The sequence below is a fragment of the Vanessa cardui genome, chromosome 1, assembly GCF_905220365.1.
Source record: "Vanessa cardui chromosome 1, ilVanCard2.1, whole genome shotgun sequence".
Lineage (NCBI taxonomy): Eukaryota > Metazoa > Arthropoda > Insecta > Lepidoptera > Nymphalidae > Vanessa > Vanessa cardui.
The window spans coordinates 13,090,304-13,162,392 of record NC_061123.1 but is presented as its reverse complement, the minus strand read 5'-3'; the positions used below and the strand labels follow the sequence as shown (position 1 = coordinate 13,162,392).

Sequence of the window (72,089 nt, the reverse complement as noted above, 5' to 3'; positions counted from 1 at the left end):
TGATTCGAAATTGAAATTTTAAATTCGTTCAAATTTAAAAACTGAATGTGCTCATTGTAAATGTCATCGTTTATCCTACGAAATTCCAGTTTGGTCAGTAGGAACTTAATTCGTCTGAACAAAGTCGACAGCTTAATACCACGTGGGTTTCGTGGCTAAAATATCTAAAAGTATTAACTGAAAGCTGACACTCGTGGATAAGTCGCTGGTATTATTCAACTCGCATAATAAAATGGGACTGGATATGCATTAAATGTAAATTTTCGAATTTGTAACTTCCTATTAAGGGAAATAAATTGGTCTACAATTGAAATGGCCGTCGGACATTGACTGATATATAACCTCTTTGCTCAACACTGTCTCGAGACCGACCAGAGCGGAAAAAATGAGCCACCCGTCTGACGTCCTGCCACAAAATTTATTGGCCACTTTAATGGAATGTTAAAAAATTCTCGCAATTCCTTTTCAATAGAGTACACTCTAATAAATCTTAGCGAATAAAAACGGCTAGCCAGCGCTTTTTTAATTATTACGATGTAAAAAAAATAAGTATATCTTAATCGTGATCATAATAATGAATTTCAAATTTAACGGACCATGTTTTTTATGGTATTTAATTACTTTGAAGTAAGTGGATAAGTTCTTTTTAGTAAGAACAAAGTATAACATTGTTTTTCACATATCATCACGCCATCTACCGTCAGCGGTTTGTAATAAGGAAACAAGGACACTGGAAAAGTCTCATATACTCATGAAACTATATTACAGAACCATTGAATACAGGAAAAATCCAATAGATGTCGCTACAGACGGCTTGAGCTGAAAAGACACGGAGTAAGGAGAACCTTTTTTTTTGATAAGTGGAAGGTTTTATTTAACACGATATTTTAATAAAATATTTTGTATTTTTCAACATTTAAATAAGATTTTTAGATATTATTATTATTAGATATTAAGTTGTGACATATTTTTTATTTAAAGAAACTTTATTAATATTTATAGATCTTTTGTTCTTTCATTATTTAGACACAGCCATTATTGTTCTAACTTTCAGAAAATTCATAGACAGCTAAAAAAATTCAGCGGTGTAAGCTGAGGCCTAGTTTTTTTTAGAAATTTTGCAGATATCTCAGTCATCCAACAAAGTTCGAGCGACGTAGAACGAGGGAACTTTTTTGAACATTCTGCTAAGTCTACAAAAGCCCGGTTGAGGAAGTTGCCGAGTAAGAGCCTTCACTTATAAATAATCCAGGATCGTACCATGAGAGGCATTTAAATTGCCTACTTATGAAGACTTATTTATAAATGGTAATTGGGTGAAAATTCATCGAACTCTTTAAAAGCACCTGAAGATAAAATGAAGCCTTTTTTATACGACCATTATAATTTATTTAAATAAAAATATAGAACTACAGTCGGTGTTAATTTAAGAAAAGAGAAAGGAGTTGATACACCTTTTTACTTATTACATAAATATCATGATGGGGATTATTTAATATAGAGATTAAAATTAGTCGCCCTTAAATCACAGTGTGAATATTTCAAATCGATTGAATTATTATAATATATTTTCATACACTAATGCCAAGCGATCCTTCGCAATGCTTCGGGTAATACATTTTACAGTACGTCTAATGAACTTCATACATAGTTAGAGAGCTGTCGTTTCGTTATATGATTTATTCATGTTTCATGTCGATAGCAGTTAAACCGCAGATTTATAAAAAATGATTTGGTCAAACCAATGAAAACTTATACTTCAGAGTTCTATAATACAATTTTACTTATAGATACTAGCAACTCCAAAAAGTTGATTATCCAAATGTATGAAACGTGCAGTAGGTAAGTCTATACATATAGTAACATGTTTTAATGTAAGAAGTGCTACTGAATAATTTGTTCATCCTTTTAAGTCGAATTTATGAAAAAAAATATTTTGATGAATTATAATTAAAAATGTAACATCTTTAATTTCATTAATATTTGTAAAATTTCGTTACTTAATGCTCATCGCGTATTTTTTCAGTCCCAGAGGCAGACAGCTAGGCAGAAAAAATAGGCAAAGGCAAAATTTGTTTTAATCGAAGTTTTTATTACTGCTAAAATATTTTCTGCGGTCTTTCATACATCCTTAATCGAATAATCCAGGTATGATATATACATACATTATCTATTTTAAAATTAATAAATATCATTAAAACATAACAGATAATGTTGTCTTAAATTTTCGCGATTATTACACATTTAAAAAAAACTAATTATAACGGATGAATCGCGTATATTAATTATTTTTAAACATCCCGACGTTTCGAGCACTTTGCAGTGTTCGTGGTCACGGGTAGACAGTCTACCTATATATCTAGTTTTAAAAATAATTAATATACGCGATTCATCCGTTATAATTAGTTTTTTTTTTTTTAAACATAACAGATAGATAAGATCGATGATTTATTTCTTTTCGATTTTGTTTAGTTTTTTTGAATTAGTTATGCGTACGCAAGACAGTTTGTAGACTGTACCCTTTATATAGTTAGTAAAACTGTATCATGCGCTAACCTTTGCGAAGCCTGCGCACTTTAAGGGTTGTTTAAATTTTGCCTTCACAAGCTCAATCTGCTCATGCTTGTTCGGTTTATTTTTCAGCCTCCGTTTCACAAAATGATGATGACATGATTCATTAAATTTTCGCGATTATTACACATTGAAATAGAACTAGTTTTAACGGATTTAAATCGCATATATTAATTATTTTTATCATCCCTACGTTTCGAGCACTTTACAGCGTTCGTGGTCACGGGTAGAATGTCTACCAGACATAGACATTCTAGACGTTTTACATTTGTCATTAAAAGATGTAGTAGCTACTAGTGGTCTTTAAATAAAATAAATAAAAAAATAAAATAAAATAAAAAAAAGAAACAAAACAAATCCGAATTGCAAAAATATGGAGCTATGATGAAATATAATTGCGTTTTTGTCATTTTGTCATTCAAATAGGATATGTGGTAGCATTATTTACCTAGGTAATGTAAAATAAAATTAAGAAATATCTGAAGAAAGGTCATATTAGTGAAGGTCAATGACCTAACGCAAAATTCATCTCGCAGAAAAAGACGGAGGCAATATTGAGGAAAATCGTTAATTATTTTCACTTAATTAATCAAATTAATAAACAGTGTTTTCAAGCCGACGATATAAAAAAGTGGGTTCCGCATACTTTACTGGTTGGTAATGCGTGCCATCCGTGTATAGTTTTTATTACAAGTGAACCTTGCACAGGCAGTACCACAATTCTGTGGTGGCGCCTCTGGTAGGTTAACCTACCGTTTAAAGCGTTTTCATAACAAATAAATATTTTCTCACAATTTATACGAAAAAAATCATATTGTATTTTTTTTCTAATCGGCTCCTCGACCATCAACTTATGGCGCATGGCGATAACTTTTAGAATTGTCAGTATGAAACGACATATTCATAAAATAATAATAATATGAACATTGATAAGTATTGTATGAAATTTTCACCAAAATGTGACCAAATACTAAAAGATAAGATATCTCTTCTTTTTAAATATTAACCTAATATAATATCCGCGTGTAATAAACCATTTATATTATAATTTTAATAATTACGAGTGTGTAAAATTATCTATATATCCAACGAAATCAATTTCGGAAATATCACGTGAAATATTAATAAACGAATCACGGCGATACTCTTATATTGTTGCGTGTATTCTTGAAATGTCATCATTAATTATTCTTTGTCTTTTTCAAATTAGCAAAAGGACACTACAATCCGCCTATATGATATTATAAAGCATGATACATACATATGTTTTTTGGTTGTTTAACCTCAAACAATTATGGATGGATGTAAAATATTAGGCGTAAAATGGCTTTTCCTAGTTTCACTGACAAATGGACCGAAATAATTTATTAATATCTTTCTAAGTCTTGGGAAATCGATCTTGCCACAAATCAAGAAATAGAAAGAAGATGCAATCAAGATTTCGAAGGAAATAAATGTGAATGCTGTTATGATGATGATTAATAATGAACCATGGAACATGTTTTGAAAAATGGGTGAGCAAACGTAAGCATTTTGTCCGTGCCTCAAATTCGAGGCAACCAAAGCACGCAACCTTGTAACTTTAAGATGGCTGATCAGATAAAGGCTACAGTGAATTTCCATTACACAAGTATACAAGGAAAAAATCCTTGTACCACGGTTGATATGGTAAATACTTTCTACCAAGCTTCTAGTGAACTAGGAGAAAGTAAATTTGATGTTTAAGATCATATATACCATCTGATAATCGGGTTATTTTATAGTTTGAAGAAAACGCCCCGTTTAAATCAAATTTACGCTTAATTCTTCCTTTGTCTTTGTCTACATTGCAAAACTATTATGGTCTGTAAAATTATACCTACGTCTTTGTTCACAAAGTTGAATCAAAAAGTCTGCGGCCTATATTTTAAAACAACGCGAGCGTTTCAATTCACCTTCATATTATAGTTAAGGCTTCCTCACTCTCTATTTGCATTATACATGCCTTGCATTCATATATTTATGTATATTTGTTGATATTTATGGTCACTTTTTCGCTGCTTTGCCCAATCGGAATGTTGAAAAATGTTTTTTTAATAAATTGACTTTAGTAAAAATCGCATTCCATAATGCAAACTATACTTCAAACTTAATTATTTATCTTTTAAAGCTTCAAATAACATTCCTTCTTCTATCTATAATAACCACGGTAATATTCCATTCCATTTCTATTTTTACGATAATTATTGATATTGTATAGTACTTTTTGTATAACAATATAATTTAGAAAAAATAAGGTCTGCTTTACAGATTGTTAATACAAATACAGATATCAAATTAGCTTTAAAGTTTTTAAATTTAGTTACAATTGTTTGAGTTATTCTACAACTAAAAATTATGCTCGGACCCAGTATGAATCACTAGGGATAAAAGTACGTTTGAAATATAATATTTTGAAATATAAATTTTAGTAAATTCAAATTGTTTGTAAAAAATACATTGGTAGAAAAAGTATATTATTCAATACAAGATTTTATAGATGATAAAAAAGCGTGGAGCTAATATCTGTTGACTTCTACCCAGGATATATTAATTTAAATAATTGTATTAAACTAACATGACATTGTATTTTTAAATGTTAAAAAAGAGTAACTACTGAGTTTCTTGCCGGTTCTTTTCGGTAGAATCTACTTTCCGAACCGGTGATAGCTTCGCTTAATTGTAAAATGACAATTCTACTTGAATAAAGTTTATTTTGATTTGATTTTGATTTAGGCGTCAGTGACGATACCTATAATGAATTTATATTTATTTTGGAATACTAACAAAAAAACTGTAAACTAAGTTCTTATTTCAATTTTAATCCATGTGGTACGTATAAACAACTTAGTTCTCGAAAGCCTCGAAAGCCTTCACTGTGTCCAAGCTGACTGTTAATGCCTGCCTCTTGGTCTCAACTGCTTGCATGTATGAGTCAGTTAAACTAGAAGATAAGGCTGATCGATTAAGTCAGCTGGTGGTCCTCCAAGTACCGCAGGAGCAAGAAGTTTATAATGGACTCCATTATCTTAGAGAACAAGGAAGGAATGGTTATAGTTATAAATCTATAATTAAACGGGTCTCAGTGGTTGTCAATTTTTAGGGATTCAGTGTACCAATGCAGTCTTTCAGGAGTTCAGAGCGAATCGAATGCATAGGATTACCAGGAAGAGCGTGCGAACTCGGGAATACATGTTCGTAATACGATTGGAGGAATGCCACCGAGTCCACTCGACTTATGAATATTCAAGGAGAGAATGTTTTACGCACTGCACTTTGTCAGAATTTAATCTGCGGCATCGTAGTATCACACCATGGAAATATTGTTGGTTACGTTTCTCTGTCATCCAGATTTGAGTTAGATGCGAATAAAGAACAAAAACTTTCCTCGTTCTTCAAGGTATTGAAGACCACTATAAACTTTTTCCTTCTAGATATGGGCCAAAGACTCACCGTCTCTGTGCTAAGATCGAAAAGAAGGCTATTTCGTAATGATAGCGTATTGTTGTATACCCTAATTAGTCTTGACAAATGTCTATTTTCTATAAAAGTACCGGTAGTTTATAAGTAGTTATAGAGCTATCTGCTGTAAACGTACACACTTGATAATTATATTATTTTTGATACGCGATAAAATCAAATTGTGTTTCAATATTTCACAGGTAATTAATTAAACACCTACGGCTTGGTTATAAATATGCCTTAAATTTTATACGGTATAGCAATTATCTCAATGATTAAACGTCACTTCAATTACGCCATATTGAATTATACGGGTTGAAATAACTTACCGTTGCCAACCTGTATGTGACAGGATTGCCAAACACAGGTAGTGTCTCTTCGTTGCAATGAATTAACGAAAAATATTTTAACTTTTCGGTACAAAATGACATCACAATCAAACTTTATCGACGATCCGAGTCAGGATTATTATTTAAATTGAAACATTTTATGAAAAGAGGGGCAGTTTTTTGTCATATCAGGTTATTGTGATAAGACATATTTTTATGTAAGTATATGTTTTTATTTGATGGTTTAACTTTGTATGAATACAATATACATATTGAAAAACAGGAACAATCACTGCTATACAGACGACACTACCGTAGACCATACCATACCGGCCGTATTAATATTTCTCAAGAAATTGTCAACTTAAACTGGAACAAATCTTCAAGGTTTTTTTTAGCTTCATTTTTCTTAAAGGCTGGATGTGCAACTTCAATCAAGATGTTGCAGGTGTCCATGGGCGGCAGTCAATTTTCATCAGATGAGTCTCCTACTTGTTTGCCTCATATGGCACATAATCACTCCCACAAATTCCAGGAACCATGAAAGATGTTACTCATATAAAATCTATAGATTATCTTTCTGAATGCATATAATATTATTACGTTTCATTAAAACCGTAAACGATACCAATCAATGTATTAATATCAAATAGTTTTATTGATATTGAAATGTTGAAAACATGCTTACAAATGATTTATCATACTCGTATATTGAATGCACAAAGCTAGCTAATTTCAGCACTATATAACGAAATGCATGTATTATTAAATATTTTATTGAATTCATTGATATAGAATCAAACTATAATGCATTGGAGTCATTAATATTTCCATCACAATATATTCACCAGTGTTTCCCAAGCTTCAACCTTTTGACCTACATGTAAACATAAAAAAATACTGTTGAAATAATTATGTTCTAAGAAAAAAATATTATACCTTCATTATGAACAATTTCTGAGTATGATATTCTTTCGTGCTTATCACGCGAATGTAAACTGCATAAATTATAATGTACCTAAAATGTATTTCTCGAAAACATGCTTTCAACTCGAATACACAATATTATATTGCATTGACCCCGACGTTGCATGTTACAATGAGACTGTTATAATAAATACTAGTAATATTCAAATAATAAAGTTCATACGAAGAAATATTGTAATTGGCACATCAAACACTGTTTTCCTACAATGTATGCTGGGGCAACATTTAACAAAGACTCAATAGTTTAAATCAATTGAAAAACTATTGAAATTATTTTCTGTTCCTGAATGTTTAAAAAAATGCTGTATGATTAAATTAATCTTAATACTAGTTACTGTATGGGGAATAAGTAGCTGTAGGAGTTAGATTATATGGCAAGCTATTCATTTCCAAATTTAAAATCCGTCCAAGCATTTAAACTCGATTGAGTAACAAATCTATTAGTAGGATTTATACCATTAATACTGATACTATCAAGATAGTAAATTTACATGACATGACGTAAAGATTAGTATAATAAACACTGTCCCTAATTCTTTCAAGAGCCCTAAAAAACGAGTATTATCATACTCATTAGACACTTCAATTACACACCTTATTCTCACAAGTTGAATACAATTGATACATAATAAACGTGGTGACCAATATTATACATTAAGAACGAATACTCGACGCAAACATTTATAAGAATTCCGGCAATTTGAATGGAAAAGATATGCCTTAAAACACACAAATATGTTCTACTTTATATCATAAAACAATTTCAAATTAAACATACATTTATTTATAACATCGTATTAAAACCCCCAAGTTTGTTCTCTTTTGAGTCCACTGCTGTGATAAATAGAATTTTAAACAGTTCAAACTTTCGCAATGTATATCGTCTAAATAAAACTAATTATAACGGATGAATCGCGTATATTAATTATTTTTAAACATCCCGACGTTTCGAGCACTTTGCAGTGTTCGTGGTCACGGGTAGACGGGTAGACGGTAGTGGTTATTTAAATGTGTAATAATCGCGAAAATTTAAGACAACAGTATATCGTCTATTTTATAAATTACATTCCGGTTTTAACAACGCCGGTGCCTTTTGATTATTTTGCCAGAATTTTCAAAAGAGAATCGTCGTGGTTTGTAGCTGATTGCTCGGTCCGTAAATAAAATATGAAATGAATAAATAATATTCTGTAATGTATTGCTTTTTTGTTCATTTATTATTTTTTACTGTAGAATAAATTGCCTATTCAACAACTTTCTTTGAAAATGCTAACTCAGTTATTTGCCATAGAGTACTACCAGTTTCGAGTACCTCAAACTTATAGGAAGAAATTAAAAATCAAATGTAAAAAGACCTACTTAACTAGAATGCTAACCAGCCAAGGTTTTAAAGGAAATTGGTACACACACCTATTAAATAGACACGCTAACGATTTGGAAAAGATAACAACAACAATGTAACATCAGTACTGTTGTTCCGACATGATTTCTTTTGTCTATGTATATCCTCAGACCCATCCATTCAGATTTCCAAGCATGCTACTAAGGTTGCCCAGAGACCTCAACAACATCGCTATACAATTAATCAATACCGCATCCTTTTTAATTCGTAAGATATGACTTTCATTGTTGGAATATTACGTTCTAGCTGATTCATTCATGATTGAATGTGGTTATGCGGAATGACATGCTAGTGGGCTTCATTTTTGATACTCCCTAATCTTAAACAGATTGATGTCGAGGATATTTTATTTGTAGGTTAGTTTTTCTCGATTTTCATAAACACAGCAGAGGTGAATTCTGGAATAGTCGAGTATTGTTAACGTAGTCACATTTACAGGAATGAACCAAACCGTCACAAATCTTCCGGGAAAATGAGGTTTGCCTTACGGTTATACCTACTCGCATTTATATTCACAATACAATTACAATTCATTCATGTTTACGAAATAGTAAATTATAAAAAATATACATAATTTACATCAACATAAATTAAAATTATAAAAAATATAAAACCTTAATACTTGTTTTTTGTTTGTCGAAAAATCCTACTATTATCTTTTTGTTTTTAAATATTAAACACGATACACAATACGAATTTTTGAAAGCATTGCAACTCTATTTTGATTGATACACACGCGATTTGTATACCTACTCGTCTTGTATATATAGTGAATTAAATACAAACATGAACATATTGTATTCTATTTTAGCATCAGGTAGGTGGACTGACAATAGACAACTGTTAATCGTTTCTTACATTACACCAATGACCACTGAGCTAGCGATCTAACATATTATGTCCCTTGTGCCTGCAGTTATACTGGGTCACTCAACCTTCAAACTGGAACACAACAATAACTATTGCTGTTTGGTGGTAGAATATTTGACGAAATGGTGGTACCCAGACGGGCAACAAAACCTACCTACCAAGCGAATGTTCATTTCTGATGTATTACATATAAAAACGAACTATATAACTAAATTCTTATCACTACATATTATAAAACAAAGTCCTTCGACTGTGTCGATTTGTCTGTATCTTCGCAATAAACTCCAAAACTAATGAATAGATTTTCATGTGGTTTTCAATAATATACAGATAAGCATATAATTGATTAATATTTTGTGTAAATAAGTTACAATAGAACAACATTTTTTTTATTTTTATGGATGATAGATCGACGCACGAGCATATGGGCCACCTGATGGTAAGTGGTCACCATCACACATAGACAATGATGCTGTAAGAAATATTAACTATTCCTTACCTCACCTCTAGGCGGGTGCTCCCCAGTACCAGCTCCTTCCATTTGACCGCATCCAACGTAAATCGGCTCGAGTTATCGACGATCAAGCCCTTTCCGATCTCCTTGATCCTTTGGCTTTGCGTAGAGATGTCGGATCACTCTGCATCTTCTACCGAATTTTTCACGGGGAATGTTCCGAGGAATTGTTCGGATTAATCCCGGCTGCTGAATTTCACCTTCGGACATCTCGCCAAAATTCTAAGTTTCACCCGCACCACCTTGATGTCCGAAAATCCACAACAGCGCGATTTCTCAGACATTTTCTGCCTCGCACAACCACTTTGTGGAACCAGCTTTCGCCGGCGGTTTTTCCGAACCGATACGACATGGGAACCTTCAAGAAAAGAGCCTACTCCTTTCTGAAAGGCCGGCAACGCACCTGCAAGCCCCCTGGTGTTGCAGGTGTCCATGGGCGGTGGTAGTCACTTTCCATCAGGTGAGCCTCCTGCTCGTTTGCCTCCTATGCCATAAAAAAAAAAAAACATCGTCAATGCGCCACCAACCTTAGGAACTAAGATGTTATGTACCTTGTGCCTGTAGTTACACTGGCTCACTCGCCCTTCAAACCGGAACACAACAATAGTGAGTACTGTTGTTTGGCCGTAGAATATACACAAATAATAAGCAATATATATAATAATAATAAACACACAATTTCGTTATGTGTGTTTATTATGCTATTACGAAATTGTTTTAAGTCGTTCATATTTTATTAAGAAAATATACGAGCAAGTGGGTGGTACCTACCCAAACGAGCTTGCACATAGCCCTACCACCAAGTAGACAATTGCTAGACATGTAAACAAAAATTTATTTCCATCCGAGGGAAGCTGGGACGGGCAGCTAGTTCTATTCTATAATATTTATTACATTATAATATTTAAGATATTATTATAACGCAACATACATCTTCAAGCAATGTTTACCACAATCCCATTAATTATTTATTACGGTTCTAACAAATGACAGATTAATATATCAATGTGCTCCAAAGCTTTATTAACAATTTAATAGTCTAATTAATGTGCTGTCTAATAAATTATAAACAATTTACGTCTGGGCTTTATCATTCGAAGGCTGAAATTGTAAGGGACGCGAAACTGACTAGGAAAAAGTGTATTGAAAATATAATCAAATGTACATTTACGATCTATAAATGTTCAGACTTAATATGTGACAGTAAAATATAATCTGCGAAACAAAGTTGCCTATAAAAATCTGTTCAACTAAGCAAGTGATATTTTATAACCCATTAAATATACGAATAACAATAACTCTGAAAGACAAACAATAAAACAAGCGGGTTTATAAGCGTGTGCTTTGAAGTTCCTATAGCAAAAGCAATTAAAGAGTTTTCAAATTTATTCCATAAGAAGGTTATGTAATGAGGTTTCATGGAATTTCTTTATTTACGAAATGTGAAAATTGGTATTTAGATATATATAATTATAACTGTATTATATTCGCAATTGGAACGGAAGGTGTGTATTTAAAAATATGTAAGGTCAATGAACTTTTAAGTCTTTGAACCTCTTTATCAAAAAATCGCCCTATTGGTAAACACCCGGAGATGACTCGCAGGAAATATCACCGGAAACAAGGACTTAATCAAATACAAATTGAACATTTTTCGTGAACTGAGTTTGTCTTAAAATATATTTTATATATATTATTATAATACTATATTATAATTAACATTATATACCAATTCGTATTTAATTTTCGTTTGTTAAAATTACGCATATATTTCAAGATACTCAACGAACAACTAATTTCAAAGCCATACACGAATGAATTAAAAAGAGCTTCATTAACTACATTCATAGAGTAAAAAAATCTTTTTTAATTCAATGCTATACTTGACTTACAAATAAAAAGGTAAAAGAATAAATAGGTAAGGCTCTTCTTAAAGATTTAACTGTATTGCTGAGTTAATATTAGTATTCATAAAATAGTTCGATTCACCTTATAATATAAACTTAGTATATTTCAATGGCAAGAGAACCAAAGATAAACAAATCTTAGCCTTATATTTGGTTTAGAGATTTATATCCCATCAAGAACAAACTATTCACTTACACGGAGATTAAGTAAACAGTGATTATACCGTGCGGCTTACTAATAACTTAATATGAGCTGCAAATATATTTTAATCTATACATATAATAAAATTGGAGTGTCTGTTTGTAATACTGAAATAGACCTTTTTTATTCAATGCATATGTTTCTACAGACGGTATATATAACATAATATCATTTTTTGCTATTTTTGTCGGTCTATCTATCTGTTTGCTCCGGCTAATCTCTGGAACGGCTGGTTTGTATTGGACGGGACTTTCACTAGCAGATAACTGATATTAAAAAGGAGTAACTTAGACTACAATAATGTATTTTTTAATTCAAACGCGTACATATCCCCTGCATTATTAGTAACTTAACAAAGTAATATGAACTACAAACAGATTTTAATATAACCATTTCATTCAAATCTTTAAAATTAACTTGAATTTTACATGACATTAGAAAAAAAAAGTCTACGAATACAGTAGATTATTTTAAATCTCGACCAACTTTATATAATTCCAAGGTCAAAGATATCTTTTTATCTTTGCTTCTCCTGCCATTGAAAAGGCTTAATAGGAAAGTATTTTCCTGGGTAATTGCTACGGTGCTGGCTATTTTAAATTGCTATCTGCAAAATAAGGCACCAATAACTTCTTAAAATAAAAATGAGAACCCTCGTTGTCTGTAGATATTTTAATCCAATGAATAATATTTGCTCGATGTTTTTGTGCCCGATACTTATATAATATGCTTTTTTTTATTTGAGAATCGAAGATTGAGCTCAACAGAACGACCTATTTAATTACTTCACAGCATGCAATATAATAAATGCCGTAATACCTCGTACATTAATAATGTAGTTATTCTTTTGTGACTCATAAACTATAATACACTTTGACTATAGAACAACAACAAAATCAGCCCGTAAATTTCCCACTGCTGGGCTAAGGCTTCCTCGCCCTTTGAGGAGAAGGTTTGGAACCTATTCCAATACGCTGTTCCAATGCGGGTTGGTGGAATACACATGTGGCAGAATTTCGATGAAATTAGACACATTCAGGTTTCCTCACGATGTTTTCTTTCACCGCCGAGCACGAGATGAACTACAAATACAAATCAAGCACATGAATATTGTGATGTATGGTGCATGCCTGTGTTTGAATCCGCAAGCAATCATCGGTTTAGTATTACGCGTTCTAACCAGTTGGCTATCTCGTATCACTTCGACTATGCTCGAGTCAAAATAGATAAGTGGACAAACAACGCTGATTTTAACATAAGATTGCAGTTTAAAATCTGGGCAATAACTATTGATTTTACATTTTGCTTAATTTTTGTTTAAAATCATCTTGTGGATAAAAATCATTGTGAACTGCATTTTTCGAAAGATAAATGCATAAACTCAAACTTTTGGAAGAAAATTGTGGTAAATTCCAAAACTTTTTCATAAAAGGCGAGTACGTCTTAGCTCAGCAGTGGAACATTTACTTGTCTGTATGTCTGTTTGTTCATTACCGTTAAGGCTTAACGCAACTCAACGTATTAACTATATAAATCGATATTTAATTTAGACATGGTTCTTAAGGTATGAAGTTATCATTTAAATGCCATTACGCCATTTGTTAGGGGTTGCAGTAGTGTGTTTCTGGCATTGCATGAATGAAAATTTGGCAAGCTAACCGCCTGCCTCAGGCCAAACCTATATAATTTCTTACATGATGGCCGTTATGGTGTTAAAGATTGTGATCTATGTTCTAAACACAGATTCCAGCGTCGACTCCGTAACACTCTATGAAATACAATCACTCATTATGGAAAAAATTTGATTCACATGTATGGGTTGAAAGTCTGTCTTCCCTTTAGTTACTTTTAACTTCCCAAGAACATAAGACGTCTGAAATAATACCATATGTAATATCATATATCATGTGTAATAATATAACAGGCACTCCTAAGTCAGACAAGACGGTACTTCGTCTTTCGACGTACGTCGGCCATTCGCCTAAAACTCCTCACCTCACATGGAATACTGCTCTCACCTCTGGGCAAGTGCTCGTCGGTGCCAGCTTCTCCAATTGACCATATTCAAAGCAGAGCTACTCAAACTGTCGACGATCAAGCCATTTTCAATCTACTTGATCATTTGGCTTAATGAAAAGATGTTGAATCACCCTGTATCTACCACATCTTACACGAGGAATTGTTTGGATAAATCGCGACTGCTAAATTTCACCTTAGATATCCGAAAATATACGACTGCCCGATTTTTAAGGCATAATTATAAAACTACATTTCCTATTACACCGGTATTTTGTATATCCATCGATCTTTTAAGAAAATGTATACAAAAATAAAACTAACATCGACATACTGTGTAATAATGCACATTCATAGCTGATGGGCTTGGAACGACATTTACAACTAATTACTATTACCAAATAAAACCTATCAAATTAAAACAATTAGAATAAAAAAAAATCAAATACTATAACTAAGCCGCTAATGGTTCAATGACCTTTATGACAACTAACGAACATTGATGTTTCTTCGGATCAGTAGACACGGATCACAGCGGCGTCGACTCAGTGGCATGTGGCCCACGATTGGCTCGTATTGTTTGATTGAGTCGACCTGGATGTAGCACCTCGTTCCACATCGTCGCCTCTCAGCCTGTTGGACTCAATTTAAAACTGTATTACATTTTCAAATCTATATCAATATATAATCCATACATAAATATGAAATATAACTTATTATTAATTAACAGTTTATGGTTGTTGAGAGTGTTACATTTTTTTAATTAAATTGTTATTGTATTTTGTAATTGCTTGATCCTAAAAGGAAACGTACTAAAACGTAAATGTATCAAAAGCATTGTAGCAGATTCGTATGTCAACAAATCAAAGTGCAACGACGTGTTTGCACAAACAGCAAACTTCTCTATATCAGGCCTTTAAACAGTGGCCAGTTGAAACGGTCGACATTAAACTTCATTAATTTTAAGTGTACCGTGTAGTCGACGATGGCATAATGCATTTCGAATCAATTATAATCAAACGCGGAGCTATAGTAGTTCAATAACACATGCGCGATAACTGACCCCAGTTCCACAACACGACCTAGTTGTACACATAGGTATGTAAATACAGTGCGGTTCCATATTTCATGTTCCGCCTCCTAACCTTTTTATAGCAGTTTAATTCAACCACTTAGAGATTTTTATCGCATTGCCATTTTTAAGGCGCTTTATTACGATCCCTATCGATGAAATAACGCCACGATACATCAACAATGCGATTAATAATGATAAAATTTGTGAATAAAAAAATCCCCGTTGAATATTCGAAATTCAATTTAACACGTGTTAATAAATGAAGTTGACTCTGATTCTTTATTTGAAAGAATCATGCTCGATTATTTTTTAAAGTTTTTAAAGACGAGTAATGGACGAATCGATACGAAGTGGCCACCTTCGCACAACACTGGCTATGCAAATATAACAACCCTCTACGACGTCAATGTTTCGATCGAAACCTTTGGCTTTAAGATGTTTTTTTAGTGCATATTATACTGGTTTACTCTCTATTGAAACTGGTATAGGTACAGTAACACGAAAAATTTCCGAAACCGTCGTTTGTTTTTTGGGTAAGTGAGTTACAAACATACGAAATTCATATCATAAAAGTTTCTCAATCAATGACACATTTTTATAAATTATATGTTTTATGTAATCTAACAGTAGCGATGTTTTTAATGACAAAACAAAAAATAAATCACAAACAAAAATGAACACAGTTGAAAAGACACAAATTAATAAATCACAAACGCCGTATGAAACATGATGAAACGACGGTAGGCGGCAGGGCGCATATCTCATTATTTTAGCTTCAACTTGTACGAGTATATGCATGAATTTGACTCCGAGTAATTTATAGTTTGCCAACGATTTATTCTCCTCTTCGGTGTACACTGGAAGCGAATAATTAATGTATCTATGTATTGTTTCATTTTCTGCAAATAATAAAACGCAAACGATAATGTGAATGCCTATTGAGAAAGTAAGATGTTATTAATAGAAATGTGAATGTCATGGCATTTCTGTGCTCTTTACTAAATAAGGATATTATTCTAAAGAGGTTTTACAATGTAATTCATTTATTAATCTAAACGTTCATACATGTATTTGCTTTTATATACTTCAGCATTATAGTCAAACTTACAAGTGGTAAGAACAATTTAATTTTAGTTAGCACATTATTGGAGTAATGCCTGCTTGCCTGCCTCGCTTTGCATGGTAGTTTTTGAAGGAAATGAATGATACTTTATTAATTTAAATAATTGTATTAACTAACATTTGATTTCGTATTTTTAAATGTTGAAAAAGAGTAACTACTGAGTTTCTTGCCGGTTCTTCTCGTTAGAATCTACTTTCGAAACCGGTGGCAGCATCACTTAATTGGAAAATTACGTTTGAAAAGAGCTTGTAAAAGTCCAATTAAATAAAATTTATTTTGATTTTTGAATGTGATACAAATAATATTTACACCGTAATAAGGAGCAAAGTATGTTTAGTTTTAGCGTCTTCACTGTAATGATTTTTGGAATTGAATTGGATTGACCTTCAAACAAATTTAATAATAATAAAACTGTTACACCGACTGCTATAAAAGTTCACGTATAATATACGTAGATTTTTCATGGATAAGCTCTGCATGCTATCTGCTTCTGTACCACCGCTGAATGGTTTAACCGATTGACACGACTATCGGTATATACTCGTATACATAAGTCAGTGTCCGTCGGTTTTTGCAAGTTAAATATATTTTACAAAATACATCCAATTTTTTCACGTCAGTTGCAAGAATGCAATAAGCAAAATTTCTTACAAACACTTTAAATACTGTTTGCATTCTTGCTACCACTTCGTGCTGTCAGGATTTCTAAAAGTATTTTTAATGTTACATTCAAGTACCTTCTTAATCGAGCTAGTTTAAGAGATTGCAAATACTAAAAAAAAAAAAAGTAATATAACAGCCTGTAAATTTCCCACTGCTGAGATAAGGCCTCCCCTTCCATTAAGGAGATGGTTTGGAACATATTCCACCACGCTGTTCCAATGCAGGTTGGTGGAATGCACATGTGGCAGAATTTCGATGAAATCCGCCGAGCATGAGATGAATTATAAACACAATTAAGCACATATACATAGGGGTGCTTGCCTGGGTTTGAACCCGAAATTATCGGTTAAGAGGCACGCGTTCTAACCACTGGGCCATCTCAGCTTTGCAAATACTATTATACTGAAATTAAATCCCAAAAAAAAGTCCAATATAAATAATAATATGTATGTGCACTATTATATATCCTGCTCAGTTGACTTGTCATTAAAATTGGTCTTTGACCATTGCATATGTAATAAATTTAGCATTTACACAAGTTTTATCGTTTAGAGTGAGTGAGCCAGTGTAACTACAGGCACACGAGACTTAATATCATAGTTCTCAAGGCTGGTGGCGCATTGGCGATAAATGAATTGGTTGATGTTTCTTACAGGGCCATTGTCTATAGGCGGTGGTGACCATGTACCATCAGGTGGCCCATATGCTCGTCCGCCAACCAATAGAATAAAAATAAATAAATTATTCGCAATGATATTATATATTGAGCTCAGAGATTTTAAAAATAAAATTGACGATTGATTTGTGGTACTGCAACGCTAACAACTCAATTTTGTGAATAAATTGCAATATTTTGATCGAATACATTAGATTAAATGTCAGTAATTCAATTAATATTGGAACTATGGTATTCGTTCTTATAGTTTTGTATGCAATTTCTGACGAATCAAACTAGTTCATTTGAAATGCTAGTTGCTTTTAGGATTTGTTATAACATTGTAAAAAGAAAGCGTTCAATTTTACTATTTTATAATAAAGATCTTAGTAAACTTGCTTACTCTTATAATAATGATTATAAAAATCTTTATTCCAAATTATAAGTGCCCATTACGGTAGTAACAACGTTATCCTAGTGTTAGTATAATAAATACAAAAGATTAAATGAAGAACACATTGTTAATAATCACTACTGCACCTTTTCATTGAATAGAAGCGTTAAACTTGCTTATTGATCGTCAAAAATCTATCACCGGCTCGGAAATAAACACCTCAGACCAGAGAAAACTCGAAAGAGACTCAGCGTAGCTTTTTCCATCTCAAATTTAACAATTGTAAATTACAATCACACAATTATTACTTTTTTTTATTTGAAATTGCCAAGATGCGTTTGTATGAACGTTTCACCCCACAATGATTGATACACGTATGATAAAGTCTGCTGGTAATTATGCTAACGATGTTTTTGGTGCTGACACTGATTGCGTAATTGTGATTCGGATACACATCGTGACATAAAAACAAGTCATAAATTTTATGATCAGTCACTTGATCATAAAATTTAAGAAAACTCTTTTTATTGACTTTCTAAAAATTAAATATGGTATACTTTAAAATATTGTAAAACTCCTTTTTTTCAAATAGCTCGAAAAAATAGTACAACTTTAAGAACTTTCCTAACACAATTTCCAAGCCCACGTCTTTCTTAAGAAATATAAATTCCATATTTGTAAATTTAAAAGAGTCACAGAAACAGTCCACACTCGACAGATATAAAGCAAACAATTAGCAAATACGTAATCCATCCACATATGAATGTCACAATTAACAAAACATGTCATCCCTTTCTCTCGTTCGTTCGTTAATAGTCCCCAAAGACATATATGATATAATGCATGTGTATATTGTAGTAAGCTAATGTCACATCATATTAATTGCATAATGCTCAGGCTGAGACAGGCATCAAGCACTGCTCTCGCTACTATAAATGAAGTTACTAATTCTACATAATCGGTTACGTCAAGAGTTTAATTACAGCATGAATATCTTATCCTGACAGTAGTCACACTAACACGTTTAAAGTACCTTATATGCATCTGTTTGTAGAGAGCCCAGAAAATCGTCTATGCGAAATATATATTACAGGAATTAATATTTTGAAACGTTGTTTTATTTTATTATTGGAACGAAATTCTTTTACACGGCTTATAGTAAGTGTCTTACAGAAATTATCACCTTGAAAAGCGGTGTTTCCCTTTGGATAACCTTTTCCTGTTTTAAGACAATTTTTGAAGGATTTTTTAATAATTTTTATTCTTTTTTGTTAAATTATTCTTAAAAATTGTACATTTATTTTATTTTTCCCAAAATTTAATACATATACAGCGAAAGCAACTTCATTCTAAACGGTTGTCCCACAAAGCATTTCACTTTTTTAAATATTTCATTTAATATGAAAGATTCTTCATATTGATTTAAAATTTTCAGCTTTGTTCTTTATCGAAAAAGTGTAATAAGTACAAACAAATGCGAATGAGAAATTTAGATTTTTAAGTAGAACGTTGTAACACCATAATCTACTCTCAAATCAAATCAAAATAAACTTCATTCAAGTAGGCTTTTACAAGCACTTTTGAATCGTCATTTTACAATTAAGTGAAGCCACCACCGGTTCGGAAAGTAGATTCTACCGAGAAGAACCGGCAAGAAACTCAGTAGTAACTTTTTTTAACATTTGAAAATACAAAGTCATGTTAGTTAAATACAATTATTTAAATTACTTGGTGGTAGGGCTTTGTGCAAGCCCGTCTGGGTAGGTACCACCCACTCATCAGTTATTCTACCGCCAAATAACAGTACTCAGTATTGTTGTGTTCCGTTTTGAAGGGTGAGTGAGCCAGTGTAACTACAGGCACAAGGGACGTAACATCTTAGTTCCCAAGGTTGGTGGCACATTGACGATGTAAGGAATAGTTAATATTTCTTACAGCGTCATTGTCTATGGGTGATAGTGGCCACTTAGCATCAGGTGTCCCATATGCTCGTCCGCCAACCTATACCATAAAAAAAAATATATATCCTGCTTGAAAGTAACAGGTATTAACTCCACGATTTTTTATCATCTATAAAATCTTGTATCGAATAATATGCTTTTTCTACCAATGTATTTTTACAAACGATTTGAATTTACTAAACGGCAAAGTTAAAAATTTCTGCGGAATTTTATTATAGAAACGGATACCTTGCCCCAAGAAGGATTGATTGACTTTGCGGAGTCGGAAACTTGGCGTTATAAGCTTATCCTTACTCCTAGTGCACATACAATGATTATCACTGATTTTATCAAAGTGATCAATGTTACTGTGAATATACATAATATTGTTGTAAATATATTACAAATCTACCGCTCCCAATCATTACTTTTGTACTACCATTCTTTCTAAAGACCAAGACGAATAAATACTAAGAAAGAAATACATAAATATACATATAAATGTTTAGATACATAGAAGTCAAATATATTTAGATATCAGTCATACGTTCAAAACGACGAAGCATTAATTTTAACAATTGTTACGAGAGTAACCTTAGCCTTCAATACGGTGCTATGACATTTGATTCAATATCATAATTTATATCACATACATATACATACTATTGCATATTATAAATATAGCAGGGGCTATTGAATTTACCATACTTTATCGTATACGATTATTATTGTAATTAATTGATCAATAATTAGTAAAACTGTAATTAATATTATTTTATGTGGCATAACATTTAATACTGGCATGTAACACTATTTCTTATTTTAAATGATTGAGCTGTCATTAGAAAACAATTGGACGATAGCGTGGCATTATAACAAAAGATAGAGAGATTAGAGCATCATTGTAAAACGATAATATTATTTTGGCCATCCCGAACCACTGATATTACACAATATTGTTATAGAGCTTTAAGAATTTAACTCCCGTGTCTCAGCTTATCCGAATCTTTCAATGTGTAATTGATATACGTACTTTAACAAGACGACTTAAAAGAAAATTTAGGAGTAAGGGATACAAAATGACTCATTACTTGACTAGCTTAAGATTCTAAATGTAGCCCGCTTATAAATATCAGAAAATCGGGTGTTTTTCATTTTAGCGAGGTCGTTGACCGAAATGATTAATTTCGTGAACGTAGTTTAAAAAGGAGTACGCATTTAATTTCAGCAATCCTTTGAATATTTTTAATTCAACATCAATGTTGTTCCTCAATAGAACAATTAAGTTCTATAAATTTAATTTATTAAAAAACAATGTTTAAATTTTTTCTATAAATTATAGAGCAGCTAATCAGCATGCGAGTATCCTAATGCTAAGTTTAGGCGTCATCCTATTATATTCTATTATTGTAAAAAGGCTATTTTTAAGAGTCTACTTGAATAACGTATACTTAGATTCGATTACATTTGTAAAATTTATTTCAATCTATTATTATTATTTTAATACAAATAAACATCTTTGATTCCAAAATATTCCAATTATACGTTCATGTCATTTGATTATGTATTTTTTTATAGTATAGGTTGGCGGACGAGCATATGGGCCACCTGATGGTAAGTGGTCACCATCACCCATAGACAATGACGCTGTAAGAAATATTAACTATTCCTTACATCGTCAATGTGCCACCAACCTTGGGAACTAAGATGTTATGTCCCTTGTGCCTGTAGTTACTCTGGCTCACTCACCCTTCAAACCGGAACAGAACAATACTGAGTACCGTTATTTGGCGGTAGAATAACCGATAAATGAGTGGTACCTACCCGGACCGGCTAGCACAAAGCCCTACCACCAAGAAATTGATTATGTTATTACACTTTGTCTTAAATTTTAATCAATAGCAATTCGCGGCGATTCTTGAGCCTAGTCTAACACAACTAGCATTTCAATGATTTTCATCTTAAAGTTAAGCCAATCTACAATACATTCATCGTAAATTAAATCTTTTAGACGCGATGACATTCAACTTTGCTTAAAATCAATTAAAGTAACAGCTTGAATATATCTCACTGCAAAGACTGTCTGCTGTTCTTAAAGAGATTTGGTATTTGTGGAGTATTTCAACTGAAACAAGGTCTAATCGTAATCATGCAATTCAATACTAATACAATTATAGCATCATGTAATCTGAGTGTTCATTTTGAACCTGCAATGCTTGATATACAATATTACTTGATTTAACAAATGAAAAATCTCCCCTATATAAAAGAAGCTCAGTAATATGTAAATAATCAATTAAATTAATTCAAACTATTTACTTAAATGATTAGATTATATTCACGAGTTGCAGTTTTTAAAACTAATTCAAATAAACTTCATTCAATATTCACAATACGACTAGAATTAACAACTTCAATCATAATTTTAACATTTCTACTCATATTCAAACGCCAAATCAAATTATAAATTAAATTTTACGTCTAAAAGGAGCTTACGACTAATTTATTAAAATATTCAAAAGCGGGTCTCGAAAAACGGGATTAGAATTATCTTTATTTTTTTATATACGAATCAAGTACAGATAAAAATTAAACCGGCGATTCGAATGAATCCAGACAAAACATACAATGTATCTGCTATTTATGATTCTTAGTAAAAAAAACAATTAATTTCGTTTGCGTCTACGAGATTACGAGTTCTAATCTGAGGAAGCCTTTAATTGTGAATGTAAAGAAAATTATGGACACTAGCCAACTACGCAAGATATGACAGGACAGGATAGTGCATGTGGGCCTTTTTTTTGTTTCACGAGGAGAAAAGGCATTTACGCCTCCCGCCCGGCCGAGGGACCGGGACGGGCCCCGTGCCAGAGCTGAGGGCCCTGTCCTACCCACTAAAACTATCCTTGGGTTTCCACTATGCCGCCGAGTGGTGAGGCAACGGGATCGCCCAGGGCATGCAACGTCCTACCAGCGGCAGCTGCCGTAAAGCGGCTGAATGACTAACGTGGAAAGCGCGCCTAGTGCGCACCTTCCTCCTCATCCTCCACGTGCAAGTGCATGTGGGCCTGTCAAAACTTACGTACACTCTTTATTTTCTAATTTACACAATACAATGCCACAGCAAATAGTACAGGGCCGGAAAGAGTTCAAAATATAAAGGAAATCATCCATTAGCAAATATGAGGAATGTGTAAATCCGCTGCATGAGTATTGACTAATCCGCTTCGAAGCAGCGCGGTTAAATGAACTCCAATCCTTCTCATTTCAAGAAATCCAGCATTAGTTTAGCAGAGAAGTATTTACAAGCTGTTACTCTACTTTATTAAGAAAAAAGATTAGTTTGTTTCGTTTACACAATTTATTTAATCTTTAATATCTGTCTTGAAGAGGACTAAATTGAATGCAAAGCTATCAATAGTTTCCCTATTAGATTCTACTGTAAAAGCCCAGCAAAAACGTCATTAGCGACTATTATAACAAACAATTGAAAATATATACTACATAAAAATAATGTATACAAACTCTACGCTTTTCTACAACGTCTTTTATTTAGTAACATAGCTACAAATGTACATAATTTCATTACATAGTAAAAAACAAAGTCGCTTACCGCTGCCGTCTGTCCCTGTGTATGCTTAGATCTTTAAAATTACTCCACGAATTTTCATTCGGTTTTTATTAGATATTGATTCAACGAGAAGGTTTATATGTACAATACATGCACAATATAGTAGAACAAAACTGGTAATTTTACTGTTTCTAATATAATGTCGTAAATAAACGTATTTTTTTGTGCTTACATTACGAACGCTGGCTGAAAACTACAAGATAAATCAAAATAATGTACAATGTATTGTTCACCTTCAAAAAGGTCTTCAAATAAGTCTAGATCTTAAGGCTAATCCACAATAACCATTTTTTATTCTTTACTTTTTACAAGAAATAATAGGTTATTTTCTAAGAGAATTTAAGCAATACAGCATTAATCCTTATCCAATAAAGCACCCTCAATATATTGTGTGTTTCATATAAATCAATATGGCCCTTTTCAGCGTATAATTTAAACGAATATTTGTGAATATATTAAAGATTTCAATTGCAGGGCCAAATCAGTGCGAATTTTCTAAGACAGAAAGCTATTACTAATGCTACTTTGTACGTATATTCTGTATTATATTCATAGTCAGTATCGCACCCGTGCGAAGTCAGTGCGCTAGTGTACATATGTATATGCAGTACAGTAGTTTATTGAGTATAACTAAATTATATCTATGTATATAGACAGTCCTCGAACGAAGATAGAGAGTAAATCGGATCCGAGTGCTTTTGTGGCGAAACAATAACATTCGTATCCAGACCTTATAAATGGATATGAAGAGATTTTAAAAATTGAGTGCAGTTTAGTTCTCGTTCGAAAAGTACACACTCGAAAGCCATATTGGAGTTTTATTTTATTCACTTAACAAGCTATATTTTTGTCTGTGTTCTTTTTATTGAATGTACCAAAGTTTAAAGACTTACTTATTAATTTAAGACAATGATAATACGTATTCATATTTTAATTATAATATATTCATAATTACTAGCTGAGATGGTCCAGTGGTTAGAACGCTTGCATCTTAACCGATAATTGCGGGTTAAAATCCACCACAATATATATTTGCTTAATTTGTGTTTATAATTCATCTCGTGCTCGACGGTGAAGAAAAACATCGTGAGGAAACCTGCATTTGTCTAATTACATCTATATTCTGCCACATGTGCATTCCACCAACCCGCATTCGAAGAGCGTAGTGGAATATGTTCCAAACCCTCTCCTTAATGGAAGAGGATGGCTTAACCCAGCAGTGGGAAATTTACAGGCTGTAACTTTACTTTATACTTTTTTTTATAATATATTAATAATCATTTCGAAATCTTCGTGATGTCTGATTATCTAATAGCTCCTTTTAACGAAATTAAAACGTATAACAGCTGAGTGATTGTAATACTATACCGTTACACAAATTGGTGAGACGTGTTAATATGTTAAAGGATTTTATAAGGAGGGTTGGAAGAAAAATTAACCATTCCTGACATAGCCAATGCGCCACCAACCTTTGGAATCAAGATTTGTTGTTTCTCGTACTTGTAGTTACACTGGCTCAGTCACCTTTCAAACTGGACACAACAATACTACTCAGCGTTGCTACTACTGTAATTAGCCGGTAGAGTATCTGACGAATGGGTGGCACTTCCCCAGACAAGTTCGCACAAAGCTCAACCAAGTACAGATTGATTAATATTTCTTACAGCGCTAATGTTTATGGTCCAAGATCCACCTGCTAATAGATGATCGTCCGTCTATATAGATAGATAGATAGAATATACTTTATTGTACACCACAAACAATAAACTTTACATGGAAGAAAAAAAAAATTAAAATGTACAAAAAGGCGGTCTTATCGCTAAGTAGCGATTTCTGCCAGACAACCTTTGATTTGGGGAAATTGTGCAGCGAAAAGGTAGGTGGTGCCTTATATATACAATAATACATATATAAATAAACATACATACATATATACATAAATATATATACTAATAAAATAAATGAACAATTAAACATATAAATATAAATGAATATAATAATATATTATATCTAATGCATGTTATATTTATTTCTAGTGACTAACTACTGTTACGAGAGTAACCTTAGCCTTCAATACGGTGTTACGACATTTAATTCAATATCATAATTTATATCACATTATTATTGCATATTATTAATATAGCAGGAGCTATTGAATTTACTTTATATTGTACGTTTTACAAGTAATATTGTAATTAATTGATCAATAATTTGTAAAACTATAATTAATATTATTTTATATGGCATAGCATTTAATACTGGCATGTAACACTATTTCTTATTTTAAATATGATTGACCTGTCATTAGAAAACAATTGGACAATAGCGTGGGATTATAACAAAAGATAGAGAGATTAGAGCATCATTGTAAAACGATAATATTATTTTGGCCATCCCGAACTACTGAAATTACGCTACATACAATCAATTGTCCATATACTTAATACAGATCTTACTAAAGTAATATACATATACATATGTATATGTGTATAAAGGTACTCGCGTTTTATTTTGTAATTCGAGCTAGATATGCCAGGGTATTAATTATTTATTTTTCATCTCGCCTTTCCCTCGTGGGAAAAGGTCAAGTGGGATAAAACAACACGAAATTCAAACTATAAATAATTTCCACAAGCCGTTACGCGGCTTTGCTCGTATACAATATGAAATTATTTAAAAACTATTAATTTTTTTATACCAAAGTGTACAAAGAGGTTTTACCTCTTTGTTTCCTAAAAAAGTATCCTATGTCCTTTCTCGAGCTCTAGACTATTTATATAACAAATTGCATTTGAATCAGTCTAGTAGTTAGGGCGTGAAAGTGAGACAGACAGACAGACAAAGTTACTTACACATTTATAACATTAGTATGGATTAATTACGAAACGACCCAGTGGTTAATTACAAGCATTAATAAATAAATAATTAAATAAATAAATAAATGAATAAATATGAGACAACTTCATATACATTACGCTGATCCCAATGTAAGTAGCTAAAGCACTTGTGTTATGGAAAACAGAAGTAACGACGGTACCACAAACACCCAGACCCAAGACAACATAGAAAACTAATGATAATATACATCGTCTCAGCTCGGAATCGAACCCAGGACCTCGGAGTGGCGTACTCATGAAAACCGGCATAAACACCACTCGACCACGGAGGTCGTCAATAATAAGCATTTGAATCTTAACCGAATATTGCGGTTTCAAATCCGGACATGTTCTACTGATTTTTTTTAGCTAAGTAAAGACTCATACAAAGGTATATAGCCTTGTCTTAGACTGTGAAAGAAATCTCATGAGAAAACCACCTTAGCCGTGTTTATTCCATCACGTTGCTCGTTGCGGTTGCTTTGAAGGTGGTTAAACAAAACTCTCGTCAAAAAGGAGATCAAACGGACATTCAGGTGCTATTACTTTGCTTTTTATGTTTTAACATAGCTAGCAACTCTTAGCATATATTATCCTGTCTGCGAATACACACATATATGTATATTGTCATCTTTTCTATTTTTTCTGTCATCGGTTGAAAAGTATAAAAGTTAATGATGCAACCCTATCTAGGTAAGTTAGCTGTAGTAGATATTATAAAGACTTTCTCTCTGAAAAAATAACTTATATGTGCTAGTTGGTCAAACTTAGTATTGATCTCAAATAAATATACCAAATTTCGTAATATCTAAGCCTTATCCCATCTGTGCAGTGTTATCATAATAAATAAATGTTTATTTCATCAATATCCAAGGAAGTAAAATTTCAACATTAACAGTAACATTATAAAGGTTGACTTCTACTTTTGAGTGCCGTGAGCTCCCGTGTCAGAAGAAGTCGCTCTTCCTTAACACACTCATACTTTAATTCAAAGTTGTAAGATGAAACAGCACTTATCAGACTTTATCCTTTTTAGTACACTGACCTTCATTTATTCTGATAAAAGAAGTAACAATAAAGTACTATATATAGAGACCCAATTTATTTCTTGATACTTGATATAATATGTATCAATGCGTGACGAAGGTATACGAAACTATCACATCATATTTTTCAATACTTAATCCTGTTCTCTGCACGTGTTATGCATGGATATAATGTTACATTACATAAATAAAAAATATACTTAAGTAAAACTAACATCACTCTCAATAGCCCAACGCTTTATAGCCCAGCTATAGCCCAGTGATGTCACGAATTTAGTACTGATTACTTAGATTGTTATCACCATCTCTCCAAACAAAAAAAACCGTCGGCAATAATTTGCTCCGAATTTTAATACAAGTGAATAATTAATTCATTCATTTGTAATTAATGTCACTCAGAATGATGTAGGAAAAGTAAAGACCCCATCCATCCAAACCTTTTTAATTTAAAACTTATTGTAGATTATGGAAACGCACACACATAGATATATGTATGTGTGTATGAATTCTAAAAATATTACAGTACGCCTTTTTTGGGCAGTCGCGTTGAAACATTTATTAATACTATGACATTTGATCGAAGTGAAAAAATGGATCGCATTTGTCGTAGCGAGAGAAAACTGGAATTTTTATAGCAGTACGAATGTAATAAAGAGATGGAAATTTCAAGTAAATTGCTAGTTTCCTTCGTTTCGAATATTCATAGTTCTATTTACGTTTAAAATACGTTTAACCTTCGATTGCTTGATGGAAGTGTATCAATTTGAACTTTAATGCAATCTTATTGCAGCTGATGGATTCGCTGGCGGAGTCGGGGATAATCGCATTTTATACATTTACGTACGGTTACGTGTGAACGTTATAAATGCGAATTGCAATTTCCGAAAATTGAAATTAAACTTGGACGGAGATTGAAAGTAAAGTTTGCTCAGACTACTTCATATATGTCATATATGTAAATGAAATGAATTCAATTTCACTGAAGATATTATATATTTGTCTGTAAAATGTAAGTAAATTCTTGTTTCATTAAATTAAACGGCTTTACAAATATCATTGTTTATACGATTAATAAAACCTTCTTCCATAAAAAAGAAAAAAATAAACTTTAAAAATTAAAAAATGACGATGTGGAAATGACGTATCCCATCCGCATCACTTAGTGGTCGTTATATAGGATTAAATTAAATATAAAGTGATGATGATTACCGAGACCTAATCTTAAGGGTATATAACTACCCAGGTTTGGATAGACTATACAACTACCCAGGACATACAGAGTGAATAAATAGAGACGCACTCTCTATTCCCCCTCTCCCAGTTCAATGACTCAAAAATTCAACACGACCAGAGTTCTGAAGCAACAGGTATACGTGCTCTTGGAGGCACGGTATCGCACACACACTACTGACTTCCAGATTCTGGGCTATAGACAATTTTTAAAGTAAAGTCTCAATAACTTCTTATCGTCTCTACTGGGGTTTTGATTTCAGGACCTCTACGGTACTAAGTAGTACAGTTATCACAAGTTCAAAAAGAAGATCCAACCGATAAGGACCGCCAAAATGTCAGCATTAGTTCTGCAAATTTTATTACAAAGATATTCGAATTAAATACAATTCAATTTGCTAGAGTTCGCATAATGGCCGACATTCGACTAAAATCATTGTTGATAATTTTAGGAATACATATTTGATTCATATTTCGAATACATTCTCTATCCACTCTTATTTCTATTTTCTTTACTGACAATACAAAATAAAAATAAACAAAAAGAACGTAAGTGGATGCACAGAGAGAAAAAGGTACTGCACTCTTTTTATCTTTGCTTCCTCATATATAAGTAGATCCTAATTAAAAACAACAAGTAATAATTTTTTGTCATATTTATTGAGAAACATCTTGTTTTTTATAACATGAGAAAAAAAATTATTGACTTCTTAGTAGGCCTGTGTGAAAGCCTTTTTTTTCAATTATGTTCTCATGTAAGTGATGTAATTGTCTTTATGAGAATAAATAATCTTTAAACCTAAACCTATGCCTCCCTGGGTAGGTACGACCCATTCGGTGTACGTTCTAAGACCAAGCAACACTTAGTAATCTTGTGCTCTGGTTAAAAGGGTGAGTGAACCAGCGTCAACCAGGCCAAAAAATCTTAATTTCCAAGGTCGATGGCATATTGGCGATACAAGGAATACTATATAAGATCTTATATCATTAAACAAATATAATAGAAAAATATGATACGCAAAACCAAAGTTGCAAGTTTTCTTAATTTACCGATCGTTAAATTTTACGCCACGTTGTTTCAATAACACTACTACATTTAATCGTATCGCTACTTTATTAACTGAGTTTCATTAGAAGTGAAATGAAACACTTTGTTTTCTTCCACAATAAGTGGAAAGGTAAACACAGGCTAGGAAACTTTGTCCACCACGAGATTTACCACAGATTAAATGACACTCGTATAAGGATTGCAAGATGTGTATTAAATATCAACAATTTTCTAGATAGAAAGATGTATGCGTGTTGTTCTGAGGTCGTTTACTTTGAAACATACGCATAGAGCTATATTTTATAGGTCCATAGACAGGCGAAAATTATTTGCTATTATCTAATTGTCATAAACAAGTAACTTATATTGTAGATCGCATGACATAAATTCTAAATCTGTTTTACACTTAAAGCTGACATTAAAAAACTCAAAAATAGAAGAATGCGAGATACACACTCCAACATTTTATTATAAAGGCGCACTTAATTGCAGATATCTAGCCTAAATCTAAAAAAAAACATAAAACACTTTGAACAAAGCATTAATTTAACAAAAGAAAACGCGTCCCGAAATAATCTCAGAGTAAGCCCATTTCATACGACTTTTATTTGCACTCTCGTATTACTCCAATTTAACAAAAGTATTGGATACCTGATCTTTGCTATCTTCATTTGAGTATTTCCATTCTTTTTAGACACCGAACAGATTATTATTGACACTTAGAAATAAATTAAATTTTGTTTTTATTATTATTATTCTATAAAATTAGAAACAAAGGTTATCTACAAGAACATAAATAAGCTTTCAATAAAGTCCTTAAGGCGTGAGGGATTCGTGTTGGATATATATATTTATATAAATGTATTTTACGTGAACAATGACCTACTTTACCACCGGCTGTATCGTTGATATAATCCGCCTTTTGAATCGGAACGGAAAATATTGTATATGTCGGACTCAGAGGTGCGGCGCAGATACTTCGACGACGCCATTTATCTCACTTCGCACTTTCATTTCAAATGTCATTTAAAACTATTTCCTTTATTCTAACCCACACACACATTCAAATATATTGATTGTGTATGTGTTAGTAATTATGGAATCTTACGTCACGAATTTAAATGTAAGACTACTTATAATGTTTAACAAGGAAAACATTACTTCAGAAAACGCTGAAATACTTATCTCTGTAAGATGCCATCTTAGCTATCTCTACGCCCACTCGTGTGGAATGTAATCGATAATCGATATAATTAAAGACTGCAATGCCGATTACCAGTTCCAGTAATCACAATGTGTTTTCAATATTATATAATCTGTGTCTTTGCGTTCGTAAAAACCTGCACCCACTGCAATATTTTTAGAATCTATTTATATATCTATTTCAGAATAAATTAATTCAATATTTTATATTTAAATACGCTGAAAGCATTTTGTTGTCTCTCCGATTACTGTCAATAACATACAGTGTGTAAAAATGCGTGCAATTTATTACACGTCATATGTAGAAGAGAAGTTTCCGTGTTTCAGAAACGTATCATTTTGCACTTCATTCAACAGATAGGCCCCAAATATATGTAAATAGTTTACTTTACATTCAAAGAATTATTATATCAGAAATTATCAATAAAAATATTTAGCTTAAGATATATCGCTATTTCATCGTTAATGGATAGGGAATACAACGTGTACCTTTTAATATTATAAATTCTTAATGTTGTATATTATCAGGGGTATAGAATAGCAGATAGGCCCCTCCTCTGAACAATGTATAAAATGTTTCGGGCACAATTTTTTTCAAATATTAATTATATTGTAGATACTAAATACCTATATTATACATTCTGTTTGCTCAACTCAAAAATATATAGTTAGAGATTTATATCTCGTATTCATCAGAATGCAAAATATTACCATGCCCGATCTATTGCTCCAATATTACTGCCTCAGGATCAATCTGAATCGGATCAGAATCTGCGAGTACCTAATCACAGTTACTAAAATATATACATAACTAGCGACCCTGTAATGTTCTGTAAGGCTTCGCACGAGGCCTGTAAGAGCCTATATACAACTATAAGATTGGAGTTAAAAATATAAAAAGAAATAAATATCACTTTTTTTGGATAAGAAACTTGAAATTCTTGTCATTTCATTACTATAACATGCAAGTGTGATACACTTAAACCTTCCGTTTGAATCATCTTTGTTCATCAATATATTAAAAAGTTTTATACAATTATTTAGTATTCGTTTGGCACTCTAATAATATTCACAGTCTAGTCAATGTCAATCTTGCTCAAAGCCATATTATGCACGTAACATAAGAGCGCCTAATTATTAGTCTGCCAATGACGCACGGACAATTAAACAATAATTGTGGGCGATTGCTTCTCTTCCTGCTAATGATGTATCTTTCGTGGGATAATCGGAAAAGAGAAGTAATAAATGTAAGTGAGGATGTCCGGGACAGCGGTTTCGGGAATCCACATTAAAAACGAAAGAAGTAAATTTGAAAATAAAAAATTTGTGGAGCTTTTTTTTTCGAACTAATCGATACCAATGAATAACAACTAAAATTGGACTATAGAATTATTTTAGTCAGACAAATATTAAAATAAAACAATTTATTATTTAATCTAAAACGTAATTGTAGGAGAGATTGCAATTACAGTCCACTCTAAGTCGTTAATGCGCAGTGAACGTTGCAAGTTCGGATGCTCATATAAAGTGTACCTCCGAGGACCATTCAAACTGCATCAGTTTGAATGCGCTTGCCTCTTCGAAGCAACAACGAATATACATTACTACGGCTGACATAATTTATACTTAAGTAGAGGATTACTGGGGCAGGAAACGTTAACTCAAAACAACAATCTGCACCACATTTACGCTTAAAATATCTCACACGCTTATACTCATAAATAAAATATAAATTATATCAACAAAAAATTACATATAATATAGTAGACGATCAATAACTTCACCCTATGTATACACAAATATACTTTATGTGATATATATTTATCTACTTAAGATAAGGTTACACTTTCGATAACAAACAATGAAATCCAATTTTAGTTGTTAGTAATATATCTTACAGCAGTCTCTTTGGTTTAAGTTTTATTTGTTTGGATTATCAACAGGTTGCGATGGAATTTTAATCTTAAGGGGAAGAAATACATTCATGAAATATTTACTTACATTTTTTAATGTTAATACATGATTGTATAGACAACAAATTTACAAATACAAAAGACGTATGTGATATTTATGACTTAATAATAACATTTTTTACCCATAAATTAATAACCCATTTTCATGTAGTAAAGTTATAATATAAACTATTTGTAAAATTCTGATGAACTAATTCAAGAAATTTATATGAATTTAAAATTAAAGCAAACTTCTCAATTATCAAAGAATACACAAATATTGATAATCCCCGATTATTCGATAACATTATCATCGATACGTTTCCCGCCACCTGTTTACGTACTCGGCAAGAAAACACAAGTATTTTGTCAATCATTACGGCTATTGCGCGGGCGGGCTGCGGCAGTCGAGCGCTGGCAGCCGCTACGCCACCCTGTCTCGTCTACGCGCTACGAGTGCTACGCTGACACGACACGCACATGGCACTACGCGTAGTGTTAACTAGTTAACATTGGCACATTCAAGAAAATCGTAGGCGTGTCTCGATTCACTTTATATTTTTTTAATTTAACAGTTATTTATTTTATTATTTTATGTAACATTATTTTGATAAACTTTTATAATAAAAAATAAAAAAAAAGTATTTACTAAAACTTTTATCAAATCTTAAAAAAAAACTTACTTCAAGTGTAAAAACATCCTTTTTTTGTTCTTTTGTGATTAAATAATATATTTTTGTGATTAAAGAGCCTCGTGTAGACGTGGTATGGGAATAAACACCTGATTAATGATCTTATCATAATATAGCTAAATTATTAATCTTCCCTTGAGCGCTGAACTAATGAGGGATATATTTACCCATTATCCCCGCGTTGTCAGAGATAGCTTAATGATAGTTAATAACATCAATACGATATGTTAAAGGTGGAGGGCTCAGATTAAACAAAGGGTAAAGTTTGCTCAGTTTGTACTAATAGCATATCACATAATCAAATACGGGAATCCTATTTTCGATAAAATATGTATAAAAATAATTTGATTATATGTAAATTGTAACAAAAAATATTTATTTATTAATTTCTACGTTTGTACGAACATATGTTGAATTTATTCGATCCTAGAGCCCAGCACATGAACCCTTGTAATATTAACAAAGCAATACGTGGGTATGTTTTTACTCGCAGAATAATAATTTATGCATTGCATTCGCTGTACGAGGTGTCCCAGTAGAATAGAAGAACTTAAATTACGCGTTTCAATCTTGTACACACAAACTACTGACAAACGCAGTTTTTGTGCGTTTATCATTGGCTATATATCAGCCTACTTTTAGAGTTATTTTTTTAAATGGTTTTATTGTAAATTCGATTACATGTGACAGTATTATGCATTAAAAATGATAATGTGAATCATACTTAGTTATACATTATGTGAACAAATTAAAACATAATCGTATTGAAAAATAATATATGACCTAAATCGTAAAACTAAATGTACCTCACTAAATATATCTTTGAATTTATATTATAGTAGATACATAAAATATAAGTGAGATTAAATAATAACATATAAAAACTATTTGTTATAACTGCCATTCAGGATATAAAATAATTTGATGTTTTCTTATCACGCGAAAGACATTATACCGTTTTAATATCAATCGTAACGCTATAAAGATTTTATTAAGCCAAAAAGAGAGATGTCGGTATTCTGAAATTAGTTTCCTCGCATATATTACTGGCAAACTACATCTCAGCTACGTGCTTTAGATCTTGTGATATTATATTTTCTCACGAGTAAAAAAAGATCTCTCTGAATTATTTTTGTTTAAAGAAAAATAAATAATAATAAATGTATTACCGTATCGACAGTGCAAATATGCTGTGTGAATATGAAGGCATTCGGAAGTTAAACGATCACTGGTAGACAGTATAACATATAAAAATATAGTAGACTATATAGCATCTCTTGAGTAAAATAACTGAACTACTTAAGTAAATATTCGTAAGACGCTCTGTAGGGAAATATACAAACGCACACATTAATATTTATTCACAGTACACTTAAAACATTAAAGCAGCAATAAATTCTAGTCAGCAGTAAAAAATAAAAAATTACGCGGAATAAATTATTTACTTCTCTCTATTACTATTATACTCTATATTTTTATTTACGTTTAATTTATATTGCAAGTGATTTCTGCTAATGTGTGTTTTATCAAAGGAAATTTACGCGCAAAATCATTATGAAAGTGATATTAAAGATAAATTTATATGGTGATCGTGTGTAAAATGAATAAATTAAATGATAAGATAAAAGTGATGTAGACAAAGACGGTATGGCGGGCCCAATTCGACACCTATCCACGTACCACCATGACCCAGAGCCTAACGCAAATTCGGTAAGTCTATAGAATACAAATCTATACTAATCAATGTAGAGACGATTGCTTTAATGCCTAACTGAAATATTACCAGACCAATATACATAAACATAATAATAATATCTGAATATGCAGCGAGTTTCGACGAATGTTTTAATATATAATTTATACGACATTAAAAATTTTATTAACATAAGAATAAACAACATTAAACGCTTAAATATATATATACAAATATGAACTAAAACTAGTTACTGTACAAATCTTGACCGCGTGGAATGGTGGCAAGAATGCTAGCAGCATTTCCCCGTTGAATCGCAATTCCGATCCTCTGGGCAAAAAACGAACCAGCAATTTTTACGACAATATTAAAATTAAAAGTGCAAAAGTAAGGCGTGCTGTTTGTCTTTCTGTAGATCGTTTACGGCCAATATACTGAGTTGAATTTGAGGAAATTTGATATAAAGTAAGCTTAAACTCCAGGAAAGTACATAGGACATACTTTATATTGCCTAACGATCAAACCCTAAAACACGAGAGAAGCCGTGGGCAATAACTAGTACCTATATACATGTAGCTGGGTTTCGTAATCTCATCCGCTTAAAATTTAGGTTATTGATGTGACAAGCGTCAATTTCATTTTCTTGTATAACTTGGACGTAAAATAACTACAGCGCTAAATTTGATAAAATATCTTACTTATAACCAAACTTCCAATCTTATAATAAAATTGTTTATTTATAAACTTTATTGCGATACAAAATGAAGTTTGGTAAGTATTTTCGTAGCAAACTCTACACACAATTTAACGTTTTAGTATTTTATAGGAATATCGTTTTTTTTTAATATTTCGAGACAAATTGCTTGCTTTATTAAATATCTCATTAACATTGTACTACAAATATTATATGCGTATAAAATATTTAATTTTGCCCTGGATATTAGACAGAAGACCCATGTAAAATATTTATTTAGGAATCCTGAGTAAATATTGCTTGTCTATCAAAAACTTATTAATTAAATAATATAGGGATTATACGGGACGATCATCGATCTTTATGATACTGCTATACTTACAACTAAATTGAGAGTATGAGTTACAGTTTTCACTAATTTGCTGACTACTACTTATCCAGCAAATTGCAAAATTTTAAATTGTAATTCCAATCGTGAGAGATCCATTTTTATTAATTTTATATTTTTGTTTATTGTTTATTACACACATCTTAGATCTCAAAGTTAGTTAGTAATCTAACTTTGTTTTTTTTTTAATTTTTTGTTATTGTTTATTATACAAACAAGGGACTTTTCAGATCTCAAAGTTAGTATATAAAGTTGTTTATAGCTGTCACTATCCATGAACAAATATGATACTTCTGTTCTGTACAATAAAACTAGTGGGTCGCACGTAAATCTTAGCGTTTATTCAAGCGATTATTAAAAATCTATGACAAGTTTTGTTTTGATTCTATTTAATTGTAAGCTGACAACGTCTATTCGCACGTTTCACATTTGTTTTTTATATTTTATATACTGCTACGCTCTCTACCCAGCCAGCAACTTTTTCCGCTGCTAATTAATTCTTTGTTAAGTCGTAACAATTTAGTAAATTGCAATTAAGAATCCTCTTTAATTTTCTGCACATCCACATACGAACTCTTCAAAATAAGACCATGACCGATCTTCTACCTGCAGCTATTGCCCCATAATCACTGGGACAAAAGTTGGTGTACGCTATTGATATATAAAATAAGTTGCCTAATAAGTTTATTGTAATAGTACCAGTATACAATTTTGGTAGACTTAGGTACTTACAGTTTTTTGTAAAAAAGCTCCTCTTATTGTAACTTACATTTTTGTGTGACACGTTCTTTTGAATGTATATCATACAAATTAGTATTTTACCACCAATTCGAAGAACACGATTTTTTACATGTAGCGTGACTATACAAGTATAGAGAGTAATCTAGAAGTGGAATAATGTACTTGATTGCAGGGCTGTGTGCAAGCCCGTCTAGATAGGATAGAACCACCCACTCATCAGATATTCTAGGGCCGAACAGCAATTGTGACCTTTTACCATCAGGTGGCCATTTTGCCAAATACAAATAAAGTAACCAGTTATTCATTAGGAAATTTTAATTTTAACATTGTCAAAGAACTACTTTGCTTTTAATTGCATATTATCAAATACTTTTATATTTATATTTCTAGAATCATATATATTGACAAATTAATAAATAAATCGTGATTTATTATTATACATAGAATATATATCCAATTCCAAGTTGTACGGATAAACTTTTACGCTCGAGTGCTCCGAGTCGAAGCAAGAATCTCAGTAGTGCTCAGCGGAGCCAGAGTTATCGTTGATTTCAGTGGCACTCACCGGAAATGTTTACTCGACGAGCCGCGATGGCAGAATGTTACATTATTGTGTCGCGCCCAGAAACGGCTGAAATCCATTACCACTCCGCTATGCAATTCCCTTTTGGCAGTCGAGCTGCACACAACACAGAATTTTAATTAGATCGGCTCCACTCTCAATAAATCCTGCATCTATTCCGATATTTCATGGCGACTCTTAACAATGACTGCAGTCTATTCAACGGAGGAAAACAATTTTATATGGATTCTATTGTTCTTTGAATAGAATATCAAATAACACTATGTATTTTTTTAAGTATTAATCCTTTCGGTATTATTTCCAGTGAATACGTCATGATAGTAATATCAAATTACAATAAAAAAATCGTTTAAAGCATTGAACTTTAACTTGTATAAAACTTTCCGATTTAAATTGGATACTTTTTGAGTCTGCATAAAGTAGACGTTGGAAGTTTTGTACGAAAAAGTATTTAATTTTTAGAGCATAAAATTTAGGAAACGCGCTAAAATTGCTCTGAAAAATAAAGCTATACACCGAAGTAATCATTTTCTCGAAATTTAAAAAAATGTGTTTTAACACCAAACGCAAGAGATTTTTTCCGAAAGTTCATATTTTTCAAACAATCATTCGCCTTTAGAAAGATAAATATACATCTGTATTAGTTGTAACTAAAGACTTTCTCGTATATAAGTAGTTAATTGTCAGTTTTTAGGCATAAAAAGTGCCTTGGTGTTCAAATTAGCCTCATAACATATTTCATCAAATTTGTTTCGGTGGTTGTGAAAGAACAACAGACATGCAGAGCTACTTTCAACTTTTCTAATATTAGTATAGATTAGATGTCCATTACGATGGCACCGCAATTTTTGAATTTCTATTGAAAAAAAACGTGTGCTGAAATGTGCCCAGCAGGTGCTATGAAAAAAAAAATTACTCAAATAATATCATTTTTATGAGGAGGTCCTTTTTTCAAGTCCTAGATAGCACCGCTACTTCACTTTATCGAATTCATTAAAATTGTGCCTGTGTAATGTGCTCGACATGCGCTATCATGTGCGTGTCGTGACATACTGGGCACATTACAGCACACATCTTTTTAATAGAAATCAAAAATTGCGGTGTCATCGTAATGGACATATGTATAGATTAGTCAATTTAAAGAACGACACATCTGAGCCCGTCGTTTTATGTATGTCAAAAATGTATTAATTTAACTCGACGTAGTTGTCACAAATGGAAGATCCCAAAACCAGTCACTGACAGTTGGTTTCTGTTGGTAGCTAGACCGTAACATTACCTGTTTTACGAATACATATTGATTGCACTCAATAATACATATTATGTATATACCATATTCTAAAATTGGATCATATATATTTGAACATAAAAAATAATTCAATAAAAAAAGTAATAACTATTATTATAGTAATGCTTACCCATTGTATATTTTATTTAACAAATGCTTTAAGGGGAACCCTACACATGTGAAACAAATACATTGATGGTTTCTGGAAGAGATTATAATAAAAGGAAACTGGTACTTATGAAAGAATTTCCATAAAGTATTTTAGAATTTCGTTAAAAAAATATTCATTTTTTTCTTATTACCATAATTAATAATTTATAACAAAAATGGACGCACCAAAGACAAGAAATACAGAGAGGTGCCGAAGAGGAAGCAAGACAGCATAAGAATGTGTCATGTCATTGGCTGTCACGGTACAAATCTTTCTCACCCCCAAGGTGAGCAGTAGTCTATCAACAAATATTGAAATTATTTAAATATATTAATCTGTGAAGCATTAACTCTGTAGCCATATTTATCAAAAAAACGCTGACGGAGTTGTATGGAATTTGGTACTATTAGAGTTTATATGACACACCTACGATGCGCTTAACACACTCGTTTATTTACATAATATTTAATATGAAACATTCATTCAAATCAATTATTATTTTAATGGCTTTTAGTTCTGCCGACAGGACACAGATGTGAAGTACGAGAAACATTCATAGCTTACGTTCGTACTACCAATGACAACACACGACATGTCAAATATAAAAATCAATGTCATTTTTTATATATTTGATTTTTTTTATTTAAAAGTGCCAAGGTATCGTCTAGTTCAGCCTAATTTTTCCCACGTATGTTTCGAATGTTAATCGCATCTAATATTTTATTAGCAATGAATTACGGACGAGCCGAAATGGCGTGTGACGCGTGCAACTTCACCGATGATTGTGGATTCAAACCCAGGCAAGCACCGCTGAATTTTCATGCTCTTAATTTATGTTTATAATTGATGTCGTGCTCGGCAGTGAAAGAAAACATCGTGAGGAAACCTGCATGTATCTAATTTCAAAGAAATTCTGCCACATGTTTATTCGCCAACGCGCATGGAAACAGCGTGGTGGAATACGTTCCAAACGTTCTCTTTAAAAGGGAGAGGAGGAGGAGAACAATAAGGGACAATTATATATATTAGGAATTATAAATTTAAAATATTACATAAATTTAATGGAACAAAGTTATATTTTCAGTTTTTAGTAAAGTGTACTGGTAGATATCGTCACATAAGGTAATAAGCCTCCAATCGACCTTTACCGGTCGTATTTTTGTTATTGTCTTAATTCGCATGGGATTTGTCAGGAGACAGTGTTATTTTTAATTATTTTCGAACGTTGTATATGTATCGTGTCTGTTACATAATATATATCTCAAACAACTTTGTTCCTACCTGGAGTCCCCCGACATGTCCCCTTTTTTCAAGTTAATTTCGCTAAAGGGAATTTGACGTTTCAACAATTTTTATGGATATATTACATTCCTCATGCATAAGGCTGCACTACTTATATAGACGTCCTAGCACATACACAAAATTAGGATATCGAAAATTGAAGAAAAAATAAGTGTATATTTTTCAGTCAGTGTGCAGATTGAAATAAATCACTAACATCGAGTTCACTCAACTAGAAATAAAATTTTACAAACGAATGAACCTCATCGAACAAACAAATCCAATCTAATTTAACTGAACACAGTGTCGGCATAATAGTTTATGTAACCTGCTTTACCATAATCAGAATGAGAATAATTTATTGACACACACAGACACAGCACACACACAAAAGTTTCAAAAAAAAAAAACCTTAAAAAGTACCAGCCAGTTACTTTGAATTCAAATAAAATAATTGAATAGGACGAATTATTTTACAAAATACCATTTAGTCTTTCTTTGTTTAAAAAAGTAACCGCCTGTAAATTTCCCATTATGTATGAAATGTTTTAATTTCCTGCGTACTTGGCTTTAAATAATACTTTATTTATACTAGTTGGGCGCCCCCGATATTTCACGTTTATTCAATAGAATTTTTTACACCTGTGACAGGTTTTATTTATACTGTAAACTGACGTCTTATCGCACGCTAAACAAATGCTATTGTTTTTTTTTATACAGCCATAGCGCCGCTTTCTACCCGGCCAGTAATTTTTTTCAATTAATTCTTTGTTAAATCATGGCAATGAAGATCTTCTTTAATTTTCTGCACATGTAACAGCTGAAGCTCTTCAAAATAAGACCATAATCGATCTTTTATGTGCAGCTATCATTTCAAAATCACTCAGACAAAAATCGACTTAAGCTTATAAATGTCATATTTAACTGTTGAATAAGAGTAACTAGTGAGTTTCTTGCCGGGTCTTCTGGGTATCTACTTTCCGAACCGGTGTTAGTTTCGCTTAATATATGTATGTAGTTGTTAAATGACATCAAGAGTGCTCACAAAGCCTAAAGTATAAAGTATGTTTTGATTTTGATTTTTAATAAGTAAGAGCTGATATGGTTAGTTAGAACACGTGCATCTTAACCAATGTTTGCGGGTTCAAACCCAGTCAAGCACCACTATATATACATATATACATATATGCTTAATTTGTGTTTATTATAATTCATCTCGAGCTCGGCGGTGAAGGAAAACATCGTGAGGTAACCTGCATGTGTCTAATTTCATCGAAATTCTGCCACATGTGCATTACACCAACCCGCATTGGAACAGCGTGGTGGAATGTGTTCCAAACCCTCCCCTTAATGGAAGAGGAGTCCTTATTAGTTACTTTACTACTTACTTTAATAAGTAAGATAATTAATCGATTTTGATTTAGTTGCACATCATGTTGTTACCTAAATAAATATAAGGAAACCAAATGTTATTATTACCTGATATATTTATTTTTATGGCCTCACCAAGGCGTCTAACCTTAATGGGACAGTCGTGTGGACAAACACGCAAGTAATTAAGTAGCAACACATAAATACAAAATTACCGTTATTTTTTAATGTGATATCTATACACAATAAGGCATTTAAATACAAATACATCGTTTTAGCATTACTTTACGTTTCAATCGGATATAATATAATTGTTACTTGTCAATTATTTTTAGTATATTTTGTTTCGAAATGCAAAAAGCAAATATTAAATTACCTTGATTTTTTTTAATGATATAATCTATATGTATATCGGATTATCGCTATTTTCGATCTCTCGAGTCTTATCACTAATATATACTGTGAGCAGAGAAGTGTTGGTCCAAATAACAAGCAATTGGTAATCAAAGATTTTATTTTAAATCAATATTTTATTACGAACACAACAATTAGAACAATTAAAATTACTTATCACTTAATTATAACACTGACTCTAACTTCTTTATTTTAATCACTTCACTTCCACTATGTACACTTTATATAGAATGCGAGACAGTTTCAAGTACTGTGATGTCCGTCTGACCGAGCAGAGCTCAGCCCGGAGGACTGCCATCATGTAGACTCTGTCGAGCTCCTATAGATGGAGCTGGCGTTCCAATAGTTGTGATTATGACTTCATTCCGACATATATATAAATGATACCCAAAGATAATGACGCTGTAAGAGAACTAAACCGTTTCTTACACTATATGCCATCTATCTTGGGAACGAAGATGTTACGTCCCTTCTGCCTATAATTACATTGGCTAATTCGCTCTTCAAACCGAAATACAACAATATTGAATACTGTTATAGAATATCTGATGAGTATGCGGTACAGACCCAGACGGCCACAAAAGCCAACCAGCGATTCGATATTTAAATATATATTTTTTTAATTTATATATAATACCAGTCTTAATAAAGATGTATATAAATATATAAAACAATAGTGGTCGCCCGCTGAATTTCTCGTTTTAGGGTGTTGTCATGTGTCAGGCAAAAAAGTAGCCTAAAAGTAGCCTTGCCTTTCTTGGAGTTCAAGTTTGCTTCATATCAAATTTCATCGCATTCCGTTTAGCAGTTTAATCCTGAAAGAGCGACAGACAGACAGACAGACAAAGTTACATTTACATTTATAATATTATAAAATAATAATATACATCATATGTAACTGATAAGCAAGAAAATGTAAAAGTGATATTTCCTTTTTTTAATTTATTACCATATAAGCTTACTCCAGTTTCGCGATACAGAATGAAATGTTGGCATTAAATTATGTCGTGACAAAACCGAGTTGCGACCTTTACGTGATAAGATCACGCCTCATCCAAACCTGACTAATGTTTGCTCATCACGTATTTTAAAATACCCAACTATAGTACTGAACTATACAATAACTAATATGAATATTTACATCCTGACCCTAAACTACGCAGACCTGTATCTTAATGACCTTCGTATATACTATGTTTGCATGTGTGTACGATATCCATACAATCATTATAAATGCGAAAGAGGATCTGTCTATCTGTCTCGCTTTCACACCAAGACTACTGGAACGATTTAAATGAAATTTGTTATACAAATAGTCTAGAGCCTGAGAAAGGACATAGGCTACTTTTTTGGAAACATAGGGGTAAGACCTCTTTATATACCAATCATCAACGTAATATTTTATGTTAGTTTGTAAATATATTCATATTCAAAAACAAAACCGCGGGTAACAACTAGTATGATACACATGTTCACATGTCACAAGCAATAATTAATACTTCTGTTTTTCATAGTCAATTTTCTTAAAGGAATTTTACGTGCGATTATCTCTTTCTAATTGTATCATTAAATTCAAATGTCTAAACAATGATCTAATCCAACTTCATGTTAATAAAGAACTACTACTGCTGTAGACTCAAATCAAACAACCAGAATTTTGTTACAGAAATACCGCGGCTTTTGACGTTAATAATTAATCGAGTTCGTGTTGTACCGTTTAAGAAAAGAATCGTTAAAGCTATATTTAAAAACGTGCAAATTCTTAACAGTGGAAATTATTTTTATCATAATCGTATTATAAGACAAAATCCCCCGACTGTGTCTGTTTATCTGTATGTTTGCAATAAACTCCAAAACTACCAAGCCAATTTTCATGAGGCTTTCACTAATAGGCGAAGAGATTCATAAGGAAGGTTTAGGTACATCATTTATTAATTGTTAAACATGTTGGAAAATGCAACAAAAAAAGTATAAATAAAAAGAAAAAATATAAAAAAAGAATCGAACCGCGAATAGCCGGGACGTTGCTAGTTAGGAATACTATTGCTGTAATTTAATGTTTGTACTGTTTTCACTCACTGTGGGTACTTGGAATATAAATTGAGAAAAAACAAGGATTCACATCCCTATTTTTGTACAGTCAATCTGTGCAATATACCCGCAATCCGTGGCATGTTTGCTTTTCATTAAAACTGTGAGAAGCACGGTTTGTATTATTGTATCGAAGTTCGCGCACGCAAATCACAATGCAACTGATTAGTCGCTACCGTAGAGTATTGGACAGTATAAGGATTTTTACTCATATTTACGGTTTAAATAGAAAAACGATAAAATAGGTTACGTTTGAAGTTTTTAGCACTACAGTTATAAGTAATCTGATTTAATACGATCGCTTATTGGTCGCCGATCACGTCATCGACTATAATCAACCAATCAAATAAACTTAAATTGTTGATCAGCGCTTCACAAACTGGAGGTAAGATTTTCCTTAAGCTTTTAATTGGAGAATGAAATTACTTTAACATTATTATTATTTATCAATATATTTTAGTGATATTCTTTAACAAATATTTAACTACAATTGCCAAAACTAACATACTACGACTAATAGACGCTCCCGATTTCGCGGTCGTTTTAGTGGTTAATTGTCAAGCATATTAGGCATAAAAAGTAGCCCATTTTGGAACTCGAGCGCGGTCCAAAAATTAAAATGATATTTGACAAACAGATTTACTTTTGCAGACATTTATCGTCTTTATGCTTTTTTTCTTAAGTATTTTAATGAGATCTCATAACCGTGCCATGTGAATCTTGATGAACTTCACCGATATATTTTTTTTATTTTTTATTTAACCCTCTATAAATTTATTTCCAGCCAATATTACTAGATTATTATAAGTATTGCTATTATTGTATTAATAGACGATACCTTTCGATAAGTTAAGTCATAAACATTTTCACTTACATACAAAATATCAGATAAGCGACAAAGAATAATCGAAATCCATATTTCAAATAAGCCGCGCAATATTTTTGTTATATCAGAAAGCGTACCCTAACATTGACATAGACTGAGGAGTTTTGTACAAAAAAGGCTATTTCCTTTGGAGAAATGGTTCCGAACTCGATCTTGCGACGTAGTGATAAATGGGTCTAGTAATGATTGCATAAGTCCTTCTTAGATCTGTTTTCTAATCATCTAATCTGCTAAATTTGCTAAATATTATGAGTACATAATTTACGATGACAGTACCTACCAATGTATTTACAAACACATTAGTCAAACTCTTGGGTGTCTAGACTCTTAGGTAAGCTTTTCTTTGACACTTTATTTTTTATTACAGTTCTTAAGAACGTTATTTGTATAATAATAAAATGATAAAGTTATTTTCAGATTGTTAATTAAAATATAGTGTCATACTTAAAATAGAATACTTAAACATACCACATAGAATCAATGTGTTAGATTAAACGCTAAGCCTTAACCTTAAGAGTCCTATAAGACGCATCTAGCAGAAGTGGTCTTTGGAAATTTATAAGCTTTTGCTAGAAACATATGTATATTTTTTTCAACAAAAAATCTGACGTAAAATAAATGAAAGTCTATAACTTTTTTACTACAAATCTAAGACGCCAAGCAGCGGCAATATTCGTCGAAGAGTCCGTCAAACTTTTCTAAACACCTAGTCGTATTATATACAATTACAACATATGTAATAAGAGTGAAATTTCGTGTTTTTAGTTATAAAATGGAAATATTTTAATGACCAAATAATAAATGGGACTAAGGTTGTCTGGAAGAAATGGCTTATAAGCCATAAGACCGCCTTTTGCTTGGCCAATTTTGTTTGAAAAATATATTTTGTTTCTTTATGTATATTTGGTGTGCAATATTGAGTTAAATAAATAAATAAATGGGACTAAATATTATAATTTACAATAACGTAAAGATAATTTTTGTGCATTAAAATAAAAAACCTAGTTTGTGAAAGTGTCACGTTTGAACTTGAGAAAAAACTGGGGATGTTACAATATTGGGTACATTATTGAGCAATTTTCCATCAGCGATATACATATATGTAGTATGGTAGACCAGGCCTATGGCTCGTCAGTCAGCAACGTTTTATATCTTTTTAATACATTGATAATAGGAAAATATTTTATATAAATAACTACATTATAACTTTCTAACAGTTTATTGTATTTTTAATCCAATAAATGTATTTTTGCTTCATAACTTAATGTTGATGTGTATAGAATTTTAAAAAAAGAATTATAGTGAGGGATAAAAATCATAAATTTTCTTAAGCAGTAATATTTTTTAGTTCTTAAGGTAGTACTATCAGGAATGTCATTTACGTTGATATGAAAGTAGTTCAGATCTAGAGATTTTCGTTATTACCTAACTTCTTTCAGCTTTAGCGATAAGAATCAATCAAGGCAAACATTACATTTTTTCTAATCATATCGATTGATCGAATTAATGGGGGACGTAATAAGAACATCCAGAACTAGAACGATGTAATTGGGAGAGTTAGTCACTTCTTGAGCGAGCTTTTGTAAACATGAGTAGAGTTAGTTTCGTTCAGAATTTTCTGAAGAAATATGAACGAACGAAAAATTTTCTTTATTTTTTCAGCCATTTATAATGTTATTGGATTCATATTTTACCGAGACCTTGAGCGTTTTAAATTTCATTATTGTGAATATTTTTACCTTTTTTAAAAGTTACAAAAATTCCATGTATTAAAATATCACAATTTAAGTTATAATAATAACTTAGGCAATTTAATTACTTATATCACACTGTTATTTCTCAGTATCAGTATGTAAGATATATCGTCCTAGTTTGTTTTTAAAAAACAAATAGTCAAGAAGTGTTTTATTACTGGTTGCAATACAACTCAAGCATTCCATGAATTACTAGAGCGTGTATGTGGTCCCAGGAGCGATTGTCCGGATATCAACGTTAAACAAAGTCCAAAAAACTTTTACAAACACCTTTGAATAGTCAATACACAAGATACTATTAAATATATGTTTATGTATATATAAATGTAAAAGTAACTCTGTTTGTCTGTCTGTCCGTCTTTCGTGATCAAACCATTGAACCGAATTTGATGAAATTTGGTATGAAGCAAACTTGGACTTCAAGGACGGACATAGGCTACGTTTTTTGTCTAACACTTGAAAACCAACCCTTAAAACGCGAGAGAAGCCGCGGACGTCAACTATTATACCATAAATTCGGAATATAGTAAATAAAGTTAAGAAAATCCGATAAGAAACTCATTAGTTAATTTTTCCAACCAAGATGACATAGGCCTATTAAGAAAATAAAATCAAATGTATATATTTACTCAACATCAACGAATACGATCTCCGTGATATTAAATCATGTATAATAGAATATTCCATTGATTAAAATGCCTTTTCAATTTATTACCCTAATGTTCAAGCTTTGGGGTCTATTTTCTCTCATCTATCATTTTCTATAATCCTAAATAATGTGAATAATAAAACATTAACGTGACACCGTGTGTTAAACTCGCGTCCACGATCAGTTTATGTCAGGCAGCATACCAATTTTCGAGTTCGAAAATGGCAATTACCTAACGGATGAACTGCTAAAATTATCATAAAGTGATTTTAGCTATATGGTAAATTTTATACGTGAAATAATGTATCGATGGGTGAGCGGGCCAAAGTAGGAATTCGATCATTTTTACATTCTTGTATTAAATTTCACTAGTTACCTTATTTATAGGTAAGAACTCTATTTTGTATTACAGTAAAACGGCTATTCTGGTTGGTTCTTTCTTATGTTTTGATGTATAAGTTGCAAATAGTGATTTGTGACTTAAACAAGGTGAGATCCCTGTTTTTGATTACTTCATTGTTCAATCAGCAATTTTACAAAGCTATCACGATTTCGACACGTTCGTGATTCTATTCCGATCCTATTTCAACTTTTATTCACAAAAAACTGCGGACCAAATCTACTAATTTATAACAATGATACAATCCCGATTGAATTCCGATCTACGACGAATTGCAACTGAATTGTTGTTTTATTAGAATATGAAAACGAATAAGACGCGATTAATAATCGCTGAATCGAAAGATTCGATAGCGATTAATTGACAATTTGTGTTGTAGAGTGAGTAGAATTACCCCTATTTAGTTCATTTACGGCATACGGATCAATTGTTTAACTATTATGATTACAAAATATTGTTATCGTGTTACCTATGTTATTGGATAATTTGGTGAATCATGGATTCCATATATCATTCCATGTTTATTGGAAATCGGAATTCGATCTATTTAATAACTATAATTTTGTGTCGGATCAGATGTATTTGATTATTATTAAATTTTCACTGACATAGATAAAATAAAATATAAACAAGGTTTTTGTATCTCTTTAAAAAAAATCCGTTCACATCCAATGTTCCACTGCAAAAGATTTTAGGTATTCGGAAAAATAAAAAAATAAAAAGCAAATTAAAGAACATGGGCACTTGTTAAAAATTAATATATGTACATATAGGATAACCAATATAGCTTATTTAAGAGTTAAGTAACGTCCTGGTTACTATGCAAAGATTTATAAATTTACCTTAGCGCTGCAACAAACCTTGCAGGGACAATGCTCTACTAACCTTAGACATCGTGAGGAAACCTGCATGTGTCTAATTTCATCGAAATTCTGCCACATGTGTATTCCACCAACCCGCATTGGAACAGCGTAGTGGAATATGCTCCAAACCCTCTCCTTAATGGGAGAGGAGGCCTTAGCCCAGGGGTGGGTAATTTACAGGCTGTTATTTACTTTTTTTTACATGCCCCTTGTACCTGTAGACTGGTTCACAATAACATTGAGTAGTACTGTTGAGCAATAGAATATCAATATATCAGTCTACTGCGTAAACATATAAATTAGTATCTGCAGGATCTTAACGAACAAATACTTCCTTGGTGATGATATAATGATAATAATGTCTTGCAAGCTAATTGCGGCTCCAGCTATCTATTCTCTAATTTAATGAGACTGGGCAATCACTCAGAAATAATATGTCCTGTCCATACAAAACCAAGCAAATCAAAGGCAAACGCAAAATTTTCATCAGAAGACATTGTCACATATTTTACAAGGCACAGAAGTTTTATATGTCTAGATTTACCAAACGACCAAGACGATCAGTATTTCGCGCGATATATCCCTATCCCCATAAAGATTGATTATAAATACAAATTCAAGCAAGCAAATCGTGTAAAATATACATTACATGCCTAGAACTGAACCCGTCATCATCCATAAAATCTCGACTAAATATTAAGATACCACACGTTTTTCATTTTACCTTGTGTCTTTGAACAAATTAAAAAACCTAGTTATTCCGTACAGACGAGTTTTATTAATTAAAAAACAAAAAAATGCTTCCAATTCCAAATTGACATTTTCCGACGAATATTTGAGTAATTATTTGAAACCACTAAACCGAATTTTGTACTGAATTAAAATGTATACTATGTAAAATGTATATAGCGAACTATGTCGGTACGTAAAAACAAAAGCAAAAGTAAGCGATAAATTAATTTCAATCGGTCAGCGTTCACGACCAGGGGTTGGCGAGCGTTCATATAATTAGCAGGCTACTCCATTTACCGCAGAACAGCCGTCCATCGTTACGATTTTATGTTTCGCCTGATTTCAATGTGATTCGCTATCGATTACCATTTATATGTACTGACAATCGTGAATTTGTGAGCCAGATATTACTTGGTTGGTTTTATTTACACAAAAGAATAAACCTAGCCAATATATGTAGAAATATATTTCTGTTTAAAATGCGTTCAGTTCATTTTAATTGACAAGTCAAAGTTTTTATGAAACGCTAAACTAATTTGTTTGCCCTCATAGCGTTCAAAGAAGTTTTACTTTATGAAAAAAATAAAACATATTCCTTTTACGAACCGTGAAGTGGATATTAAATACTTCTTGGACAAAAAGTATTCGCAGTGCAAAGTTCATTCATAGCGCCGCCCCGGGCAATGTAAAAATGCTGCCCCATGATCGTAATACACAATTATTAAATAAATAAAATTTACTCATAGAAATTATTATACATTTTATCAATAATATTGTGTTTTTTTGCTCGTCCTCTAAATTTTGCCGACCCTGAAAATTTGCCGCCCTGGGCACTAGCCGCAGGTATCCTTAATGTAAATTCAGCCCTGAGTGTTAGACACCTCCTGTTAAAGAAATTTATGCAGGTTTTTCCGCCAAGACCGTCTTGATAACATAACAACAGTTGAAGACTGATATTATCTTGAGAATAAGGAAGGTTTTTCAAGTCGAGCTACGAGCTATTCATGTCGTTGTCTATCATAAGCTGAAACGAACTAACTTTCCAAATACTCGTCTTTAATGTTAACTAACATCTTTGTTCCGTTTGCAGTCAAAACACTCGGAGGATTAGTGCCTCCAATAATTAAGCACACTATAGGAGAGATGATCCATATTTCGCCCAGAAAATTGGAATTTCGATTCAATGGAAATGCTGCTATTCTTGCCACCAAACCATTATACGCGGTCATTACGAGTATTTGTGCAGGAAGAACATTTATTTTGATTTAATATTGTCTAAGTCCCGAATGCAAGGAGTTCTTATGTAAATTAAATTTATGTAAATAGGTTTTATATGTTTTTTTTAAACGTGTTGTGTTTGTTTGTTTTGATTAAATCATTTGATAAATAGATGAATTTATTCTCTACACGTCATGCTTGAATGTAACAATTATTACGAATAATAACAACGCTGACAAATATTTTGTCTATTTCAATTGAATGAGGCTGTCTGAGTCACATATGTGCCATTCTTCCGAATCAATAAAACTCAGGACTTCAATACAATACCTCATTCGGCCTATTCATTCAATATTCCCTTGCCGTAAATAAAATATGGTGAGCAATAAAGTTACATACAACGCTATAGATAAATCACAAAAAATAAACTTAACATTTTTTTTATAATTTATACTTCTCTATATTTTTCTTACTTTTATACTTCTCTAGATTTTAATGTGAGTGAATTCACTGAGTTTACTCATTAATACTGAAGTGTTGTATAAAATAGGCTATTAAATGGAAAACATATGAAAATTAATCTTATTATCGTTCATTTGCGTTTATTTGTACTTCCGCGATTTCCTGTGCAGCGTTTGTCATTGATAACTATTGCATATCTGCATTATTTTAACGTGGTTTTATAGAATATTAGTAAAAGAGTTATAATAAAATCTAATATTAAAAGGAATATAAATAGATGTGAAATTTTGTGAGGCATACTTTTATCTTTTACACGACACTCTCATTACATTTATGTTAAATGTAATCAAGCGAAAATACCTGTATTAAAAATAAATAATGTTTTATTTTTTTGTTGCAGTTAATAACTGAGATCAACGTACAGCTGGCTCTCTTCCGGGATTTGTTGATCCACATCGGACAACCCCACGACTGCCCGGAACTGAGAGAGAGAGTACGTCGCTTACGGCGCACGTGCGTTGAAGCAACGAAACAAACCAGCCAGCTCGTTCTGCCGACCTGCAAAAAGTATGTATTTCTTTTTTGTTTTAATTTTAAAAATAGAACAAACAAATTGAAAGAATGAAATATAGTTATTTTATAATATTTACTTTGTCTAATGTGCTAGGAGGTTTTAGCCTTATGGATCAATAATAATTACACTTGAGAAAAATATGCATTTTCTAGACTTTTTAACAAAAATGTAGTTATTTTCTTTAGTGTTTTGTAAATGAAATGTTGCCATTTTTTATTTTTTATGTCCAAAAGTTAGTATAACAAAAATAATGTTTTTCAAAACAATAACACTTTTTAATTTTTATTTCTACTTATACGATAAATGCTGTCTAGGGACAGAAAAAAAGTAGGTATTACCAAGGCAAAGTCTGAACAGATTATTACTTATTGAGACAAGAATTCATTTAAATTTCTAATGTACAAAAATCAAAGAAAATGACAATGTCTCATTTCTTATAAATAACAACGATTTGCCTTATCTGTATTAAAGTTTGAAGATGTAACTTTAAAAACGAAATAATTACTTTCCAAAGCCTTGGGTGTGTTAGTGGCCCATTATTAGCATATCAAAAGACGCATCGTCGTAACCTTTATATTGAGTACGGAGGAGAATCAATTACGTCGGTAAAAGTTTTCGCCTTTCGACTGTCCTTTGCATGAAAAACAGTAAACTAATAAATCAATCTATTTTGGTGCTTCCAGCCGTTAAAACAACTTATTTGGCACTTCCTTACACAATCTAAAGCTATCACTTGCCAAGTCCAAAACTTAAATAAAATTAGCAATAGTTTTCAAACGAAAACTTCAAGCTACTTGATTAATGAATTCCTAGACTTAAAGGATTTATCTAGCAGTTTTATTCAACTAGTGTCGAATAAAATTGTCATGCTAGGTTTAGTTATATATAAATAACATTGTTAAAAATAATCAAATTTTAAACCAAAAATGTTACTGAAAACGAACTGTTACCTGTCATCCAAATAAAGTAACGCTATTAATGTAAGTACATGATTGATTTAACAGCCAGTATAAAAGACCACAGACCCGGGATGACGGGGCTCAAATCCCGGATCAGGCCAATAAAAATATTGGATTTTTCCGTCGAACAATTATCAGTAGCAACCTGTCTGAATATTGGAAATGTGCACACTCGTGCTTTGTCATGTCATGACAGATTTTCTGTCACATTTAATAATGAGAGAAGGAGGATAAAGTGATAAGTAATTGAACACTATTTCTTGTACAATTGGCCTTCCTTGAGAATGTTTTCCATTGTCGAAGCGGGTTGATAGTCCAAAGTCGAAGCCGATATATTCAAGAATGATTTTTTTTTTTGTGAACAATTTATTTTTTATCGAATCGTTTTGCGTTTGAAATAATTATGTAATTCTTAGATTTAAAAGAAGCTACGTGTATACGAGCATGAGAAGTTCTTTGTCTTTATCGTGATTAAAATAGTTACAAATTTTTTTGACAAATTTAAATTTTTACTAAGTCAAAAACAGTCACTAACTATATTATAAATATTCGTAATAAAGTATGATTATTTAAATCACGAAACGATTATTTATGTTACTTCTCTATTTTTTGTGACCAAAAATATATTTTTATTATGTGATAATTATGTTGCAATAGTACTCGTACTATGAACAAATCTACGCCGTATATAATGGTTGGATCTGTTTTGTTTTTGTTTCGTCATACCACACCAGTAAAAAGTCACTTAATTGAGCTTGGTGCAAGCCCATCTACCTGGACCTAATACCCAATCGTCAGCCATTCTAACACCAAACAGCAATACTTAGTTCTATTCCGGTTTAGAGGGTGTGTGAGTGAGAACTACATGGAAAAGAGACATAAAACCTTAGTTTCCGAAGTTGGTAGTGCATTGACGAATCAATGGTTAATACTTCTTACAGCGCTGATGTCTATGGGCGTTAATGACCACTTACCAACAGGTGGCCCATTTGTGCGTCCCCCTACCTCTAACATTACAAAAACCTCTTACTTCAAAATGCTACACATTAATAATAATCCTGATTACCTTATCAAATATTGAATAGTTACATTTCCATTAGCAAATGATGTGTATTATATATGTCGAAGCACCAAAAAGTTTAATTAGGATTTTTTTTTTCGTACATACTGGCAACGTCCGTATGACGTACACATGACGGCCGAAAAGTCATTTTTGATGGAATATCGAAAGGAGAGCGATCACGAACGTAAACAACAATAGCAACAAACAACAACAACAGCCTGTAAATTCCCACTGCTGGGCTAATGGCCTCTTCTCCTTTTGAGGAGAAGGTTTGGAACATATTCCACCACGCCGTTCCAATGCGGGTTGGTGGAATACACATGTGGAATTTCTATGAAATTAGACACATGCAGGTTTCCTCATGGTGTTTTCCTTCACCGCTGAGCACGAGATGAATTATAAAGACAAATTAAGCACATGAATCAACAGTGCTTGCCTAGGTTTGAACCCGCAATCATCGGTTAAGATGCACGCGTTCTAACCACTGGGCCATCTTGACTCTCGAACGTAAACGACTAGACTAATATTTCGAATAGCATCATGTCTCATAACGAGTTGATGCCTAATCTCTCGTCATATATGTATTTCTCCAATTTTCGTTTTATTAGATATTACTATTCCAGGCGTGTTGGAAGAGTGGTCATTGTTCTTTAACGTGGCAACGTAAAACAAGCTTAACAATGCCTCAATTTATGGGTGCTAACATTTTTAACAGGTCTATAAATAAATCCTTAGTGAGTCGTTGAACATAATTGTATATCAAAAATTCTTTATTGCTTTAAGTATAAAATATGAATAGGTTCGTTTTTCAAAAAATATTAAATCATAGTCGTTATTCGCTCGCTCTTATTACATTTATTTGACAATTACGCCTGCGCACATTGCGCACATAAAAATATTTGTGTCAAAGTAACAGCGACACAAACTTTTGCTTATCAAACACATTACGTAAAAACTCAGTGAGCTTTAACGAAACCTATCGCTTATATTAAATCTCCACCGAAACCATATGACATTGCTTATCATAACTAAACTGTAAATTGTAATATCAGTGATTAGTATTGTTTAAAAAAGAATGTCTTCTCCATTCTAGTGACATTGGCGAAATAATCTATGTCTTGTCGGTACAGCTAAAAGCCATTAAACTAATAATTGAACTGAATAAAGTTACATTTGGGTTTATCTATTCATTTATAATAGAGATATAAAAATCAGTTCAGAATAAGATTTTTAAAGATATCTTAATACAGCTATTGTGTGATATATACGATGAGAAAACACAGCGGAGTATTGTTACGTGGATAATAGAAATCGCAAAGGCGAAAATGAAGGTAGAAGTTAAAAGGAGACGGCAATCGGGGAACGGGCTAGGGTTTATAGACGCGGAAAACCCGTCAAGTTGATTGATTAATCTCTGTTGGTATTTAACGGCACGGAGTACCTACTCCTATATAGTATAAACTCAACAACCTACTTCAATTTATCAATTACATCATAGTGCTGCTAGCTGGTAGGCGTTTTTTAAATATAATATTAAATTATTCAAAATTTAAAAGCAAACCTTTTGATTACACGTAGAATAAAATGTAACAACCGAACTAAAAGATTGCAATCAAGGAAGTATGATTAAAATATATCAATATATTTTTATTATAAATAGATTATCTAATCAGAGGCTGAAACATAATTATTACTTCTACTGTGTATGCGCATTATTATTAATAAAGAAAACCTCAAATGAATGAAATAAAAAGTTATGTAAATACTTTTTAACTGAAAACTCTTTGGAACGTAAATGTTAAATATAAATATCGTATCATCCAAACTAAAATGTTCCTGAAAGAACCGAGAACGCGTACTAACTGGGTAGAAACTTAATCGTAGTTTGTGCCATTCAAACCAGCCAGCACTAGTGATTAAGTTATCACGTGCTTAATTTGTGTTTATAATTCATCACTGTGAAGGAAAACATGGTCGGGCCTTTTGAAAAGTAGAGGAGGTCAGGCCCAACTATGGATTAATTACCTACTTAACTTTTTATTTTCTTGTTATATTTTTCCGATCAGCTTGAACATGATTTTACGAGAAATATGGGCCAATTTATTTCAAATTGAGCTTCGTCACCGAATTTTACAAATACAATTAATGAAAAAGAACATGGACGATGAATATCCATATGTTTATAACTCAATCGTGCCAGATCTGAATGGAAATTGACACACAAATAGTTTATAGTCTGGAATTTGAAATAGTTCACAGGTTACCTTATCATATTATTATTTGACAATTTAAGTATAATAAATTACTAGAGCGCGAGCGTCATTTTGTAACATAAAAATTTGTAGAACTACTTCCATCATGTAATAGATAATGAAATATTAAATACTCTTTGGTAATATAAAAAATATCCGCCTGGTTTTTACATTTAAAGTGTTAAATAAAAAAAAAGTTAATTTGTTCTTATAATTTGCAAATTGTCAAATGTAACGATAAATAATGATAAATATAAACAACCCATTTCATTTTTAGAGTAACTTCGAAAGTTTCACTAAAAATTCAAACTATGCAACGTTTTAACAGTATAACGGAATGTCAGTATTTTCACTTGCACGTTAAAAGAAATATGGTATTTTTTAACTCGCAAACACACGGGGGAAAACTTCAAAAATATACGCTCCAAATATTTACCTCTTGTTATTATTGACAAAATGTCACAGAGCAAAAATTCATTAATTACTCTTTTGCACTGTATTAAAACCACTTCATTAAAAATTTTAAATGTCAATTCATAAAGATTTTAAAGAGAAATTAATGACGTTGGTTTGTTTAGTGAATTTTCATGAATAAGAAGTTGAAATAGTATTCATAAAACACTAATAAAAGAAAAACAGTCTCTTACAATATGGCCGCTGTAGAATTACCAAAACATGATTTATAGTGATATATTTAGTGATGATTTATATATGAACCTTTATGGTTCTGGCACAAAAGCGCATTAAGAGTTTCCCAAACGTGAAGTGGGGGTTAGTATTTGCGACTCGCCGGTACCCAGGATGCCTAGTACGCCGGAATGATCTCTAAAGAAACAGTGAAAACTGAGATCACGTTCGTCATGATATATACTCTTTGCTGATTCGGGACCTCCTCTCCTTTTTAAGGAAGAAGTTTAATGCTTACTCACACTACTCCAATGCAAATTGGGTGAACGTGGCAGATTTTTCCACCGAACATGAGAAGAATTATGTGCACAGATTAAACAGATGAACATTCAATCGTACTTTGCCGGTTTTCAACTCTGAATGATCGGTTAAGATTCACGCCTTCTTACCACTAGCCATCACACTATAAAAGTTAATGGTCCGAAACTACTTACGTCTTAAGTACAAGGATATTTTATTTAATTTATATCGTATTAGCATTGGCATAAACGATCCTTATATCGTGCCTCAATATATTATGCGTATATTAAATGTAATGGTCTGGTTACACGCAACGACTCCAACGGAATATAGTTTCTGTCGTGAGGAACCCACTTCCCACAGACATTAGCAAAGTATTACTATTTATATTAACATTTTAACTTTTTCTTACATAACCAATGCGCCACTATCCACGGGAACTAAGACTTACGCTTTACGCTGGAACACATTAATAGAAAAATTGCTAATTGGCGGTACAATACTACCAATAATAATACTTGATGTTACATATCTAGACGGGCTGGCACAAAATCCTACTAAGAAGTAAATATTGTGTATATTTGTCTTTCAAATCAAATCAAAATAAACTTTATTTAAGTGGGCTTTTACAAGCACTTTTGAATCGTCATTTAACGATTAAGTGAAGCTACCGCCGGTTCGGATAGTAGTTTATTCCGAAATTAAGAACCGGCAAGAAACTCAGTAGTTATTCTTTTTTAACATTTAAAAAATACAATCATATTAGTTAAATACAATTATCTATGTATGTATGTATGTAATCTATCCTGCCTGGAAGTCAACAGGCATTAATTCCAAGCTTTTTTATCATCTACATAATCTTGTATCGAATAATATGCCTTTTTTACCAATGTATTTTTTATAAAAGATTTGAATTTACAAAACGGCAAAGTTAAAAATGTCTGCGGAATTTCATTACTACAAACTGTAACCATCAAAAAGTACAAATTTTTTATGTAATAATTACGTCCTCTTTGACCTTTGTAAATTATTCTATAGGAAATAAAGTGTTTTGTTATGTAGTACAGTATGTATTATATCACATTATTGTATCTAGGTCGACGAGCGAAGGCTGCGCTGATCAACCACAGCTGGTACTCCTATACTTCATGTCACAACTACTCCTTCGAGAGCTCGCCAAGTGTCACCGTCTAGTACAACTCGTACCTATGGACATGTCTTCCTATTACGGTATTCAAATCTCTCTAATTAGTTCATTTCAATTTAAACAATAATATTATATATATGCTGATATCTGTTTTTGTTACATTTAATGCAGGTTCACATCTATAGTGAAATATCGAATAAAATAAAAAAGTCATGTGCGGCTGTTAAGTCACAAATAAAATGTATAAAAAATATCATTATCATTACAGAGTATAGTTAGGTTTTTAAAATTACGCAACGGATTTTGATACGGTTTCATTTTAATAGATAAAGTGATTTGAGAGGAAGGTTTTTGTGTATTATACATGGACAATATAGTACAGAAACACTTATAGTTTTAGAAGTTTCTACTGCGGTGACGTAATTAAACAAATTCTGTAGTATATTTAGGATCAGTATTGCAATATCTAAAACATAGCTCAATCATATTCTTTGTGATGAAATTATTGTGTTAATAAATCAAAAATCCAAATATTTTTTATTCAAGTAATATCATAAAAACACTTTCGAATTGTCATGTTACATTGTTGAATTAAGTGTGCTGCTATATAATATATATGTGTATTGTATTATAATTTATTCAGTGTATAGCTCGTGAAATGACGTTAGATACGGGGGATGTAACTTAATAATCATTGCTTTGCAATGCTCTCAGGCCTGTAGTGACAGTCTGTTATAAGATTAACTCCTATACCTGCACGTACCGTACCAGAATCAATAACAATATCTTTTAAAATAACTCCATTTATTTTGGTGAACCAGCAATTGTATATATGATTTACAAATTTATAAACTGAAATATTGTTAGGAATTTTCACTCCCAAGTCCATATTTTTACAGAACGAATGAAAAGGAATGAAAATGTTCCGTTACATTGAATATTGTATGAAATAGAACATTACGAAATCATAAATCGCTATTGTTGTATTGTGTTTAGTTTAACGTTTAAAAGTTTATGAAAATTAACGTTATTTTTCATTATTATATTTAGATTAATCTATATTAATATAAAAGTGAAAGTAACTCTGACTGTCTGTTTGTCACTCTTTCACGACCGAACCGCTGAACCGAATTTGATGAAATTTGGTATGAAACAAACTTGACCTCCAAGAAAGGAGATAGGCTACTTATTTTGCCAAACATATGACACCCTAAAACGCAAACAAAGACGAGGATCACTACTAGTTATGTTATGTAGCTTTAGTTTAATAATTTATTTTTTCCGTTTAACACATCCAGCAATATTACTTAGCTCACATACATAGCTATAAATTATATATTGTTTTAATATAAAATATTTGATTTTCCTAGAAAACCGCGCTGGTCCATCGAATTTTGGAAATGTGATCAGTCAGATCCTACTCTGCAAGCAAATCACGCCGGACTTCAATCAAGAAGAATTGTGCAGCATCGCTAAGGACACGCAGGAAATCACAAGAATCGTCAACGATATCCAGGAGTATCTGCCACAACACGATAATCTTAATCATTTAGGTAATATATATATTTTATTTATTAACAAAAAACTAAAGTAATGTTGTAATTCCTGAAACAATTTTTTTTATAGTACTTTAACTTGAATAATTAAATTTATTTCGTGAATCTCGGAAATGGCTCTCACGTTGTGACTCAAACTTTGTATTAAAACAAGGTTTTCCTTTTTAAGTTTATCAATTTAGGTTTATTTCCTTGCTAACGGAAAAAAGACCTACTGTTTTACAAAAAAAGCCCGGGATAGCTCGATCGTCCGGGTACTTAGCATAAATGCGTAATTAGATTAGTTGTTTTTTGGTATACATGAAAAACTATTAATCGAAATAATATGATACAGTAAGTATATTGTTTTGTGGACGAACATTTTTTATGAAATACATATCTATCCGAGTCAAAGTGCTTTTCAAACTAACTATGTAAAACTCTTGCACGTGAAATTAGTATATATATAATGTTTCTACAAATAAATTCTTCCTGGATAGCATATGTTATATGTTATTTATATGGAACGTTTCAAGTACTATTTATATATTAAAAAGTTGAAAAAATCAAATGCTCACTGCATTTGTCACATGATGTTACTTAATAAACTTAATTAAAATAAAAAATAAATAACTTGATAAGAATATACTAGACTCCAACCAGTACAGGCGAGTATATAAAAGGTCTTAACAAACGGCCTACCCGTATGAGTTATGCCTGTTCATTAATTATTCTACCGCATTGTAGTATACACCGCACCTTGTACCAGTAAGTTAAAAAAAAACAATATTTTTAAAAAGACAAACGTTATTGCACGGGATACGATTTTTTTAACTTATACCTAATATTTTTATATAATTTATAAACTATATTAATATTATAAATGTGAAATTCTGTGCGTCTGTCTTTCGCCGAATTTGATGAAATTTAGTATGAACGAAACTTGAACTTTAAGAAAGAACATTTTGCCTAACACGTGACAACCAGAAGCCGCGGGCGACTACTAGTATTATATAATATGATAGGAATATTATAATCGAGCAGGCAGTTAATTATAACATTATTACAATTTTTTTTTATTTCTTTTATCGTCAACTCGCCGTTAACGATGTGAACTATGTCACCTTGCTTTTACGACTCGTTCAAAGGTACTTAGTAAAATATGCTGTATGGCGGTAGAATTACTGATGAACAAATGATACCTACACAGAAGGGGTTGCACTAAGCTCGACTACCTGTACATAAAAGTATAAAAACAATTACAAGTAACTTAGTAATAATGTGTATTTCCCGTATTTCTCACTGAGATTAGTAACTATCAATAAAAATAAATACTACTACTTCCATTTCATTTCCATTGTCTAGAAATATTAGACACTAATACTGTATAGTATACGTTTCATTTATATTTTCTGTAAATTCAATGAAATACTAAAGCTTTATGAACGGAATATTTACCAAGAGTCGCATTTTATATAAACACTAATTGTTCATCCCATCTTCGTACGGGCTAAATTGTACGCAAATGTATCCACATATAAAGGATACCTTCTAATTACATACAGAGAGCTTTATGTGTTGTATAAGGAATGCTGCTTTCGAATTATATTAAGACGAGAGAACGAGGAACGTCCACGCTATGATATCATGCTTTAGTGTGAGTGACACTCGTGTTGATAAGATGTCTAAGTGTGCGTGAGAATACTAATTTAAGAAGAAAAGTTGCATTTTAATGTGATTATTAGCTTTTTCATTCATGAACTGTTCTATGCGACGTTATGTAATACGAAATGTTTCTTTATTTTTCCAATCATATATATTAACTTAGTATCAATATATTTTTAAATTTAATCACTGAACTTTTTGTTAAAAAAAAGGCGTAGCTTTATTAATTACTGTACTGTGCTCGATACAATGTTTTTAACAATCAAAAGTTTATCTATGTTTATCATAGTAATATTTTGTATAATATAGAAATTGACTTAAATAAAAAGATTGTCAAAAAAATTGTAATAGTTATAGTATCAATTCCACCAGGATTAATTGAGAAATCTACTTTATTAGAATTATATATATTTAACATAAAATATAAATTGCAAATGTGAAATTTAAGCAAATATTTCAGCAACCGCTTATTAAAGGGCTGCAATAAATGCGTTTGCGTTACGTAGACCTCAGTTTTGAGCGTCACCGCAAGAGATCCATCAGTCACGCCCAGCATTCAACATACAGTTTGGTTAAAGGCTCACGCTTAATTGGACCTCGTGTCTGTTTGTTACAGAAACCAACGTTGCGCTTAAAGGCGATGACGGCACCGGCCTATGGCGGAACAAGCGGCGTGGATCCCTCTACAAAGGCATGGGCGTGCTTTGTTGTATGTCGCGTCCAAACTACCTCTGAGGGTGACGCTCATCGCCAACGAGGCGGCCCAGAGTTACAGATAAATATTAAACATGAACTCTAAACCGAAACACCAGTGAAACAATAAACTCCAAGTGTTCATAAACTTTTAAGTGAACGCACTAAGATATTAATTAGATTAAGATAAATGAATGGTCGATTATATGAAGTGTAGAAATAAAAAGGGTCCACTAGGTCGCTTTTGTACGGCGATGCAATGTGAAATGTTAGTTACGTAAGCCGTGAGAATCGTATGATGCAATTAAATATATCAGTGTAGTAATATAAGGTAACATAAGACGCACGATAAAGTATTGCGAATAGCCTGGAGTGGGATCAATTGCGTTTAAGTAGACTAGTGTTTAAATATTTTTATTGTAGAGCATTTTAAATTTTAATTGCATAAATTCCATTCGAGGGAGAAATTATATTTACGAAACTTTTTTTTTTTTTAATTATATCCCGCTAGTGTGCTTTTTCCTTCTTCTATATGATTGTATATCTTAAGAATTTTCACGCAGGTGCCAACAAAGTTTAATCTCAGTCGGATAAACGATACGCGAATACATATAACAAGTTATTTTTTGTTATATAACATTTATTAAAATATTTTGCTCAGACAAAATAAAAAACATGCTTATAGCACACGCTAAAGAGCATAGTTGTAAAAGGAACGTTTAATATTAAATAAAATGAACAATTACGTCATTCTCATATTGAAAATAGTTATATCATTTATGCGCATATAATTTAATTGAATACATATATTTATTAATTGCAATAAATATAAATAATGTATGCCTAAAATGATACTATTTGTTACAATTTGATATAGTATGTAATATTTGTTTATTACAGATCCGCGATAATATGAAGCATGCTTGTTTTTGATTATTTTATAAGAATACTAGCTGTGTTTGCGTTTCCCGCGTGTGATATTGGGATTATAAATGTGTGCGTTACATACTCACGATTTTTATGATTGCGCTACATAGTTGAACAACGCCGATTGTAATATGATCTGTAATTCCTGACATTTTAGGGTTCCATCAAAGAAAATTTCGAGAAAGTGTACGTTAAACTCGTTTTTTTTTACTATTACTAAAAGGATTTATGCCAGTATTTATTTGTAAGGCTAAATTGATTTGTAATAGTAAAACAATGTCGAATTCCTATCTTCCAAATTTCTCGTCTTCCAATTCAAAATCTGACGATGTATTAAGATCTCATTAGATGTAAGTTACGCAAATTAGCACAATAATAAATTTTAATTCTTTTTTAATGTTCATCAGGCATAAATAAATAATTCGAAATAAAATAAGTTGCTCAGAAGTATAACTTAAACTAAGGTCACTTTTTACATTGATACCAATCTATATAAAAAAACATAAATAGTTTTTAATGGAGGGTAGTTTTTAAAATTCTATTCGAAATATTTTTTAGTTTTTTAGCATTTATTTGAGTACCTGATTTAATCAAACTGATATCAAGTTACTGTAAAAAAAACCTTAGTTGTATTGCTGCTTGCATATTCATTTTTGCAACATGTTGCATGCATGAAACTACAAAATACAAGCGGTTTAGATCGCTTGAAAATTTACTGTATATATTATTTCCAATAAATTTTATAATAAAAGAGAAAATCTCGTTTTATAATAGTATAAGAACAAATTAAGAATATCATTGATTATAACTTATTACAACATGGAAATGTAAGTAAAATCGATAACAATTTTTTGTTTAATCTGTGCCTGTAAGAAATAAATATGAGTAAAAATCTGTATCTCGACTAAAAACATTAAGTTCCTTCCATAGAATTAAACTGTAATTTTTTTTTTATTATCTGTATTTGATGAGTTCATAAATTAATGGCCTAGTTATTAATGTAAATTATAACATAGCTTGCATATTCTAGTCAATTATTGTTTAGGTCCCAGAATATATTTACCATTGTAAGAATCAATTATTTAATATATAAACTACTTAGTCGTAGACTTAAAATAATTACATTTGTTGTCTATGAATTTTCATAGACAACATCCAACTTTTAATAAGAATTATTTCGATCATTTATAAAAATAATTAAACTAACTAAACCGTTTAAGTCTCTATATGATTTTTTTTTTATTTCGTCTGTCGAAGCAAAGATCGATAATTTTCACTAACTTTATGTTTGATAGATTTCAAAGAAATCAAATTTGACCATAAATAATAATTTAAGATTGTTGAATGTTTGAATATAAATAAAAAAAAAATACAAAATAAACAAAAAAGCCACAATAAAACGAAAAATAATGTGGATGTTAACGTCTTTAAACCTATCCGTCTATGTTTATAAATCCTTCCTTAATACAATAACATAATAATCGAAATAAAACTAGTTTTATTTCAATGTATAATAATCGCGAAAATCTAAGACAACATAATAAAATTATAATATCAACACCATTTGTTTTTATAATATATCAAGAAATAGTTTTGAATGTAAAAAAATTAATTTGAGATTTATTAAAAAAAAAATCATGATATTTCAAAATCAGTTATAATATTTATTACTTCAACATTGAACAAACTATTTCCACTGCATATAGTTTTCATTTTTGTCATCGAATTTTATCTTTTCACATAAGTTATTCATTCGAGACCTTAAAATAGGCATGTAATTTGTAATCTTCAATCGGAAAGCGATTTTGTATTCAGTGGGTCTGAAACGATTCGGGTTAAAAATCATATCCAAACCCTCACTGAACAAAGCACCGCTCAGCGGTATACATTCGCAAAACAAACGTGTTCCGTACAAACAATTATACGAATGGTATGCCATCTATCAAATATATTTATATATTACATAAAATAGATTTAGGATTCACCATTTGTAAACACCGAACATATTCGATATTGCACAATTTCACCTAGTCTTATTTATATGGTAACAATAATTTATTTATAAAATAAATCGTAGAACATTCATTGTAAAACTCTAGTCAAACTATTTATTAACCTAATAAAAATTCAATTTATACATAAATAAGTTTTCAACTGTATTACAAGAGTAAACTATTTATACTAATGCACTTATTAAAGTGATGACTGTGATATACTCTTAAATAAATTATAGAAAAAAAAAACGCATTAGTAAAACGTATAAAGCGAAATGTAGTTTTATTTATATTTATTTCCTTATATTTATTAATTTGATCCTTTATCTACAAAATATGCTGCTTCAGCCAATGGAACTGAAATTTAACACAAACTTTTTATATCTATAATTTATCGACTTATAATTAACATCTTTTGTTCGTTTCTGATCTTATTATTAAAAAAAAACATTGAAAAAATTAAAAAAAAGTCAAATTTGTAAATTAATCATAATGTTTATATGAAAATTTTAAAGATCGTTTTACATGATAAGTCGCTTAGATATTTTATGTTTTATTTGGTATTTATTATCTGTGCGAATCAGATAAAGTAAGTAAACTATGCGGAAATAATTTTCCAACTCTGACGACCGGTCAAAATCCTGCAATATTGCATACCTCGAACTCGAAACGGCGTACTAATGTTCTATCAGTCGCATAAAATAAATGTCAAAATCAGTTCTTTTAATTTGTCTATAATTCGCTTGGCTGAGTTCCCGGAGTATGTTTTAAACGCTCATGTGCTCGTAACTAAACGTGCTTAACATAATACTCCTTAGGCACAAAATAACAGACAGCTACGGGATAGAAAATAGGTTATATTAAAGAGGTTATTTGATCAGTTGATTTTATGAAAAGCTTTGACCTGCGTTTACACTTGTTTTACGTGGCAATAGTTGTACTGTATAACTTACATATTCTAATATATTTTTCAATGAAACGAAATCTTTGACGATTTTTTTTATTAAAATTCGACTGATAATCTAACTATCAATTTAACAAAATAAATCTGTTGAAAACAGATGGATGGATAAATATTTGTACCATTATGTTTATGTTTTTTTAATATAAATTTATATCCGTCAATTTCTTTAAAATTTAGCCTGAATATATACATACATATATGCAACCATGCAGTAGCTTAAAGCTGTAGCCAACCAAGGTGGTGTGCCAATAAGCTAAGCGAAATCAACTTATTAATCACAAACAATTAAAAGAAAAAAACAAAATTAGAGTGCTCCATGCACACATTAAAGTGAAGTCGAAGAGCGAATATAAAATAATAGTTGATTATGCGAACCATTTGTCTTTTAGTTAATAAGGCAAAAGTACTGCCACTTAAAATAATAATAATAAATAGCAATAATTATTAATAATAATACGTAATAGCAATTTATAATTATTAATACTACTAACGGAATATATGCTGGCTTGCTATGCTTTGATTTTGTATTTGGTTTTAATGCTTATACTATAAACTCCCACGCGATCCATTTTCCCTTTGTATTTTTTTTTCAACTGAGTTATTACGTTATACGGTACATTTATTTGATATGTACTGAATGTTTTTATTTCATTTTAGTCGAACTTTTTTTCTGAGCTCATATTTCATAAAAAACTGCATGGATAAAGTAAAGTTAAAAATAAATTTACACATTCAAATATTTGTTTAAAAAAAATTAGCAAATAAAGCATATTATTCAACATTTTATACTTGTTGACTTTGAAACCTTTATCATATATAGGTAATTGTGTTAAACTAACATAATGTATCTGAAATTATGTAAAAAATACTATTGTTTTTTTGCCGGTTGTCGTCGGTAGAATCTAAATTCCGAACCGATGGAGCTTTGCATTTAATATAGTTCTGTAAAATGATTTTTCAATAGAATGCAATATTGAAATAAAAGCCTACTTGAATAGAGTTTATTTCGATATTTTGGTGTTTCACCCATAGACGATGGTAATTGTCATAGGTATACATGGGTACGCCGTACTCTGCCAGTCGTGAAATCAAATTACTTCATGTATAAAGGAAAAATTATTTTAAACGACCACAGGAAGAATGTAAAATGTAACACCTTTTGCATATCCCACAACTAGCAATCTTCGTTAAAAGAAAATTTGCCTGTTATTCTACTCTATTTGACGACCTCCGTGGTCGAGTCGTGTTTGCCCCAATTTTTATGGGTGCGCCAAGCCGAGGTCCCGGGTTCAATTCCCGGCCGAGTCGATGTAGATTATCATTAGGTTTCTATGTTGTCTTGGGTCTGGATGTTTGTGGTACCGTCGTTGCTTCTGATTTTCCATAACACAAGTGCTTTAGCTACTTACATTGGGATCAAAGTAATGTATGTGATGTTGTCTCATATTTATATTTATTTATTCTATGACACCGCTTCAATGCATTCGAGAAGTGTTTCCAACTTCTCGAATGCAATGCAATGATTTTTTTACAAAGAATAGTAGCAATGCCTCAAATTAATTAAGGAATTACTAATATTCCTATTAACCCTTAATACTTTTAAGCTTAAACCTTTTTCGAGTAGGGACGACGTAGTAGCCCAAGGGGTATTTTTACATCGCTAGGCGGCCCGTAAGCCATTGCTCTATTGACGCTTGATTTCGATGTTTCTCATGATATTGTTCTGTACCACACACGACGAACACGTAAGTTTACACTCGGATAAGTTAGTTAACATTCGTGTATAAACCGCTAGACTATCTCGGTTCGATGTGTCACCAATATATTGGATATCAGATCAGATTTCACACAGACGATCAAAGGTAAGCAGATAGTTACTCGTATTCCGTATATCTTCGATCGGTTTTCAGTAGCGATATCGTATTAACGTTCGAATCTCCCACGAAATAAAGGTAATAAATTCTTTAAAATGTTTTATTTTTAGTCTCGTATTATAATATTTTAATCTCTTTCGTAAATGTCACCTCTGTGTCTCACATATGGTATAGCGGTCCGACCGCCTCCGCCACCGCCTCTTCCTCTCTTTGGCTTATAATCATCCTCTTTAGACGAATCGATTACGAATTCTGCAATATCAGATTTGTGATTATTTAGCTATACGTCAAAATTATAAATAAACTGATCATATCTTTTGGCATAGTGGCCAGTTGCATCCGAATTTAGACTACTAAACAGAAAATATAAATTATGTTTATTTCCTTTCTCTAATAGGTATAAAACGGCAATTAAGACCGGGGAAAGATAAGTTTGCGTGCAAGATTAATGACTTTACGTAATTTGATTATGTAGTAGGGCTTTGTGCAAGTATCATCGTTATCCATAACGTAAGTGGTACATACCCAGATGGTGTTATGGTACCAAACAACTCTATTTAGTATTTTTTCCATTTGAGATGTGAGCCAGAGTATCGACGTGGTTGGTGGCGCATTGATTTTATAAGAAGTGGATAAAGTAATATACAGCGTCAATGTATATACACAAAAGTGGTGACCAGTTACCATTAGGTGGTCCATTTGCCAGTCCGCCAACCGATACCATTAAACTATAAAAAATCTTATCAGAAAACCGGTCAAATTTTACTGGCCGCGCCTCGAATAATTATGACCCGCAGGCTGTATAAGCTAATTACTAAACAGAAATACTGTATTATATCTTTATATATAATAAACTACATAAAATATTCTTATTGTGAATGAATAAGTACTCTCCTAACTTGGATTATTTACACTGCTCTATATAATCTAAAGAATTGAATCTCGAGGAATTCAATTGTCGGCTTACTTTCTTGTTTATCTTTGAATCGCCGTCGGTTATCTCTTATGACGAATCCTTTGTATCGCCTTATCCCTTTATGGCGATCTTTAAATGTTGCCTTTTTATTGTGAACAGATTTTGTAAACAAAGAAGACACCCTACGAAAAATATTTTTTAGTTATACAAAATAGAAATTTACACATTAAAATTTCCGATAAATTTCCCATTACTGGACTAAGACCTCCCTTAAGGAGAACATTTGGAATATATTCCACCACGCTGTTCCAATACGGGTTGGTAGAATACATATGTGAACACATAGAATTTCGATGAAATAAGACACATGCCTTACGATGTTTTCCTTTACCACGTAGCATGAAATTAATTATAAACACAAATTAAGCCCATGAATATTCAGTGGTGCTAATCTGGGTTTGAATCTGCAATCATCGGTTAATATGCACGCGTTCATAACCAATGGGCCATCTCGACAATAGAAATTTATATTTCAAATGATTTAATTTAAATCAATTTCTTATACTTACAAGTTGCTTATGTCTTTGACATCGGAACTTGATAAATTGCTCCCTGGGTCGAGGACCAAGTAAACTTTGGAATAGTCGTTACGATCGTTGCGAATGTCTTTATAAACCCCCTGTCCTTCAATCTGATCATTTTGCGCTATTTGCTTTGGGCGTAATTTAAACAAATGAGGTTTTACATTACGGTTTTCGTTTATGGATAATTTACCAAAATCCTCACTCGAACGCTGAATTTCATCTAAACTTAATATATTTTCTTTGTATTTGGTAGATCTTTTTTCGTCTACACTTAATCCTTTAATAACTCTTTTGATTAATTTAACTAAATCATCAGCATTAGGTTTTCTATAATCGACTGACTGAATTCTTTGCCTTTGTTTGTCCACATTTTTAAAAATATTGTTTAAATCTACTTCAACTAGCTCTAAGCTGTGTATGTTGTGACTATATACTAAAATTGCTGTAAAGAATTAAGAATTATACACACATGGGCATTAATAATCTGTCCTACATCAAAATAAACCCTGTAAATATTCTTACACTAAAAGAAATCTAGTTTAATATTGAAATATTAATATATATTTGGCTTATTGTGTCAGCTGAATTGAAGAGAAAGTTATCGGTTGAGCCAATTTACCAAGTAAAAGCTGCCAAAAATATAATTGATACATAAATAAACGTATAATACATTTTTTCATTCCAGGCATATTTACAGAAATATCTACTACATTATTTTTCTTAAAAGATAAATCACCTTAATATTTAAAAAAAAAAAAGTATATTTAATTCGTTTTTTAAATTCCACATTATTCTCAACGTAGGGAAGATCATCAGATTTTAAATATTACCTATAAAATTGTCGATAATTATACATATTATACATGACATTACATATATAAGCTTGTATATAAAGAATAAATAAAAAATAAAGCAAGAAGATGATGCATGTAGCATCGGATTTACCTAAATGCCTACTATGCCAGCAAAATTTAAGACTTTCAATAGTTAATACATTAATTTAAAAAAAATTGCTAAAGTAATCATTGAACTTCAGGTAAATTAAAACAAACCATCTTACTATCGGGCAAACGTCTTCTCCACTAGGGTTTTCTACTAATAAAAAGGTTGTATCTTATTCTAACACAATCATACAGCACACGTAGCACAGATTTGTTTTCAGGACGTTTTCTATCATCGCCGAGCACGAGATGAATTAAAAAAAAAAACAATTTAAAAACTTTGTTGTGGAAACTTTATTGCTTCCAGAATTCCAAACCAAGATTTTCAATTACGATGCAATATTGTTCTATCGATTGTGCTGTTTGGGTGTTATTATTATTAGTTTGATTTTTAACATATCTGACTAATATATGATCGTCATAAGTAACACGGTAGGGATTACAAAAATATACTACATTTGCAATGTATTTACGTCATTTCAACAATAAATCTCGGCATACTCACCAACAATTGTCATATAAAAAGTAAACATAACGTTAAGCGTCAAAGAAACAAAATGCTCAAAATATTACATATGTTCTTATCAACACGACCGATTAGTTTCCACGCTAATTTACAATTTAATTTCATATCAGATTTACGTATAAAATCAGAGTGTAATTTACAAATGTGTTTTATTTGATTTTAATTAAAGTAATTACAGTTTTAGAAATAAAATGTGACGTAATAATATTACAGAAAATCTACAAGTATTACTCGACGGATTTAATAAAAAAGTCCATTTATTCCCGGTCACGAACAATATCGTGTGCCAAATGTATTGAACGGACAGATTACTGTCCAGACCACTATCATCAATTCCCTCTAAATTGCTTCAAATCCTTTAGGAACTTTCAAATTGAACGGTGATTCGATTAAATCTATCAAATTATTTAAAGAAATATATATCAAATTACTATTTTGTTCCATTTACTGTCGAAACGCTTGGCCCTTGGAGTAGTGGTGGTTGGAAGCTTCATCAAAAGTATAGAACCTTGCCTCATTGCCTCCACTGGTGACAGGAATGCTGGTTCGTTCTTTGCCCAGAGAATCAGAATTACAAATCAACGGGGAAATGCTGCTAGCATTCTTGCCACCATTCCACGCGGTCAAGATTTATACAGTAACTAGTTTTAGTTCATATTTGTCTATATTAAAGCATTTCATGTTATTAATTCTTTAATTAGGGAGACAAACGTGCATATGCAGGCACATTCGAAATTGTGACGTCACAATAAGCGGTTCCCCGTCAAATTACTGGGTTATGCGCTCAAAGAAAAGTAAATGCAAATGCATTCAATTCAAAGGGGAATACATAAACGGATGCGACAAAATTTCTGGCAGTAATAGTTTTCTCGTTGAAATACTTCAAAATGTGCACTTCACATTACAAAGGTGTACGTTTCTGAAATAAAAATTTATGTAATGGTATACTATTTTGTTGGCGATGCAGTTTAGGAAGACATTTCGAGATGAAAGGAGTTATTCTTTTCATTCGCTTAAGTATTACTTTCACATTCCGGAACTGCATTGCGGGGTTTCGAAACGTTTGAACGAAATAAGTTTAAT

At 31.7% G+C, this 72,089-nt stretch overlaps 2 protein-coding genes across 2 annotated transcripts; one reads left to right on the top strand and one right to left on the bottom strand.

Moving 5' to 3' along the window:
* The first annotated feature begins 35,355 nt into the window (after nucleotides 1–35,355).
* Nucleotides 35,356–63,025, top strand: LOC124532317. Its single transcript, XM_047107176.1, has 5 exons — nucleotides 35,356–35,516; nucleotides 51,866–52,032; nucleotides 58,337–58,470; nucleotides 59,758–59,940; nucleotides 62,204–63,025. The coding sequence occupies exons 1-5, from the start codon at nucleotides 35,454–35,456 to the stop codon at nucleotides 62,320–62,322; spliced, it is 666 nt and encodes a 221-aa protein (XP_046963132.1). The 5' UTR covers nucleotides 35,356–35,453; the 3' UTR covers nucleotides 62,323–63,025.
* A 5,114-nt stretch (nucleotides 63,026–68,139) lies between these two features.
* On the bottom strand, nucleotides 68,140–71,091 carry LOC124534063. The gene is made up of 4 exons (XM_047109732.1): nucleotides 70,986–71,091; nucleotides 69,525–69,981; nucleotides 69,007–69,137; nucleotides 68,140–68,291 (listed from the first exon to the last, which is right to left on the bottom strand). The coding sequence occupies exons 1-4, from the start codon at nucleotides 71,011–71,013 to the stop codon at nucleotides 68,167–68,169; spliced, it is 741 nt and encodes a 246-aa protein (XP_046965688.1). The 5' UTR covers nucleotides 71,014–71,091; the 3' UTR covers nucleotides 68,140–68,166.
* Between the last annotated feature and the right edge of the window lie 998 nt (nucleotides 71,092–72,089).

Coding starts and splice junctions, on each gene's coding strand:
- LOC124532317 (XM_047107176.1), top strand. CDS start 35,454: ATGGCGGGCCCAATTCGACACCTATCCACGTACCACCATGACCCAGAG. Junction 52,033..58,336: donor GTTCTGCCGACCTGCAAAAA/GTATGTATTTCT, acceptor TATTGTATCTAG/GTCGACGAGCGAAGGCTGCG. Junction 59,941..62,203: donor CGATAATCTTAATCATTTAG/GTAATATATATA, acceptor TGTTTGTTACAG/AAACCAACGTTGCGCTTAAA.
- LOC124534063 (XM_047109732.1), bottom strand. CDS start 71,013: ATGTTTACTTTTTATATGACAATTGTTG. Junction 69,982..70,985: donor TTTTTATATGACAATTGTTG/GTGAGTATGCCG, acceptor AATTCTTTACAG/CAATTTTAGTATATAGTCAC. Junction 68,292..69,006: donor ATTCAAAGATAAACAAGAAA/GTAAGCCGACAA, acceptor CTGATATTGCAG/AATTCGTAATCGATTCGTCT.